The 71,085-nt window shown below is 50.2% G+C and overlaps 1 protein-coding gene, 1 long non-coding RNA gene and 1 other non-coding gene across 3 annotated transcripts; 1 reads left to right on the top strand and 2 right to left on the bottom strand.

Annotated features, from left to right (window-relative positions):
• Positions 1-19,021: 19,021 nt before the first annotated feature.
• On the bottom strand, positions 19,022-19,158 carry LOC114814056. Its single transcript, XR_003761798.1, has one exon. It is a non-coding gene; the product is annotated as a small nucleolar RNA SNORA7 (small nucleolar RNA).
• Positions 19,159-21,553: 2,395 nt separating this feature from the next.
• On the top strand, positions 21,554-44,327 carry CHRNA7 (cholinergic receptor nicotinic alpha 7 subunit). Its single transcript, XM_029071320.2, has 10 exons — positions 21,554-21,844; positions 22,582-22,721; positions 35,625-35,669; positions 36,159-36,268; positions 36,708-36,787; positions 37,283-37,450; positions 38,296-38,490; positions 38,716-38,802; positions 39,372-39,481; positions 40,833-44,327. The coding sequence occupies exons 1-10, from the start codon at positions 21,790-21,792 to the stop codon at positions 41,385-41,387; spliced, it is 1,545 nt and encodes a 514-aa protein (XP_028927153.1). The 5' UTR covers positions 21,554-21,789; the 3' UTR covers positions 41,388-44,327.
• Positions 44,328-45,922: 1,595 nt separating this feature from the next.
• LOC114813706 lies at positions 45,923-48,653 on the bottom strand. The gene is made up of 2 exons (XR_003761428.1): positions 47,726-48,653; positions 45,923-47,239 (listed from the first exon to the last, which is right to left on the bottom strand). It is a non-coding gene; the product is annotated as an uncharacterized LOC114813706 (long non-coding RNA).
• Positions 48,654-71,085: the final 22,432 nt, after the last annotated feature.

Below are 71,085 nucleotides of genomic sequence, written 5' to 3'. Positions count from 1 at the left end.
AAGCACATCGGCACCCGGGTGAGTCATTCGATCGTATTTATTGAGCGCTTATTACGTGCTCAGTATGTGTGCTGAGGGAGGACCCATCCCAGAATCTGCCCTTAAGGGACCGAGCCTAAAGCAACGAGAGGACCCACTTCCTCACGCACTCACACTCACACTCATACACACCCTCTGCCCCTTGGTTACCCACATCTCACCGCCCCGAACTAGCACTGACCCCCTTCTCCCCTGCAACTGAAGATTTTTTTTTTCTTATAGCATTTGTTAAGCATTCTCTATGTGTCAAACACTGTTCTGAACACTGGGATAGATACAAGTCAATTAGGTTGGACACTGTCCCTGCCCTGCACAGGGCTCATAGTCTAAATAGGAGGCACAGAGAAGTAAGAGATTTGCTCAAGGGCACACAGCAAGTAATTGGCAGAGCCAGGATTAGAACCCAGGTTGTCTGACTCCCAGGGCTGGGCTCTTTCCACTAGGCCATGATGCTTCTCATGGGTTCAGTCATTCAGTTGTATTTATCGAGCGCTTACTGTATGCAAAGCACTGTACTAAGCACTTGGGAAAGTACCACACAGCAACAAACAATGACATTCCTTCCCCACGAGGAGCGTACAGTCTCGAGGATGAGCTTCGTATGAAGGTTTTCATTTTGGTTTCTTTGATTTTTCATTTTTCTCATTGATTAAACTGGCCCTGGGCATCCTTGGGGGGAAAATGGGCGGAATTACAAACCTGAGGCAAGGGAGAATTTTTTGTTTTGTTGTGGCATTTGTGTTTATGTACTTTCCAAGCGCTTAGTACAGTGCTCTGCACACAGCAAGTGCTCAGAAAACTTCTCTGTGCCTCAGTTACCTCATCTGTAAAATGGGGATAAAACTGTGAACCCCACGAGGGGCAACCTGATCACCTTGTATCCCCCCAGCACTTAGAACAGTGCTTTGCACATAGTAAGCGCTCAACAAATACCAACATTATTATTAGAAAATACGATTGAATGAATGAATTTGTTGAGCGCTTATTGGGTGCCAAGCATTGTACTTAAGGCAATAAGGTCGAACACAGTCCCTCTTCCACGTGGGGCTCACAGTCTAAGTAGGAGGGAGTAGGGTCTAAAACCCATTTTACAGATGAGGAAACTGAGGCACAGAGAAGCTAAGCGATCTGTCCAAAGTCACACAGCACACAAGTACTGATTTCCAGGGCTCGGCCCCTCAACACCATGGGGCTGCAGATTTCCAGTCGCTAATCCAAGGGGGCCTTCTTTCGGAAACGCACGGAGCACTCCGAACAGCGGAGTAGCATGTTTCCCCGCTTGCCAAAAACCAGCTAGACGTTTTAATTAACTTTATATACTCTGGGTATTTCAATCAGGGTGTAAAAGAATTCACCGCTCTTAGTTTAATGGGATTTGGGGATCGTTAATGATGTTATAAAAACTATTAATTCACTTCCGTGCCAATCAACCGGACCTCGGCTCCCTCCAACGGTCCTCGTTCATTTTCAAAACCTAAATCATCTGTGACAGTTTCGTGCGTGATTCAGAAAGCCGCGTAGATGTCAGAAAACCAGAACGGTCTCCAATAACTAGAAACGCCCAGCGACGAAGCATCTGAACCCAGACCGGTCACTCAGGACCCAGTCGGAGAAATCTCGGGGAACGAGGTTAGAATATTTGATAACCAGAAGAGCCGAGCGACTTTAATACTGTGGGGTGTTTTCTGAGATCTTGGGTCCGGCTCTGTCCATCTCCAGCGTGACCGGGCGGGACCGTGCCCGGAGGTGTCCGGGGCCCTTAGGATGTGGACGGAAATAGCATAGATGGGTTGATCCTGGGGGGGAGCCTCCAGGTTGGGGTGGGGAGGAGAGCAAGGACAGGCTAAGGAGAGGTCCTCGGGGGAAATAATAATGATAACTGCGGTGTCTGTTAAGTGTCTACTATGTGTCGAGCACTGTACTAAGCTCTGAGGTAGATACAAGATAATCAGGTTGGACACAGTCCATGTTCCACACGGGGCTCACAGTCTGAGTAGGAGGGAGAGTGAGTATTGAACCCCTCACTTGCTAGATGAGGGAAATGAGACACAGAGAATAATAATAATAATGTTGGTATTTGTTAAGCGCTTACTACGTGCCAAGCACTGTTCTAAGAGAAGGGAAGAGACGTGCCCAGGGTTATGCAGAGGCAAGTGGAGGAACCGGGAATCAGGAATCCCACGTTCCAGTCCCGGCTCTGCCACCAAACCGCTGCATGACCTCGGGCGTGCCATTTCCCTATCCGTAAAAGGCGAATAAAATAGGTATCCTCCCTCCCTTTTAGACTGCGTCCCTGCATGGAGCAGGGACCGTGTCTGAGCTGGGTCTACCTCAGTGCTTAGCACATCGCAAGAGTTTGCTTTAAAACCAGGAGGGCCAGAATCCCGAGGACATCCAAGCTCTGGCTAGTGCTCCAGCGGAGGGGACCAGGGGGCCGGCTAGGGTCGCCACCCTTGCTGGGGACTCTGAGTCAGAGCCCTGACCGATGCTTCCCGGGGGAGATGGAGAATCAGTCCTTGGCCTCTTCTCTTCCGCTGCCCCCCTTAGAGAGACCCTCAGCGACCGAGCGGACGCCGGGCTCTTCAGAGCCCTCCCCCCAGCACACTGCAGCTCAGACTACCCATTCTGAAATGAGAGATAGTGAGGGGCTGTGCTTAGTACACTGCTCTGCACACAGAAAGTGCTCGGTAAATATTTGTTTTGCTGTCTGTCTCCCCTCTTCCAGACCGTGAGCCCATTGTGGGCAGGGATGGTCTCCATTTGTTGCTGAGTTGTCGTTCCCAAGAGCCTAGTACAGTGCTCTGCCCACAGTAAGTGCTCGATAAATATGACTGAATGAATAATTGACTGACTGACATCCCTGAGAAAGTCACATGATCCTTTGGCTTTTGAGCCTGTGTGGCCTAGTGGATAGAGCTAGGTGAAGTCAGAAGGACCTGAGCTCTAATCCAGCTCCACCACAAGCCTGCAGTGTGACCCTGGGCAAGTCACTCACTTCTCTACCTCGTCTGTAAAATGGGGATTAAACCCTACTCCTTCCTTACATAGGCTGTGAGCCCCAAGTGGGACAGGGATTGCGTCTAACCGGATAATCTCGTATGCATCCCAGCGTTTAGAACAGCACTTGGCACATAGTAAGTGTTTAACAAGTATTTTTATTGTCATTATAATTATTATTCAAACAGGCCCAGGCCTTCTCTGAACTCCAAGTACAGGTGCCTCCAGGCCAGGCTTCTCCGGTCCGAGGGACGGATCCAAAATCCCGGTCGGTCGGTCGCTCCCTCACGCCGCTCCTCCCGTCACCCTCGGGCCTGGGTTCTTTTTTTTAATGGTACTTGTTAAGCGCTTACTCTGCTCCAGACACTGTACTAAGCACTGGGATAGATACAAGCTAATTAAGTTGAAGACAGTCCATGCCCCATATGGGGCTCACAATCAATCCCCATTTTACAGATGAGGTAACTGAGGCACCGAATATAAGTGATTCTCCCAAGGTCATGCTGTAGGCGAGTGGGGGAGCCGGAACTGGAACCCAGGTCCTTCTGCCTCCCAAGCCCGTGCTCTATCCACTAGGCCACGCTGCCTTGTCTTTTGGGAAACGAACCCCCTACGTGGCTTGAGCAGAGCAGAGGGGGGTCGGGCGTGTGTGCCGAGGGACGGGATTTCTGACAGCGGACAGGTCGACCAGGCTGGACCCTTTCCCGGCATCCCTCTGGACTGTGAACTCGTTGTGGCCGGGAATGTATCTGTCTGTTTCTATACTGTGCTCTCCCGAGCGCTTAATACAGTGCTTTGCACACAGTAAGCGCTTAATACAGTGCTTTGCACACACATAAATAGGAGTGAATGAATGATTCCTGGTCAGGGCTTTGGCAGTAATCAATTCTCTGGGCCTCAGTGACCTCGCCTGTAAACTGGGGATTAAGACTGTGAGCCCCACGTGGGACAACCTGATTACCTTGTACCTCCCCCAGTGCTTAGGACAGTGCATGGCACATAGTAAGCGCTTAACAAATACCCTCTTTATTATTATGTGGCTCGGTGGAAAGAGCCCGGGCTTGGGAGTCAGAGGTCATGGGTTCGAATGCCGACTCTGCCACTTGGCGGCTCGGTGACTGTGGGCAAGTCACTTCACTTCTGTGGGCCTCAGTTCCCTCATCTGGAAAATGGGGATGGAGACTGTGAGCCTCACGTGGGACAACCCGATGACCCTGTATCTACCCCAGCGCTTAGAACAGTGCTCTGCACATAGTAAGCGCTTAACAAATACCAACATTATTATTATTATTATCGTTATTAGAGAGGAGTGGGAAGAGTGGGAGCGTCGCTATCGCTGATGTGGCCACCAGGTGGCAGAGTTGCCCCACCCAACTCCATCCTCGGCCGGGCCCGTCTTGCCCCAACGCTCATCAGGGACTCTTGAATCGGTGACCTCTGGGCCTTTGATATTCACCCACCTCCCTTCCGTACATATCTCTAAATTATAAATTAGATTGATGTCTGCCTCCCCTTCCAGACTGTCATCTTGCCGTGGGCGGGAAACGCGACTACCCACTCTGTGTTATTACCCTCTCCCGAGCGCTTAGCTCAGTCCTCTGCACACAGTAAGTGCTCGGTAAATGCCAATGATTGTTGATTGATTGATCGATTCCCTCTGGTGCCGGATCGTTTTTCTGAACGAGCACTCAATCTTCCTTTCCCTTCCTTATGGCTGCCCATCCATCTCCACCTCCGACAGAAACCCCTCACCTTCGGCTTTCGAGCATTGGATCAGCTCTACCCTTACCGATCTCCTACTACGACCCAACACAAAAACACACACAAACACACAGGCACACACACAAACACTTAGCTCCTCTAACTCCAACCTGCTCACGGTAAGTGGATCTCGTCTTTCTTCCCACTAACTCCTTGCCCACGTCCGCCCTCCGGCCTGGAATTCCCTTCCCCTTCATATCTGACACACTACCTCTTCACAGCCCTCCTAAAATCCCATCTCCTCCTAGAGGTCTTCTCTGATTAAGCCCCCACTTCCCCTATTATAATTTTTTAAATAGTATTCGTTAAGGGCTTACTATGGGTCAAACACTGTTCTAAGTGCTGGGGTAGGGTACGGGTTAATTAAGTTGGACACAGTCCCCGTATCACATGGGGCGCACAGTCTAAGTGTTCATTCATTCATTCGATCGTATTTATTGAGCGCTCACTGTGTGCAGAGCACTGTACTAAGCGCTTGGAAGGTACAGTTTGGCAAAGGAGAGAGGCAGTCCTTATCCAACGACGGGATCACGGTCCAGGAGGGGGAGACGGACGATAAAACAAAACAAGTACACAGGCAGGAGTAGGAGGGAGAACAGGAGAACCGAGGCACCGGGAGATTAAATGATTGCCCAAGGTCACATGGAAAGCAATTGGCAGAGCTGGATTAGAACCCAGGTCCTCTGACTCCCAGGCCCATGTTCTTTCCACTTGGGCATCCTGTTCACTTCTGCATCACCTATGCAGTTTGGTCTGTAACTATTTTGATATTCCCCCCTCCCTCACCTCCACAGCACTTATGTCCATACTCATCTGTAATTTAATGTCTTTCCCCCCATCTAGCCTATGAAGTCCTTGAAGGTAGGGATTAATGATAATGTTGGTATTTGTTAAGCGCTTACTATGTGCAGAGCACTGTTCTAAGTGCTGGGGGAGATACAGGGTCATCAGGTTGTCCCACGTGAGGCTCCCAGTCTTAATCCCCATTTTACAGATGAGGTAACTGGGTCACAGAGAAGTGAAGTGACTTGCCCACAGTCACCCAGCTGCCAAGGGGCAGAGCTGGGATTCAAACCCATGACCTCTGACTCCCAAGCCCGGGCTCTTTCCACTGAGCCACGCTGCTTCCCTGTAGGATTAGGCCTACCTACTCTATTATATTGTACTTTCTCAAGTGCTGAGTACAGTGCTCTGTAGACAGTAAGCGCTCAGTAAATACTATTGATCGACTGACTGAGGAGAGGGAGAGAGAGAGGAAACGAGCAGAGGGCTTAATCAGGGAAGGCATCTTGGAGGTGGTGTGGGGTGGTGTGACCTTAATATTGCTTCGAAGTGTGGGAAAGTGGTGGTCTGGCATATATGGAGGGGGTTCCAGGATGGGGGGAAGACGTGGGATAGGGGTCGGCGGCAAGATAGATGAGAACGGGGCACAGCGAGTAAGCTGGCACTCGAGGAGCAAAGTGTGCAGGCTGGGTTGTGGGAGATGAGTGAGGTAAGGTAGGAGGAGGAGCTGAAAGAGTGCTTTAGAGCCAAAGGTAATAATAATAATAATTTTGATATTTGTTAAGCGCTTACTATGTGCAGAGCACTGTTCTAAGCGCTGGGGTAGATACAGGGTAATCGGGTTGTCCCCCGTGAGGCTCACTGTTAATCCCTATTTTACAGATGAGGTAACTGAGGCACAGAGAAGATAAGTGACTTGCCCACAGTCACACAGCTGACAAGTGGCAGAGCTGGAATTCAAACCCATGACCTCTGACTCCGAAGCCCAGGCTCTTTCCACCGAGATGTGGAGGTGGACGGGCAACCCTGAAGGTTCTTGAGAAGTGGGGAGACGAGGACCGGACATTTTTTTAGAAAAATGATCCGGGCAGCGGCGTGAGGAGTGAAGTATGGATTGGAGTGAGGAGAGACGGGAGGCGAGGGGGGTCAGCGAGGGGGGGGTCAGCGAGGAGGCAGCGGCAGTTGTCAATCACCTTCCCGCCCACTGGCCAGCCCAACCCAGGTCATTCTGGCCAAAATCCGCCCGTCCACACGTGCAGGTGAGGTCGGCCAGCCCCCAGGCAGAGCACGAGCCCCCGGCGGTCAGACCGCGGCCGGTGGTCAGGGTGCTAAGCGGCTCCCGGCCGGCGAGTGGGCCCCCTCCGGGCTCTTCCCGAATCACTGTTTTCACGCCCGGTGATGACCATTTCTGATGAAACAAGCGGGCGCTTTTCATCAGGCCGATCACCCGGAAAGGTCATCACTGACCCGTTTTCCCCCGATCGATTTCCTGTCGTGCTCCAGCGGAATGTTCAGAATGAGGGATGGGAGGGCCGCCCCGTGGACCTCGGTGGCCGTCCCGGCAGCGGGAAACACTGCGGCTGGCCGGGGCTGACCGAGCCCTCGTTCCCTCTTCTCCCACTCCCTTCAGGGTCGTCCTTGAACTTGGATTTGCACCCTTTATTCACCCCCCGCCTTCGGTCTCACGGCACTTATGTCCATATCGGTACTTTATTTATCTAATGCCTGTCTTCCACTCTAGACTGTAATTTCGTTGTGGGCAGGGACTATGTCAACCAATTCCGTTATATTGTAATAATAATAATTATGGTATTTGTTAAGCATTTACTATGTGCTAGGCACTGTTCTATGCACTCGTACTGTCCCAAGCACTTAGTACAGAGATCTGCAAGCAGGAAACGCTCAATAAATACCATTAATTGACTGATTGATTCATTGGGAACCAAGGAGAATTAGGGAAACCCACCTATTCCTGTCTCCCACTACCCTTTCCCAAAAGAGATTGAAGGGATCCAGAGGCCTAGCTTAGTTGGCAGCTTGAAAATAGACGTGAGAATCGTAAGACCTTTATGTTAGGAATCTCATACTCTTCTTTGGATTTGCTGGCAATACCCTTTGTATTATTAATGATAATAATAATAATAATGATAATAATGAGCGTGGGCTTGGGAGTCAGAAGTTCATGGGTTCTAATCCTGACTCCAACACTTGCCTGCTGTGTGACCTTAGGCAAATCACTTTACTTCTCTGTGACTCAATTACCTCGTCTTAAAATAATAATAACAACTCTGATATTTGTTAAGTGCTTACTACGTGTCAGTCACCATACTAAGCGCTGGGGTGGATACAAGCAAATCAGGTTGGACACAGACTGTGCGCCCTGCAGGGGACAGGGACTGTGTCCAACCTGATTTGCTTGTACCCACCCCAGCGCTCAATACAGTACCTGGCACATAGTAAGCACTTAACAAATACCACAAGTAATTATTTATTTAATTTTTTAAGCCATCAATGGTATTTTTTAAGCCATCAATTCAGGGCATTTCTTGAGTGCTTACTGTGTGCAGAACATTGTACTATGCACTTGAGAGAGGACAATACATTAGAGTTGGTAGATGTGATTCCTTGCCTTCAAGGAACGTAGAAGCTAGTGGGAGAGAGACAGGTAGGGGAGGCATCAGTCTATAAGGAAATGCATATCAGTGCTGGGGGTCTAGGGTGAGCATCCAAAGTGCTTGCGGGTAATAATAATGTTGGTATTTGTTAAGGGCTTACTAGGTGCAGAGCACTGTTCTAAGCACTGGGGGAGATACAGGGTCATCAGGCTGTCCCACGTGAGGCTCACAGGCTTCCCCCCCATTTTACAGATGAGGTCACTGAGGCCCAGAGAAGTGAAGTGACTCGCCCACAGTCACACAGCTGACAAGTGGCAGATCCGGGTTTCGAACCCATGACCTCTGACTCCCAAGCCCGGGCTCTTTCCACTGAGCCACGCTGCTTCCCCTGGGTACAGCTCCAGGGCGTAGGTGACACAGAAAGGTTCTTACTAGGTGCCCAAGCGCTGGGATAGTCGCGGTGTAATCTGAGCATGCCCGTGGGGTTCACATCCAAACCCCATTTTAGGGTTGAGGTAATTGAAACACAGAGAAGTTAAGTGACTTGCCCAAGGTCATACAGCAAGTAAGTGGTGGAGCTGAAAGTAGAAGGCAGGTCTTCTGACTCTGTCATATGCTCCTTCCACTAAGCCACATTCCTTTTTTTTCCCCAAGTTAGCATAGAGAGTTGAAAGTATTAAGTCGAGGCCTCTGATGTGGCTCTTGGTTAGACTGTAAGCCCGTCAAAGGGCAGGGACTGTCTCTATCTGTTACCGATTTGTACATTCCAAGTGCTTAGTACGGTGCTCTGCACAGAGTAAGCGCTCAATAAATACTATTGAACGAATGAATGAATGAATGGTCCATCGTCTGCCTGATTGACAGGTGCTGCCCGGGCTGCCGACGCTTTCTTTTTACCTCCTATGAGCTGGAGGGACTTTCGGTTTGCATCTGGCCTTCTCAGCAGGAGACCAGGTAGGAACAGGGAGTCGGAGGGGAGGGGGGGGACCCCGTACTTGAAGAATCTAGGTAGCTAATCGGCGGGAATAGAACTGTATTTGTCTGGCAGCCCGACACCGTGTAGACGGTCTATTGGTTCTTATCCTGCGCACAACAACCCTCCGGTGAGCGCGTCGCACCCCCGAGAGGACACCGGATGCCAAAATAGGCAATCGTTTCTCAGAGGCTCGCTCGACGACAGGATTGCCAAGAGGTTGATTTCATCAGTTTACGTCTCCCGGCCCCACCGAGCCTCAGCCCCAACGTACAAATTGCCTGTCACATTTCATCTTCATCACAGGCTCCGGGATTGCCTTCCGCCACCAAGCAGGAGCCGGGGAGATTTGCGGCCAAGGGGGCGGAGGGACTGGGCACGTTTGACCGTGGCGGCCGTGTCCGCGACTCCACCGCGGACATGTCCCAAGTGGACCGACTGACCCTGGTAAAAGCAAGACGCGGCAGAAGCTACGGGGACAGAATAGCCGAGCCCGGAGGGACCGGAGTCTTAAGGGCAGGGAACGTGGCCGCTAATTCCGCCGTATTATATTCGCCCAAAAGCTTAGTACGGAGAAGCAGCGTGGCCTAGTGGATAAAGCCCGGGCCTGGGAGTCAGAAGGAGCTGGGTTCTAATCCCGCCTCTGCCACTTGCTTGCCGTGTCGGCCTTGGGCGGGTCATTTTACTTCTCTGCGTGTTCCCTCATCTGTAAAATGGGGATTGACACCGTGAGTCCTTCTTGGGACAGGGACTGCATCCAACCTGATAGCCTCATATCTACACCAGTGTTTAGGACAGGGCTCGACACATAGTAAGCACCTAACAAATAATATCTGTTATAATAATATAATAGTATATGAGTTATTATATTATACATCACATTATGTTATACATATATTATGTACTATAGCATATAATAACATATACCACAATAATCATATTATGATATAATACTATATTATTATAATATTTGTTATAATAATAAGATATTATTATTATAGCAAGCACTCAATAAATGCCACTGACTGATTGACTGATTGCAGCTGGGGCTCTGGCTGGCTCTAAAGGCTCGGGGACCCCAATCCAAGCTGTCCGGTATGGGGAAATCCCGGAAGGCAAAGATGGAGAACTGAAGTGGTGGTGGTCAGGGTCATTCATTCCCCAAATAATCCACTTGCATCGGAAAATCTGGGTGGTTGAATTATCTGGGTGATTGTAAGATCAGTGTGGGCAGGGAATGAGTCTGTTATACTGTTATATCGTACTCTCCCAAGTTCTTAGTACAGTACTCTGCACGCAGGAAGTGCTTGATAAATACAGTTGACTGGCAATGGATTGATTTCCCTTTCTTCTGCATTTGTAAACTAGCCCCAAGGGAGCACCATCTCCCTGAAGGCCTCTTCTTGGGCCCGTCCCTCCCCTTCCACGAGGGTGGTGGGTTGGGGTCTGGAGAATCCATTAAAAAAGAGGCTGACGGGCTTGAAGGATGACCAGGAGCCGCCAGATCAGCACAGTAAACCCCCCTGAGATCATCACACCACACCCAGGCAGTCGAGACAGGACAGAAAGTCAATCAGTCGATCCATCAATCGATGGTATTTATTGAGTGCTTACCGTGTGCAGGGCACTGGACTAAGTAATTGGGAGAGTACAAATCAACCGAGTTGGCAGAAACGTTCCCTGCCCACAACGAGCTCGCAGTCTAGAGCTTACAGAAATCATCATCATCAATAGTATTTCTAATGATAATAATAGTTATTGCAATATTTGTTTCACACTTACTGTGTGCCAAGCACTGTACTAAGCGCTAAGGTAGATACAAGATAATCAGGTCCCACATGGGGCTCACAGTCTGAGTAGGAGGGAGTACAGATATTTGAATACCCATTTTGCGGATGTGGGAACTGAGGCACAGACAAGTGAAGTGACTTGTCCAAGCTCACACATTGGACAAGTGGCAGAGCTGGGATTAAAATTTAGGCCCTCTGCCTTCCAAGCCTGTGCTTTTTCTCTTAGGCTACGTTGAGGGCCTAATAAGTGCAGAGCACTGTACTAAGCGCTTGGAAGAGTATACTACAACACAATTAGGAGACATGTTCCCTGCCCACAATGAGCTTACTTTTTAGAGGAGAAGACAAACATAAATATAAATGAAAGATCCTGAGGGAATTGTCAACTCTGACCTTCCCACTCTCCAACCTCCATTCCCTCTTCAACACTCCGGCACCACCTAAACCTGCTGAATGAGGTCACTCAACTGCTCTGTGCCTCAGTTTCCCCATATGTAAAAGGGTACCTGTTGTCCCTCCCCTTTAGACAGTGAGTCCAGGGGACTATGTGCTAGCTGACTTATCTTCTAGCCCACCCCAATGCTTAGCACAGTGCTTGGCATGGAGTAGCTGCTTAATCAATCCCATATTTTTGATAATAGTAAGCACTTAAGTACTCACAACCCCCCAGTAGCACTTACATGCAAAACTTTAATTTTCCGCTACTTCCTTCTCTCTGTCATTTGGTTTAGTGTCATTTAGACTGTAAATTCCTTGAGTGCAGAGTTTACATCTGCTAGTTCTTTTGAACTCTCCTAAACTCTTTTTTTTATGGTATTTATTAAGCACTTATCGTGTGCCAGACACTGTACCCGAGCGCTCGGTAGCTACAAGCTGATCGGGTTGGACGTAGTCCCTGTTATTAATCTCCATTTTATAGATGAAGTAACTGAGGCATAGAGAAGTAAAGTTTCTTGCCCAAGGACACACAGCAGACAAGTGGCAGAGCTGGGATTAGAACCCAGGTCCTTCTGATTCCCAGGCCCGGGCTCAATCCACCGGGCCACACTGCTCGTTCACACTGCTCGTTCTCTGGGGATGAGCGCAGAGGCTGGAGATCCTCATCTTTGAGTTAAGCTGAAATCTGCTGTGGGACTATATGGGTTCAGAGAAGGTTGACTTCATTCATTCATTCATTCAATCGTATTTATTGAGCACTTATTGAGTCCATTTGGGTGAAAGACTGATTAGCTCCTCGGCCACCTTGGGAGGGGTCCATCGCTCAAATCTAGACTAACGGTCCCCTGAAAATTGCCCTTTCATAACTGAACCAGGCGGGATGGATAGGCTCTGTCTTTACAACCCATTGTGAGAAACCGTTTGCTTTTTATCGATGCCCTCTGATTCTGGTTTTTACTTCATTTGGCGGCAACAATAGATTTCCTCCATTTCTCAACCGGACTTCCCGTATGTACTCTAATAGAATAAACCCAATAACGGCAGGAAGATGTAGTCGCGTTTCTCCAGATTTAAAACTCACCACCACGGAAGGCCCGTTTCCTGGTCAGCCAATCAGGCAATGGCATTTAATGAGAGCTTACTGTGTTCAGAGCACCGTACTAAACACTCGGAAGAGTACAATATATCAATAAACAAGCTTACAGGCTAGAGTCCTGGCCATCAGAGGCCACCGGTGGTTCCCCGGGAAACCCGCCGCGGGGAGGTGTTGCGATGGATTTTTGGTACCAGAGGAGAGACTGATTCCAGGGCTCCTCTGGCCTTCCTGCCCCACAAATGCGAGAGAAGCGGGGTGAGGATTCCCTCAACCCCAATCCGTGAGATGTCCACTTAAAAGCGAGCAGCAATGTGCTCCCCCAGTGTCCGCTGACTCACGGTGCTTTTACACGGCCGAAGATTACGGCTTGGAAAATTGTCAGTATCTCAGCCAAAGAGATGGATGGAGCGGCCTTGGACAGAACAGGGAGGGGGAAACTTGTTTATATCTGACTTGTGTCCCCCAGCAGATGGTCCCCCAGACCCATGGTGATGCCTCCCGTGAGACCTGGATCAGTCAATTAATTAATCAATGATTAATAATTAATATATCAGTGGTATTTATTGAGTGCTTACTGTGTTCAGAGCACTGTACTAACTTCTTGGGAGAGTACAATATAACAGAGGAGCTTACAGTCTAGAGGGGGACTAGCGACAGACACAAAGTATTTATAGCTACAGCTAGAGGGTTTATATAATAATGATAATAATGTTGGTATTTGTTAAATGCTACTATGTGCCAAGCACTGTTCTAAGCGCTGGGGTAGATACAAGGTAGTCAGGTCGTCGCACGTGGGGCTCACAGACTTAATCCCCATTTTCCAGATGAGGGAATTGAGGCACAGAGAAGTTAAGTGACTTGCCCGAGGTCACACAGCAGACAAATGGCGGAGCCGGGACTAGAACCCTCGAACTCTGACTCCCAAGTCCGGGCTCTTACCACTCAGCCACGCTGCTTCTCTGGAGTGAGTTGAGGGGAGTCAGGGGTCTCCCTGGGGAAACACTCTAGAATCTGCCAATTCAGGCCCATTCCAGCAAAATGGGCCTGGTGATGTCAGTGAACACCGTAGGTTGATTTTTTTTTTTTAATGTTATTTGCAGAATGACCTAGTGGATAGAGCCCAGACTAGGGAGTTAGAAGGATCTGGATTCTAATTGTGGCTCTGCCAACTTGTCCGCTGTGTGATCTTGGGCAAATCACTTCTCTATGTCTCGGTCACCTCATCTGTAAAATGGGGATTAAGACCGTGAGCACCATGTGAGGCAGGGACTCTATCCAAACTGGTTAATTTGTATTTCTCCCAGCACTTAGAATAGTGTCTGGCATGGAGAAAGTGCTCAACGAAGACTATTAAAAGAAAGTGTTACTGTATGTCAAACACTGTTCTAAGCACTGGGGTAAGTGCAAGTTAATCAGCTCAGACCCGGTCCCTGGCCCACATGGGGCTCACAGTCAGAGTAGCAGGAGAAAAGGTTTTAAATCCCCATTTTACAGTTGAGAAAACTGAGGCACAGAGAAGTGCATTCATTTCATTCATTCAGTAGTATTTATTGAGCACTTACTATGTGCAGAGCACAAGTGACATGCCCATGGTCACACAGCACATAAATGGCGGAACTGCGATTAGAACTCAGGTCCTCTGATTCGCAGGCCCGTGCTCTTTCCACTAGGCCTTGCTGTTTCAGCACGTTCTGCTGCGTGTCCAGGGTGACAAAAGTGGTGTCCAGTGTGTCTCCATGTCCAGAGGCCCAGAGGCCCACCCGTTGGCCCCACCTGGATTTGCACGTGCCTCCGAGAACACACCTGATCTTGATTGACAGTCTCTGGGCTAAACTCCCCTTTCGACTGTAAGCTCTTGGAGGGCAGAGACTCTCTCCGTAAGTGCCCACACCGCAGGGATGAGGGTGCGACTGACCACTCCAGCAGGTGTGAGAGCCGGCCTCCCGGCCTCGTTCATCCATGGCTTAGTGGATAGAGCCCGGTCCTGGGAGGCAGAAGGACCTGGGTTCAGATACCGGCTCTGCCACTTGTCTGCTGTGTAAGTCAGTTAACTTCTCTATGCCTCAATTACCTCACCTGTAAAATGGGGATAAAGACTGTGAACCCCTTTGGGGATATGGACTGTGTCCAACCTTAGTCCAACCTTCACTTCTCGGGACACTGGCTTCCTTATCTGTCAAATGGGGTTTAAGACTGTGAGTCCCATGTGAGACAAGGACTGTGTCCAACCTGATTAATGCTGATATTGCTGTATTGTACTTTCCAAGCGCTTAGTACAGTGCTCTGCACACAGTAAGCGCTCAATAAATACGATCGAATGAATGAAAGCATGTGTATCTCCCACAGCATGGCACATAGTAAGCACTTCACAAATACCACAACGAATTAGGACAAGACCTGAGATTTTGCCATCGGAGCTGAAAGGAATAATAATAATAACAATAATTAGCATATTTATTAAGCACTTACTAGGTGCCAGGCACTGTACTAAGTGCTGGGATAGATAGAAGTTAATCAGGTTGGACACAGTCCATATCCCAAAAGGGGTTCATGGTCTTTATCCTCAGGTGAGGTAACTGAGGCACAGAGAAGTTAACTAACGTCCAAGGTCAAAGAGCAGGGAAATTGTAGAGGTGGGATTAGAACCCAGGTCCTCTGACGCCCAGGCCCTTGTTCTTTCCACTAGGCCATGCTGCTCCCAAGCGCTTGGTAATGTTCTAGGCACACAATAAGCTCTCAAATACTATTGAATGACTGATGGATTGATAGCCAGCTTGGGTGGGCGCTGACTGTGGAGCTCGAGGATTCACCAAGGTGGTGATCTCCGGGAGAAAACGAACAGAACGGGGCAAGCCCTGGCTCCGAGACCCAGCCCGTCCACCCCGTTGGCCTCGGCATCCGGATCACATCCTGAAGTTCAGAGTCCCGGCCCCCTTTCCAAGCAGCCGGACCAGAGAGAGCAGGAAGAAACCCATTTCGTACACGGAAAATTGCTCTTGGATACTTTCAAGTCGATTTCGGCCGAGCTAAGCGAAGCGTCGGTGAATTTACATTTTTCTCAGTCTGAACACTAATTGCTTTTGATTTACGATTTTAAAACCGCAGCCTAAACGCTCGCTTGTCTGGAAATGGGTTTTTGCTCTTCAGGGCGGTTTCCTGAATTGGAAAACCTTTCACGGCACTGCTCTCGCTAAACCCTTGGGCCTAAGATCTCTCCTCACTGGTCTAGGACTTTTCTTTTTTTTTCTTAACGGTATTTGTTAAGCACTTACTATGTACGGGGCACTGGAGTATTCATCGGGATAGATACAAGCTAATCAGTCCCTGTCCCACATGGGTTCACGGTCTTAATCCTCATTTAACTGAGGAGGTAACCGAGGCACAGAGAAGTGAAGTGACTTCCCTGGGGTCACACAGCAGATAAGTGTTGGAGTGGGGATTAGAACCCAGGTTTTCTGATTCCCAGGCCTGTGTTCTTTCCACTAGGCCTCGCTGTTTTCCAAGGCACTTGCCCAGGACAGACCAGAGGAGGGGATGTGACGTCCTCGTGGGGAAAGAGTTCTGTTCATTCATTCATTCATTCATATATATTGAGCGCTTACTGTGTGCGAAGCACTGTACTGAACGCTTGGGACAGTACAAGATAACAAAAGATGCACTCCTGCCCACTACGAGCTCACAGTCTAGAAGGGGAGACAGACATTAATATAAATAAGTAGATAGATAAAGTTGAAACCTTAAAGATTAACCAAGGTGGGGGAGAGTGCAAGGTGGGAGAGGGAGAACCCTGCAAATGTTCCCTTCCTGCCCCTCACGCTGCCACAGCAGAGGGAAAATAACAATAATGATAGTGCTTTTTTTTAAGCCCTTAGTATGTGCCAAGCACTGGACTAAGCACTGGCGTAGGTACAAGGTAATTAGGTCCCACGTGGGCCTCGCGATCTAAGTAGGAGGGAGAGCAGGTATTGAATCCCCATATTGCAGATGAGGGAACTGAGGCATAGAGAAGTGAAGTGACTTGTTCAAGGTCAGACAGCAGGCATGGAGTGGAGCCGGAATTAGAACCCAGGTCCTCTGACTACCAGGCCCGAGCTTTCTCCACTAGGGTCCACTGGAAACGAGCCAGGCTCCACTTGACCGGGTGGAGTCTTCAGCAAAAAGCTAAATCTTACTCTTCTTCTCCAGCCCAGCCATAGTCTGGTTCTCATCTCCAACGTGGCCTAGTGGCAAGAACACAGGCTTGAAAGTCAGAGGACGTGGGTTCTAATCCTGGCTCTACCCTTCGCCTGCTGGGTGACCTGGAGCAAGTCACTTAACTTCTCTGTGACTCAGTTACCCCATCTGCAAAATGGGAATGAAGACTCTGAGCCCCATGTGGGACAGGGACTGAGTCCAACCTGATTATCTTGTATCTACCTACCTAGGCAGAGCTTTGAACAGTGCTTGGCCTATAGCAAGCGCTTAGCAAATACTATAATGACTGTTATTATTATTATTGACCTATCTCCTGACATCCGCTAAGACCCTGTGCTTCGATAGTATTAACAAGCTCTGACTATGTGCCAAGCACTGTGCTAAACGCTGAGGGACATCCGAGGTGATTCCCATTTTATAAATGGGTTTCATTAAGCACTCGCTATGGGCCAAACACTGTACTAAGTGCTGTGGTAGACACAAGATAATCAGGTTGGACACAGTCCCTGTCCCATGTGAGGCTCGCGTTCTAAGTAGAAATGAGGAAATGGAGGATCAGAGAGTTTAAATGACTTTGACTTGCCCAAGGCCACAGGGTGGGCCAGGGTGGGGGCAAGTCAAAGTCATTTAAACTCTCTGATCCTGAGAGGGCAGCGTGGGGGGCCAGGGGTTAAAATGGGATTAGGGGATCTTGGGGCCCACCAATCCATCCAGACCCAGAACTGGGCCTCGAGGTTCTGAACGCATCAGATCGCATGCGTTATACATTGTGAACTCGCTGTGGGCAGGGAGTGTGTTTGATGTTATATTGTACTCTTCCAAGTGCTTAGTACAGTGCTTTGCACACAGTAAGCGCTCAATAAATGCAATAAATAATAATAATAATGATCGGGGAGAAGGTGAGCCATAGCCCAAGGGCGTGCTCTTGGCCTCACCTGCCTCTCTTAAGGACTTTTAAATGATTTAAACTCAGATTGTTGTTTGTTTTTTATGGAATTTGTTAAGCACTTATTATGTGCCAGCCACTGCGCTGGGCTAGACACAAGCCAATCAGGTTGGCTACAGTACCCGTCCAGTCTTAATCCCCATTTTACAAATGAGATAACTGAGGCACAGTGAAGTGACTTTCTCCAGGATTTACAGCAATCAATCAGTCATATTTATGGAGTGCATACTGTGTGCAGAGCACTGTACTAAGTGCTTGGGAGAGTACAATATAACAGAGTTGATAATTATGTTTCCCGACCGTGATGAGCTGACAATCTGGATGGAGAGACAGACAGTACTTATTATGAATAAATGAATTACAGATATGTACATAAGTGCTATCAGGCTGAAGAATGGGTGAATAGGGTGCAAGTGCAAGGTGACACAGAAAGGAGTGAGAAAAGAGGAAATGAGTCGGGGAAGGCCTCTCGGGAGGAGATGTGATTTTAATAAGGTTTTGAAGATGGGGAGAGTGATAGTCTGTAGGTTATGAAGAGGAAGGGGGTTCCAGGCCAGAGGCGGGACACGGGTGAGAGGTCAAATGGTGGAACTGGGATTAGAACCCAGGACCTCAGACTCCCTGGCCCGTGCTTTAACCATTTAGCCACGGTGAGAGGTAACGCCTGTTCACCTAAGGACTTGGGGCGAGGGCTCAGGGCTGTACTGCAAGGCGGGTGGAAGTCAGCGGGGCTGCAGCAGTCACTTAGTCTGTCGATTGTATTTATTGAGCGTTTACTGTGGCGGAGCACTGTACTAAGCGCTTGGGAGAGTACAGGATAACAATATAATGGACACATTCCCTGCCCACAGTCTAGAGGGGGAGACCAACATTAATATAAAAAAGTAAATGACAGATATGGACACAAGTGCTGTGGGGCTGGGAGGGCGGGATGAATAAAGGGAGCGAGTCAGGGCTGCAGTAGCGGACTGAGCCTGGGTCTGGCTTTGAATGAGGAGGGTCCTTCCTTAACCATTAACGCTGGGGCCAGGGGAGAAGAGATAGAAATAGAGATGTAGAGATGGGCAGGCAGGTGGGGTGGAAAGATGGACGATAGGGAGATAGGTAGGTAAGTAGGTAGCTGGCTTGATAGATACACTGGCAAGGGAGATTTAGATGGCTGGTCTTGTCTTACGCCGTTGAGTCGTTTCCCACCCACAGCGACACCAAGGCCACATCTTTCCCAGAATGTCCCGTTCTCTACTTGCAATCATTCTGGTAGTGGATCCATAGAGTTTTCTTGGTAAAAATCCAGAAGTGGTTTACCATCGCCGCCCTCCGCACAGTAAACCCGAGTCTCTGCCCTCGACTCTCTCCCGTGCCGCTGCTGCCCAGCACGGGTGAGTTTTGACTTGTAGCGGATGATTTCCACTGGCTAGCCACTGCCCAAGCTAGGAATGGAATGGGTAGGCCTCTGCTTGACTCTCCCTCCCGCAGCCGAGACTGGTAGAGTCCTGGAAACTGTCCAGGCACGACCCTGAGAGGGGAGATGGCTGGTTAAGATGGCAGATATAGATGTAGTTGACAGGAAGGTAAATTGATATTTTCGGCAGGCATGGAGGTAGGCAGAAGTAGATGAGGAGTACATAGGGAAATTGGTCGATGGTAGGTAGGTAGATTGATAGATACAATAGGAAGGCAGATATAGATGGCTGGTAGGGTGGCTGGTATGTATATATAGATGATAGGAAGGTAAATTGATATATATGGCAGGTATGTAGGTGTTCAAGAACAGACGAAGGGGAGATAGGGAAATAAGTGGATGGTAGGTGGGAGCTGGCTTGATCGATATGGTAGGAAAAGAGATATAGATGGTTGGTAGGATGGCAGGTATAGAGATATAATATTGAGATATAGATACTAGGAAGGTAAATTGATATATATGGCAGGTATATAAATAGTCGGGAGTAGACGATGGGTAGCTAGGGAAACAGGTGGATGGTAGGTAGATTGACAGACAATAGGAAGGGAGATACAGCTAGCTGGAAGGATGGCAGGTATGTAGATATAGATGATAGGAAGGTAAATTAATATATTTGGCAGGTATGCAGGTGGTCAGGAGTAGGTGATGGGGAGATAGGAAAATAGGTCGGTGGTAGGTAGGTAGATTAATAGAAATAATAGGAAGGGAGATGTTGATGGCTGGTAGGATGGCAGGTATATAGATACAGATGATAGGAAAGTATGCTGATATACATGGCAGGTACGTAGGTAGTCAGGAGTAGACGATGGGTAGCTAGGGAAACAGGTGGATGGTAGGTAGGTAGATTGATAGAGACAATAGGAAGGGAGATATAGCTAGCTGGTAAGGGTGGCAGGTATGTAGATACAGATGACAGGAAGGTAAATTGATATATTTGGCAGGTATGTAGGTGGTCAGGAGTAGATGATGGGGAGCTAGGAAAATAGTTTGTTGGGAGGTAGGTAGATTAATAGATATAATAGGAAGGGAGATGTAGATGGCTGGTAGGATGGCAGGTATATAGATATAGATGATAGGAAAGTATGCTGATATATATGGCAGGTAAGTAGGTAGTCAGGAGTAGACGATGGGTAGCTAGGGAAACAGGGGGATGGTAGGTAGGTAGGTAGGTAGGTGGTTGAAACAGTTTGCCCGTTTTCCAAGGTGCAGGGTGGCAGCCAGTCATCAGGCTTCAGACTTGGTCTCCAGGAGGCTGGACTCGGGCTCCGGGTGGAGAAGGGGGGCTGGGGTGACCAGGTGGGAGTCAGGTGGAAGGGGGGCGGGGGTGGGAATGGGTGGGGGGCCAGGCAGAGGGAGGGGAAGCAGCGGGAAGGGCCCCGGGGGCAAGGCCCAACGGGCTCCAGCCTGGCTTCAGGGTCCAGCGACCTGGGGGGGGGGGGGGATCGGGGGAGGGCAGGAGGCTGGGGAGGGGGTGGCAATTGCCCGGGATGATTCTTCCCCATTGCCCCTCCCTCCTCTCCCAGAGGAGAGAGGGGGAGGCGGGGGACCCCGACACATGGAGGGAGGGGAGGGGGTCGAGGGCCGGGGAGGGGGTCGGGGCTGGAGATGGAGGAAGAGGGGGGAGGGGGAGGGGAAAGGGGAAGCTGAGGAGGGGAACTGAGGAGGAGGCGGAGCGGGGCTGGGGGTGGGGGGATGGGGACGGGATGGGGCCGGGACATGGAGGGGCAGCGGGGGGATGGAGATGGGCTGGGCTGGGGGCGGGGGTGGGGATGGGGGAGAGGAGGAGGAGGAGCGGGGGATGGGATGGGGAATGGGGAGGGAAATGGAGGGGGAGGGGGAGAGGAGGAGAAGGAGGAGGAGGAGATGGGATGGGGCGGGGGCTGGGGATGGGGATGAGGATGGAGGGGGATGGGGATGAGGATGGGGGAGGAAGAGGAGGAGATGGGATGGGGCGAGGGCTGGGCCTGGGGATGGGGATGAGGATGGAGGGGGATGGGGAGGAGGAGGAGATGGGATGGGGCGGGGGCTGGGGATGGAGGCGGAGGGGGCTGGGGTTGAGGAGGAGGGGGAGATGGGATGGGACTGGGGCTGGGGATGAGGATGGGGCGGGAGATGGAGGGGGAGGGGGATGGGGGCTGGAGGCCGGAGGAGGAGGCGGAGCCGGGGATGAGATGGGGCGGGGGCTGGAGGACGGAGGCGGGGGATGAAGATGGGGAGGGGGCCGGGGGCCGGAGGAGGCGGCGGAGGCGGGGTCTGGGGGCTGGAGGAGGGGGATGAGGTTGGGGAGGGGCCCGGGGGCCGGAGGAGGAGGGGGAGGCGGGGTCTGGGGGCCGGGGCGGGAGCTGTGTGGGGAGGCGGGCTGTGGGAGGGGGCGGCCTCGTCCCCGCCGGGCTGTGGCGGGGCTGCGGCCGCTTAAAGGAGGGATCCGGAGGGCCGGGAGGGAGGGAGGGAGGCTGGACAGGGGTCCGGGCAGGGGGCCGTGGCCAAGGGAGCCTCGGGGTCCAGCCCAGTCCAGCCCGGAGACGGCCACAGCAGAGAGACAGACAGCAGAGACGGCAGAGAGACAGCAGAGAGGGGAGACGGCCGGGCCCCCCGGGGGGCGTCCCTTGGGCCCAAGTTTTCCCCTGGGCCGGGGGTCACCCGAGGGGTCACCCCAGGGGGGACCCCCTGCCCTCCCCGACACCCGCCCCCCGACATGCGCCCCCCGGAGCGAGCTGTCTGGATGCTGGTGGCCGCCTCCCTCCTGCACGGTAATCATTCGATTCATTCAATCCTATTTATGGAACGCTTACTCTGGGCAGAGCGCTGTACTAAGCGCTTGCCTCCAGCCCCCTCCACCCCAGCTGGACCAGGTCCCTCCCGGCCCCGAGGACCCCTCCCCTGACACCCTCATCCAGCATAGCTGGAATTTTAAGGATGTATATCGACGCCTCTTTACTTGTATTGATGTCTTGATGCCTATTTACTTGTACTGATGTCTGTCTCCCCCCCCCCATAATAATAATAATGGTGGTATTTGTTAAACGTTTACTTTGCACCAGGCACTGTACTAAGCGCCGGGCTGGATACAAGCAAACGGGGTTAGGCACAGTCCCTGTCCCAGTCTCCAGTCTCAATCCCCGTTTTACAGATGAGGAAACCGAGGCTCAGAGAAGGGAACTGACTTGCCCAAGGTCACACGAGTGGCAGAGGCCGGGAGTAGAACTCACAACCTTCTGACCCCCCGGCCCGGGCTCTAACCACTGCACCAGGCTGCTCGTTGTGGGCAGGGATCGGCCGTCTTCACTGCTGTCTCGTACTTTCCCAAGCGCTTAGCACACAGTAAGCGCTCAATAAATAGGATCGAATGAGTGAATCCAGCGCCCCCCACCTTCAAATGGGTTCCTCCCCTCCTCCTCCCCGCCACGGTCTCCCCCGGGCCCGGGATGGGGGTCTCTGAGCAGAGCGGGTTTCCCTTCCCTCCTTTTCTCCTCCCCATGGGCTGAAGCATCTCTGCAGGGCGAGTTCCAGAGGAAGCTCTACCGGCAGTTGCTGAAAAACTACAACCCCCTGGAGAGGCCAGTGGCCAACGACTCCCAGCCTCTCACCGTCTACTTCACCCTCAGCCTCATGCAGATCATGGATGTGGTGAGTCTCCCCCGCCACAGGCCGCCCCCCGACCCAGAAGGGGGTCCCACCCTTCTCCATCCCTGACACGGTGGCTCCCACTCAGCCCGGATGCCCTCTGGGACTCGGGGTGCCCAGGTGCCCACGCCGGGCCTGGGGTTTGCAGGCTGGGCCCTTGGAAAACCCCTACATCGGAAGCTCCCCCGGGTCAGGGAGGTATCTGCTAACTCTATTGGCCTCCCCCGAGCATGCAGCACAGCGTTCTGCGCCCATGAGGAGCTCAGTTGGTACCGTCGATGGGTGAAATCTGGGTAGCGTTGTCTGGGGCCCCCCCGGTGTTTAATAATAATAATAATAATAATAATAGTAACGGTATTTGTTAAATGCTACTATGTGCCAAGCACTGTTCTAAGCGCTGGGGTAGATACAAGGTAATCAGGTTGTCCCACATGGGGCTCGCAGTTGTAATCCCCGTTTTATAGATGAGATAACTGAGGCTCAGAGAAATTAAGTGACTTGCCCAAGTGACATAGCTGACAAGTGAGGTAGCGGGATTAGAACCCACGACCTCTGACTCCTAAACCCGTGCTCTTTCCACTAAGCCGCTTTGCTTCTCTGTCTAAGGGGGTGTGAGATCATCAACCTTGCTTTGAAAGAGGGGACAAAGTTTACTGCATATCTGTAGCAGTGCCTGCCCTCACTCTAGGATGAGAAGAAATTCATTCATTCATTCATTCATTCAATCTTATTTATTAAGGGGTTACTGTGTGCAGAGCACTGTACTAAGCGCTTGGGAAAGTTACAACAATAAACAGTGACATTCCCTGCCCATAATGAGCTGGAAAGCGGGCACCTGCTCAAGGTCTCCCAACTACGGGTGGGAAGAAAGCTGCACCCTGAAAAGGAACTAAACACAGTCCTCTCTTGTCATAATTACTGCCTGTGAGGAACTTTTCATTTTTAAAAACACTTTTCAAAGCTGTTTTTTAAACGGAAACTTTGCTCTATTAAAATGGGATTGGCTTAATTGGGGAAACCGCGTAGTCAAGCTCAATGTAGGTTCCCCTGAAGTTGGTTTAAAGCTGAGCGTTTCCTGTAATTACTAGGTTATTTTTTTTGTTTTCATGGTACCTGTTAAGTATGCTCACTGTGGACAGGAAATGTGTCTGTTTATTGTTGTACTGTACTCTCCCAAGTGCTTAAATACAGTGCTGTGCACTCAGGAAACGCTCAATAAATGTGATTGAATGAATGAATGAATGCTTACTATGTTCTATGCACTTTACTAAGTGCTGATAGGTATAAGACAGCCAAGTTGGACGCAGTCCTTGTCCTACATAGGGCTCACAGCTTTAACCCCCATTTTACAGATGAGGTAACTGGGGCACAGAGAAGTGAAGTGATTTGCCCAAGTTTGCACAGCAGACAAGTGGCAGGGGCGGAATTGGAACCCAGGCCTTCTGACTCCCAGGCCTGGGCTCTTTCCACTAGGCCACGATGCTTCTCAATTTTGCCTGCCCCCCACAATCCTTCCCTCAGGCCCATCCTGTTTGCCCTCCTGAAGTTGGGTCAGGTGGTTCCCCCCTTTCCCCGTCCCCACCCCCAACACACACACTCCCACACCCACAACCCGCCTCTGGCATCTCAGGGGTCTGGGGTGAGGCTCCCAGGAGAGTCACGTGGGCTGGAAGCTGTCTGGGCCCAGACCTCTTTGCCACCATTAGCATATGAAGAGCCCATCACTTTGGCATCAGTCCAGGGCTCTTGGCTAATCTGGAAACCAAGAACCATAATAATAATTATAGCATTTGTTAAGTGCTTACTATGCACTGAGCACTGCGCTCAGAATGGAAAAACTGCAGGATAATCGGCCGGAAACAGCCCCGGTCTCACAGGGGGCTCATAGTCTCAGGGGGGAAGGAGAACAGGCATTGAATCCCCATTTTGCAGATGAGGAAACTGAGGCACCGAGAGGTTAAGTGACTTGGCCAAGGTCTCCTAGTATTCTCTTCACACCCCCCCCAATTCTGGGTGGTGTTCAGAAGGGGGTGTCCCGATCGTTACCGGCTCCTCCCCGCATCCAGAGGACCCTGGGCGTGAGATGAATCGCCCCCCTGGGGGTCCGATATCCGGGCAACCCACTTGTAAGGGGTGGCAGTTGAAGGTGTCAAGCGAAGATTTTGTGCGTTTATCTGGCTCTGTCCATGGAGGAACAGAGTATATCATATCTGTCATGTTGTTATCTGTTATAGATAACAGATTGTTATATAAAACAGTCTATCAAATTTTTCTAGTGTACTCTCTCGAGCGCTTGGTACAGTACTCTGCACACGGTAAGAGCTCAGTAAATACAGTTGATTGCCTGACTGACCGACGGTCATCCACCCACTGGAATCTTCCGGGATTTTCCCACCCCCCCGGCCCCTTCAGGTGAATGGGCAGGGAACGTGTCTATTATTGCTGTTGTATTGGACTCTCCCAAGAGCTTAGTACAGTGCTCAGAACACAGTAAGCACTCAACAAACACCATTGATTTATTGATAGGAGAGAGATTCAGAAAACAGTCTCTCCCGGTTTTCCAATCTCCTCCCCTTCCCAGAGCAGCTGCTATGAAACCATTTAGTGGCTGCCTCTTTTCTTTCCTTTCTTTCATTCATTCATTCATTCAATCGTATTTATTGAGTGCTTACTTTGTGCAGAGCACTGTCTTCAGCGCTTGGGAGAATACAATGCAATGATAGACACCTTCACTGCCCACAAGGAGCTTACAGTCTGGCGGGAAGGGGCAAGGCGACAGACAGTACTATAAATAAATAAATTATAGTGACCAGAAATGCTTATTTATGGAGAAGATCTGTATCCCGGAATGATCCAGAAGACTTGCTAGAGAGAGAGGGTGGGAATAATCTCAAATGCCAAATGATGGGAAAGAGGGGCAGGGGAAACTTAATAAAAATAATATAGTGTGCCACTCCGGGTCTCCACTAACGACTCGGGGGATGGGATCGCTGCTTGCAGAATCCGCTCCCTTATTTATGGCTCCTAAAAGAACTCTCCCTCTTGGACGGTATTTAACTGCATTTTATGGGGCTGTCGCTTGCTAACGAACTTCAGAGCCCAGGTTCCTAGTGGCAGTAATTCTTCTGGTATTTCTTCTGTCTCTCCTTTTTTCCTCCTTCTTAATTTGGTAGTAGTAGTGGAAACGGTAAAGATGACGCGCTTACTCCGGGCTGAGGTGGATGCAGGATAATCAGGTCGGACACAGTCGTTGCCCCACCTGAGACTCACGTCTTAAAAGGGAGGGCGAGCAGATGGCGGGTGTCTGTTCTCCAGGGATGGTTTGGTCTCGTTGTTCATCGCAACCCAGGAGAGGGAGAGGGTTGGGCTGAATTAAAGCTGTAAGGGTTTGTCAGCCTGCCAAAGGGGCATCCTGCTTGATCAGAAACTCCATCCCCTGTTGGCACATGCCCACCTTCCAGCGTGGCCGGCCGGAGTGGATGCTGCCACGGAAACCCTGACGTTCAGTCAATCAATCGTACTTATTGAGCACTTACTGTGTGCGAAGCTCCGTACTAAGCGTTTGGGAGAGTACGATATAACAGCGTTGGTAATAATATTAATCATGGTGTTTGTTAAGCACTTACTATATTCTAAGCGTTGGGTAGATACAAGGCGATCAGGTTGGACACAGTTCCTGTCCCACGTGGGACTCACAGTCTTAATCGCCATTTTACAGATGAGGTAACCGAGGCACAGACGAGTTAAGTGATTTGCCCAAGGTCACACAGCATAGGTGTGGTAGAGTCGAGATTAGAATCCACATCCTCTGACTCCCAGGCCCGTGTTCTTTCCTCTAAATCACACTGCTCCTCAGGTATAATAATAATAATGTTGGTATTTGTTAAGCGCTTACTATGTGCCAGACACTGTTCTAAGCACTGGGGGAGATACAAGGTAATCAGGTTGTCCCACGTGGAGCTCACAGTCTCAATCCCCATTTTGCAGATGAGCTATCTGAGGCACCGAGAAGTGAAGTGACTTGCCCAAAATCACACAGCTGACAAGTGGCGGAGTCAGGATTAGAACCCACGACCTCTGACTCCCAAGCCCGCGCTCTTTCCACTAAGCCACGCTGCTTGTCCGTAGTGGTAGACACACACCCCGCCCACAGTGAGCTTACAGTCTAGAGTTAACGGTGGCTGTCCTCCATGGTCTTCCTTTACAGGGGAAGCTCCTTGGGGGCACAGGTCCTGTCACTTTTTCATTTTGTACCTCCCAAGCGCTTAGCACAGTGCACCGCACCCCATGGATGCTCAATAAATATCACCCCTCCATTGTCCTGTACAGCAAGGATGGCTGAAGTCAGCTTGCCAACACAACCGACATTATTAATGGTATCTATCTTTTGAAAGCATTGTGTGCAGTGCCCTGTACAAGGCACTTGAGGAATAATAATAAAAATAATAATAATAATGGATTCTCATTAAGCACTTACTATTTGCCAAGAAGAGTACTAAGTGTTGGCATAGATACAATCAAGCAATCAAACAATTCAATCAATCAGTCCATGGTACTTATTGAGCACTTACTGAGGGCAAAGTACTATACTACAAGATAATCATGCCAGACACTATAACTCTTCCACGATCTAAGAGGGAGGGAGAAAATATATTTTACGCCCAAATTTGTTGACAAAACTGAGGCCCAGAGATGCAAAGGGACTTTTCCAAGGTCCCACGGTGGCAAGTGGGAGAGCTGGGTCTAAATCCCAAGCCCCCTGACTACCGTCCTGTGCCCTTTCCGCCAACCTGTCCTCGAGGAGTTTGCACTCTGAATCGGGGAGACGGCAGGCCCGGAGCAAAGAAGGACTTGGGGTTCAGAGTGAGTGGTTACCACCATCAGCTCCGGTGGTCAGTATAGCCAGTGGTGCCAGGAGTCGGCCCATTTCAAAAGTGGGAAACCGAGGCGGGATGGCTCACCACGGACCCTTCGTTGAGGCAGTGGCAGATCTGGGATAGGGCCCCCGGACCCCATGGTGGATTTATGGTCTTGGCGTGGGCAGTGAGTGAGACCGTCCTTCCTCTCGGACCCAAGGGCTGATGCCTTCCGCCTGGAATTCGACGCATCTGTTTCATCCTAAGGCCGGAAGGGTTGGATTTCTCCTGTCTAGAGCAGGCTCCTCACCGCACACTGTCTGTCTGGGCAATGGAACTGCTGACTATTAAACCTCAAATTGACTTAGCACTTTGGAAAAATAAACAGTGTGGCCTAGTGGAAAGAACATGGACCGGGGAGTCAGAGGACTTGGGTTCTGATCCATCTCTACCAACTGCCTGGTATGTGACATCTGGGCAAGTTAATTAAGTTCTCTGGGCCTCAGTTTCCTCATCACTAAAGTGGAGATTAAATACCTGTACTCCTGCTTACTTAGCCTGGAAGTCCCATGTGGGACAGGGACTGTGTCCTAGGACTTAGTACGGTGCTCAACACATAGGAAGTGCTAAACAAATACCACAATTATCATTATTATTATTAAAAGTGGGTTCGTATCTGTTCTCACCCTTCGTTTCTCTTCCCCAGCCCCGCAGCAAACACTCCTGAGTGCCAGGGAGAGGGGCGTGCCCCTAACCCCATTTTGCAGGTATCAAATTCATCTACTAAGGCTGAGCAATGTCCCCGGAGCTTGAGGAGCACACAGGAGGATGAGCAGAATAGGCAGAAGTAAATCAATAACAGATTAACAGATCTTTCCAAGAGTGCTGCGCTTGCTGGAAATCGGAGGGACCGATGAAAGAAGGAAGGCCTCCTGGAGGAGGTGGCTTTTTTGGAGGCTCTAGAGGGGAGGAAGGAGGTTTGAGCCGGTGGGGGGCAAGTGTCAGCAGTGGGTTGGAGATGAGAGTTGAGAATGAAAGACAGTGAAGAGTTTTGAATGGGAGGAGTCCAGTGGGGAAGGGGAGGAAAGAACACATGGATAAAGGCGGAGCCACTGACGGACAGGTGGGAAGCCCACTGCCAGGACATTTTTAAATGAGAAGAAGGAAACTGAGGCCCAAGTTCCCCCAGCAGGTCTGGGCAGAGCTGGAACTACTAGATTCTGGGTCTTCCCACTCCCAGCCCCCTGCTCTTTGCATGAGACCGTAGCGTCTCCCGCTCAGGTTTGTAAAATCCACAATGGCTAGGATTTTTCAGAGAAATGGGGGCATTCAGCTAGAGAGAATTTTCCTTGGTTCCTGGGCTCCCTGGGTGTCTGGCTCATCATCTCCAGGGCTGCCAGCACAACCGCCTTGTCCAGATCAGGTTAGGCCCATGGCGGTCGCTCAAGAGTGGAGATGCTGCTACCAGCAAGTCCGGGAGTTGAAAGAGCCCTGGTTGGGTTGGGCTGGGTGCTCCCGGAGCACAGAGATCAGTCGTTCTCACTCTATCGGACTGTCCAATAATAATAATGCTTGGCCCATAGTAAGTGCTTAACAAATATCATAAGTATTATTCATTGTTATTGTTATTATTAATAATATTGGTGGTATTTGTTCAGCGCTTACTATGTGCCAGGCACTGTCCTAAGCACTGATGAGCAAATCAGGTTGGAACCAGTCCCTGTCCCACATGGGGCTCACAATCTAAACCCCTGTTTTACAGATGAGGGAACTGAGGCCCAGAGAAGTTAAGTGACTTGCCCCGGGTCACACAGCAGACACGTGGTGGATTCTGACTCCCAGGCCCGTGCTCTATCCTCTAGGCCAAGCTGCTTCTCCAAGCACTCAGCACAGGGCTCTGCACATGGTGGGCGCTTAGGCAGGGCCGTTGATTGATTGGCATTGGCTCCATCCCTGATTGATGGATCTGCGCTGGGGCAGACCCCTCTCTGGTGTCCGGCTCCAGGCAGGGGAGTCGCTATGACTCCAGGCAGGGGAGTCCCTGCTCCCAGCAGGGATCGTGTGCTTGGTAGTAGAATTATGGGGTTCTCCCCCTCTGCCTCCCTAGGGTAGGGTACATACTGGCTCCCCTTGGCCTGGCCTGTGACCGTAATTGCCCGGCAACACGAGGGAACACAGCCTCGATGGCAATGTACCATTTCTAGAAGAGGAGTGAAGTCGGGGGAAGAGGGACAGGGGCGTCCGTGGAAGGAAACGGGTTCCTCGGTTGGGCCGTGATGCCGTGGCCCTCCAGATCTGAGCCTGGGGTGATGCAGCCGGGTCTGTGGGGAGGTTATTTATTCATTTATAATAAAGTCTGTCTCCCCCTCTCGATTGTAAACTCGTTGTGGGTAGGGAATGCATCTGTTGTGTTGTTGTGTTATACTCTCCCAAGCGCTTAGTATAATGCCCTGCGCACAGTAAGTGCTTAATAAATACCACTGATTGGGAAGAGGTAGCTGACACTGACATCTCCCGCTGTCTCCTCTTTCCTGTGGTGGTGGAGTGGGGGCAGGCGGGGAGGGGGTGGCCTTGAAAACACCCCTGTCTCCCCTCTGGAGGCTGGAGGGGTAAGGAGGGGCGAGCCAGGAGGGGCAGGCAGAGGATCGGCTTTCCCGTCGGTGGAGTCAGAGGCGGGTCGGCCAGGCTCGCTAATGCTATCACTTTTTATGAAGGGAAATGAATAAAATGTGACAAGTCTTACATTTTCCTCAGTTCATCATGCATCTAGACATCTTCATTACACCCGTGGAAACTTTCCGTTTCCTCTCCACCACTTCTGTCTTGTTCTGAGTCCTCCCGAACCCGCACCCCGCCGCGTCCTGAGAGACCCCCCTGACCCCAATAACACAAACACCCAGGTCCTCAGATAGTTGCACACACCCACACACAAACCCCCCCCCCAAACCCCCAAAAACACATTTTCAAACCCTCATGCTAACTGCCATGAAACTAATCCCTACTCTTCCCCAGATCAGAATTCTTACCTCTTAGACATTGTCTCTGTCTTCCTGTCTCTCCTTCTCTGTCTCTCAGTCTCCCTGTCTCTCTGTCTGCCTTTCTTTCCCCTTGGCTCCCTCTGTCCCACCTCCCATCCCCTCTCTCTGGCCTCAATCAGTCAATGAGTCATATTTATTAAGCACTTACTGTGTGCAGAGCACTGTACTAAGTGCTTGGGAGCGTACAATATAAAAGAGGTGGTGGACCCATCCCTTGCCCAGTCCTAAGGAGGAGCTTCCATCTGGAGTTTATCTCATTCAGCGCCGATAACCTGATCCATTTTCCCTCTTCCTCTGCGCTTAATACAGTGTACAGTCAACACTTAGTACAGTGCCCGGCACATCGTACATGCTTAACAGATACTATCATTATTATTCTGCACACAGTAAGAGCTTAATACTGCCGCTGGTCAACTGATTAATTGGATGGTGGGAATGTCAGGAGGCAGGCAGGAGTTGGAGAAAGGCCACCGTGGTCAGCGGAAGGAAGTTTGCTGGCTGGGCCAGACGATAAGGCTGTCGTACCTTTTTAAGCGCTCAGCACAGTACCCGGGAAGTGCATACTACGCTGTTCGATCTGTCGGTTCTGATCGCTCCCGCCCAACGGGGGCCGATGGCTTGGGTGCCTGAGGTGCACCTCTATTGGTGAGGATCCTCCCCCCGATTGTTCTGACCGGCCGTTAGGAGAGGAAACCTTGCGCTCCATAAATAGAGCGAGACCCTAATTAGATAAGCAGCCTCCCCTCCCCCTCTCCCTTGTCCAATCCAATCACATCGTTTCTGCCCCGGCGCTTAACACATTGCTTGTCACATAGTAAGGGCTTAATAAATACCAGCAGCATTACTAGATTTCAAGCATCTGCTCTTGGGGAGCGGAAAGGTTGATGGGGCCGAGGAGGCTTGTGCTGGGTTGGGGCCTGACTTGTCCGAGTTCCGGATGTCGGGGTTTGATGAGCGGAGACGGCTGCCGGTGACCGAACGTCACTCTGTCATCGGCCAATCATCCAGGTGGTGCCCAGCTGAGCCACTCGTGCGTCCCCCGGCCTGGAGAGAATCAGTAAACTTCTCCCATGTGTAAAATGTGGATGATAATATTTGCTAACCCGGCAAGGATGGTTTGTGTGTTCATTAGTTAGGGTCTCTAAAGCCGCTGGAGGAAGCAGGGTTCCGAAAATGTGCTAGGTGTCATTAGGTTTGAAATAAAAAAAAAAAAAGGGAGAATGTCGGTCGTTAACAGCTTAAGGGAAGAAGACCAGCCGTTAACTGGAAATCTGGGTGAAAAGCAGCGGGACCTAGTGGAAAGAACAAGGGTTTGGGAGTCAGAGGACCTGGATTCTAATTCCGGCTCTGCCAATTGCTCGGTGGGTGACCTCGGGCCCATCCTCAGCCTGTTTGGAGTCTGGAGTCCCAGTACGTTTGATTGACCGAGCGTGATGCTCGCCAGCCGGATCTGTAAGGTGCTGGGTCTCCATCGGTGTCCAGGGTCTGATGGACAGCACTGAGGACAGCACTGACCAGATGGAAGCTGGCTCATGCTGGGAGGGTAGCCCGGTTGAATTTCATTAGAAAAGAAGCGTGGGCTAGAGCAGAGAACACAGATCTGGGAGTCAGAAGGCCTGAGTTCTAATTCCGGCTCTGTCCTTTGCCTGCTGGGTGACCTTCCCCCACTTCTCCCCGCCACCCGGCTATCCGTATCGGGGCCGGGGTGAGTTTGGGAATGAGCCAGCTGGGTTCGGAATCTTTTGGAAATTCGAGAGAGCGGAAGACGGGGAGGGGGAAGAGGGATGAGGGAATCCGAGGATGAAGCAGACAAATTACCAACAGACAATAGGCTATTCAGGATGCCGCGGACACAAAGCACACGAGTTCCTTAGGAAGCATCCGTGGCCTCTCTGACAAGGAACAGGCGCGAGAGAAATCTGTGAGCTATTTTTGGTTCTCGTTAGAATCCTTTCTTTCTTCCTTCCCGGCCTCCCTTCCCGCAACCTGGCGTTCAGAGGAAGAAGCAGAGAAGCAAAGTGGCCCAGTGGAAAGACCACGGGCCTGGGAGTCAGAGAACCCGAGTTTTAATCCCAGCTCCACTAGTTATCTGCCATGTGACCTTGGGCAAGTCACTTCACATCTCTGTTTTCTCATCTGAAAAATGGAGAGTTAGTCAATCGGTGGTATTTATTGAGTGCTTACTGTGTGCAGAGCACTGTACTAAGTGCTTGGGAGAGTATGGTATGACAGAGAGCAGTGGGTTCTGCTGCCCTTTCACTATTTTGGCGTCCACCCCTGTTCTGGAGGGGTGGGCCAGGCTCTGTGTGTGTGTCTGTGCACGCGGGCCAGGGGAAGAGGGGAAGCGGAGAGGGACAGATGGGTGGACTTCCTGGGAGCGCTTGCAGAACAACCACGGTGTTCCAGGGGTGGGCTCGACCCCAGCGGGAGCAGTCACAGGTTCCAACGTGCGGCCAAGTACCTTGGCCTAATGAGAAGAGCATGGGTTTGGGAGTCCGAGGACCAGGGTTCTAATCCCAACTCCTCTACTTGTCTGCTGGGTGACCATGGGCAAGTCACTTCACTTCTCTGTGCCTCAGTTCCCTCGTCTGTAAAATGGGGATTAAAACTATGAGCCCTATGTGGGTCAGGGACTGCATGTGACCTGATTACCTTGTATCTATCCCAGCGCTTAGTACAGTGCCGGACACATAGTAAACACTTAAATACCTTATTATTATTATTATTACCTGCAGTCTGCAAGGTCAAAGAGAAGTGATTTACCCTCTCTCGTCCCTCAAGGCGTCCCGGTGAGACCCTGGCTAACCCCTGTCCAGCCTACTTCCAGCTAGATGCTTAATTAGTCATCGGGAATTTAACCTTGTACATCAAAAGGGGATTAGAATATTTAATTGGGCAAAGCTGAGACTTGACGATAAAGAAACGAACCGATTAACTTGGCAGTAAATAACTCCGTATGAGTGCGTGAGTGGGTGTGAGTGTGTGTGGAGTGTGTGGGTTTGTACATGTATATATTGGGTGGGGATTACATGTATTGTGTGTATGTGTCTATCTGGAGGGGTATCTGTGTGGGTGTGTGTTCATTTTATTCATTCAGTTGTAATTATTGAGCAGTTTGTGCAGAGTACTGTACTAAAGTGCTTGAGAGAATACAGTATAACAATAAACAGACACAAATCCCTGCCTACAAAGAGCTCACAATCTAGAGGGTGGGACAGACATTAATATAAATAAATTACAGATATACAATGCTGTAGGGCTGGGAGGGGGATGAATAAAGGGAGCAAGTCAGGGCAGTGTGTGTGTGTGTGTGTGTGTGTGTGTGTGTGTGTGTAACTGGGTGGGAGGTATATTTGGAGTGTATATCTCAGGAAGTACTGGGGGCAAATGTGTATCTGAGGAATATTTCAGCATGTGTACTGTGGTGGAATCTGGGGGCTGTGTGTGTATCTTGGGGAGAGTATTTGGGGTGGGGGTGTTTGTGTGTCTGTCTCTGGGTGTCTGTCTCTGGGTGTCTGGCTATCTGTGTGTCCAGAGTCGGAGCAGGAATCGGTGCCCTCAACCCACTGTTCTTGGTTAATCGTGGATTATAACAGCCTAGATCCTGGCACCCGGCATTTCCCCGGAGTGAGACTTTTGGTAAAACGGTGAAAAGGAAGGAAGCATTTGATCAGTGTGTTGGTAAATGTTTGTTTTAGAGAAGCAGTGTGGCCTAGCGGAGAGAGCCCGGGCCTGGGAGTCAGAAGGACCTGGGTTCTAATCCCCGCTCTGCCACTTGCCCGTCGTGGGACCTCAGGCCAGTCACTTCACTTCTCTGGGCCTCAGTTACCTCATCTGTAAAATGGGGATTCAACCTGTGAGCCCCATGTGGACGTGGACTGTGTTCATTCTGTTAGTTTGTAGCTACCCCAGCGCTTAGTGCAGTTCCGATACGTAGTAAGCACTATAATAAGCAGAGTAACCAAAAAAACCCAAGATGCTCAGGTACCACAAAAGTGCTGAATCAAAACCTGGGGAGAATAGATAATAATAATTATGGCCTTTGTAAAGTGCCCGGAAAATGGGTTGAGCACAGTCCCTGTCCCACGTGGGGCTCACAGTCTCATTTTACAGATCCCCATTTTACAGATGAGGTAACTGAGGCCCAGAGAAGTGAAGTGACTTGCCTGAGGTCACATAGCAGACGTGGCAGAGCTGGGACTAGAACCCATGACCTCCTGACTCCCAGGCCCATGCTCTAACCCCTGTGCCATGCTGCTGTTCATCAGGGAAAGCCTCCTGGATTCATCTCCAATCTCTAGTCTATGTGATAGTTATTTACATACAGTTGAAGGAATTAGGATTGATTATGGTATTTGTTAAGCACTTATTATTTGTTTAGTCACTCTTCTAAGCGCTCAGGTAGGTACAAGTTAATCAGGCCTGATACAGTCCCTGTCCCACCTGGGCTCATAGTCAAATAGGAGGGAGAACAGGTTACTGAATCTCCATTTTGCAGTTGAGGAAACTGAGGTACAAAGAAGTGGTGATTCGCTCAAGGCAAGTGGCGGAGCCAGGATTAGAACATAAGTCCTCTGGCTTCCAGGCCTGTGCTCTTTCAATTAGGCCACATTCCTACACTATTTCACAGGAAGTTATGCAAATGTATCGGGATGAAGCAGCTGAACCAATTGTTGAATTGAATCCTTTGAACCAGGCAAATAGAACAGGAGGAATCTGCTTATTGTGGCTGGGACATTGCTGGGTAATTGGGGAAGGTTTCCTGGAGAGGGTGGGCTTATAGAAGAGATTTGAGGATGAGCGGAGAGAAGAGGAGTTCACAAAATGCAGCTGTTTGGGCTCACTGAAGAATTTATAGACTTGGAAAAAGCAATCTCATCCCCGAGTGCCAGGGTTGGGGCGGGCAGTGCCCGTCGTCCTGCCAGGCGGCAGCCGAGCCGGCGACACCGGTTGAGAAGCCGATGGCCACCTTGCCCGCCCTTGACTGGGATTTCTGTTGTCTCCTCTTCCAGGATGAGAAGAATCAAGTTTTAACCACCAATATTTGGCTGCAAATGGTAAGTGGAGACATTTTAGAGGATCCTTTCCCCACCGCCGGTCGCCCCTTGCCCATCTTGCTGGGTTGCTCAGTAGAGCTGATCTGGGAAAGGGTTAGGGGCTGGCATGCTTTCCCACAAGGGCCAGGGTACCCAAGCAGGAATTTCCCTGAGTCTAAAGGAATGGACCCACTACTCCTCCCTCCCTCCCTCCTTCTGCCTCGGTGCCCGGTCATCAGACCAACCTGTGATAGAACAGACCCCTATGAGGGTGGGGCTGGGCCTTGGGGGTGGGGCCGTGTCCTGGGGACAGAGATGGCCAAGCACCACATCTTGCTGAAGGGGCAAAGGTGGATCTGCTGGCATGGCTCCAGCTCCTGGCCTGCCAGAGAAGGAGGGGAAGGGGCAGGGATTAGGACAGGAGGTAGCTGGGGCTGGAGGAAATGGGGAAGAGGTGAGGGGAGCAGGGGCCCCCCGAGAGTTCCCAGCCCTATCTCCTGCACACTCCAGTCCTGGACAGATTACTATCTGCAGTGGAACGTGTCCGAATACCCCGGGGTCAGAAGTGTCCGCTTTCCTGATGGCCAGATCTGGAAGCCGGATATCCTGCTCTACAACAGGTCAGTGGGGTCTGGATGGACCAACGGAGAAGGGGGAGGAGAAACTGTCCACTCAAATGTCGGACTTGGAGACCACCCTGCAGGCCCTCGGGCCCGGTGTCCTGACGTGGCAGGAAACTGAGCCCAGAGGAGCAGGCGGTCCGGTGGGCTGGCTGAGAGAGATTGAAAACCGTTCTCGGCCGGCCATCCGGACAGGGGGACTCACCCTGAGTCGAAGGTGGAAGCTTTAGAGGGCTGCAACCCTGGGCTGGGCTTTAGGGGATTCCTGGCCTCTCAGCCAAGGAGCTGTACGGGGGTTTCAGCAAGCTCCCCCAGCAGCCAGGCCTGGCTCAGAACAGCCGCCTCGACCCTCCCCTCACCTCACCTCACCTCACCTCACCTCACCTCACCTCACCTCACCTCACCTCACCTCACCTACTGACGGTCCGTTCCTTCCCAGCGCCGACGAGAGATTCGATGCCACATTCCATACCAACGTCCTGGTGAATTCCTCGGGACACTGCCAGTACCTGCCCCCCGGTGAGTGGGCAGGTATTTCCTCGGGCCTTGGTGTCACCATCGCTCTACCCTTTGGCTCCGAGCCCTCCCACTTCATCCCATTCTTGGGAGGATTCTGGTGGGGGAGGGAGAGGGTGTTCAGGGGCTGGGAAATGGGGGGCAGGTAACCCCTTTGTCCCCGCAGCCCCCGTCCTGAGCCGTTTAGCAGGTCAGCTGGGGCCGAGATTTTGAAAGGTGTGGGGATGATGTGTGTAAGAGAGAGAGAGAGAGAGAGAGAATGAATGAATGAATGAGTGTGTGTGGGTGTGTGTGTGTGTTTGCTCCTCTAGGAGATTGCAGGGACACCAAGAGTTGTTTTCTGTATGCGTGTCTCCTCTAAGAGGTTGTGTTGTGGGGGTGCTGAGAGCCATTGTGTGTGGATGCGTGTCCCTCTGAGGTGCTGGGAGTGTGTGCTTATGTGTGTGTATGTGTGCAAACACCTGTATGCCTGTCCCCTGTGGGCCTGGGCCGCCCTAGGCATTTTCAAGAGCTCCTGCTACATCGACGTGCGCTGGTTCCCCTTTGACGTGCAGCAGTGCAAACTCAAGTTTGGCTCCTGGACGTACGGCGGCTGGTCGCTGGATCTGCAGATGCAGGAAGCGGACGTGTCCGGCTACATCTCCAACGGCGAGTGGGATCTCGTAGGTGAGCGGGTGTGGGGGAAGGCCGGTGGCTGGGCGGACGGCCCGTCCCTAAACATGCACCCGCTCCCCTGCTGGGGACCCACCCGCCCTACAGATTTAAAAAGATGATCAGGAAGGAGAGACTGTGCTCGGCACATTGTAAGTGCTTAACAAATACTATAATTATTATCATTATTATCATTAATCAGTCGAGCAAAGGTATTTATCGAGCGCTTACTGTGTGCGGAGCACTGTACTAAGTGCTTCAGAGAGTGCAGTATAACAGAGTTTCCAGGCACTGTCCTTGCTTACGATGAGCTTAAAGTCTAGCTGGGGAGGCAGACATTAATAAAAATAAATTACAGATACGTACGTAAGTGCAGTGGGGCTGAGGGAGGGGTGAATAAAGGGTACAAATCTAAGTGCAAGACCAAGTTCCTAATGATATAATAATTGTCACATTAATTAAGAGGAGCAGCATGGCATAGCAGATAGAGCACAGGCCTGGAAGTCAGAAGGTCGTGGGTTCCAATCCCAGCTCTACCACTTGACTGCTCTAAGACCTTGGGCAAATCACTTCACTTCTCGTTGCCTCAGTTACCTCTTCTGTAAAATGAGGCTTGAGACTGTAAGCCCCATGTGGGACAGGAACTGTGTCCAACCCGATTTGCTTGTATCCACCCAGCGCTTAGAACAGTGCCTGGCACATAGTAAGTGCTTAATGAATGCAATTATTATTATCAAGAGCTAGGCATTGTACTAAGCGCACCTCTGATCACAACTGGAGAGACACGAGGGGGGTGCCCACGTTTTCAGGGGTCCCCCTGGGCTGTGACTCTCCACTCTCCCTCCCTCCACATGGCCCAGGGGTTCCCGGCAAGAGAAACGAGAGGTTTTACGACTGCTGCAAGGAGCCGTACCCGGACGTGACCTTCACGGTGACGATGAGGCGCAGGACACTCTATTACGGCCTCAATCTCCTCATCCCCTGCGTGCTCATCTCCGCTCTGGCCCTGCTGGTCTTCCTGCTGCCGGCAGACTCCGGGGAGAAAATCTCACTGGGTGAGGGCTGGGATGGGGCCCTCGTGGGAGAATCTAAAGGGTTTGGACCTGAAATCCACGGGTTATCTCCTGCTCCCACCCCATCTGTCTCAGATCTCCAGAGGGGGCTGCTGTGGGGGCTGCTGGGCACGGGGGCATTGCTGGGGAGGGGTTTTTCAGACTCATGCCGAGTTGCCACTTTGAGGCGTTGAGGCGGCCCCCCCGGCTGCCGCTTCTGTGTTTCAGGGATCACCGTCCTGCTGTCTCTCACCGTCTTCATGCTCCTCGTGGCCGAGATCATGCCCGCGACATCCGACTCGGTGCCGCTGATCGGTGAGGGCCGTATTCGGATCACGGCGGTGCCCTCTGACCTCTGCGAGCGTGCGGCAGGAGTTGTGGGGCAAGGGGCCGGACGGTGTGGGGTTAGAGACCCCCCCGCCCTGATTTGCCCGTTCATACTGCAAATCCCAGAACGCGGTGGGGCTGAAACTAAGTCTGGAGTGAGCAGAGGATAGAGAGCAGTTTGAGGTTGGGGCTGGAAGTCAGGGCCAGGAGGGGAGGACTGGTTTAGCCTGTGCCGGAAAGTTAACACAGTTTCTTAAGATTAGCTGGCTTCCTGGCTCAACCTCCCCAGCTCAAGCGCGATGTTAGTGTCAGCAGATGCCTACACCCTTGTGGTGTCTTCCTGCTGCCCTCTCTTGCTGATGGTTCAAACTCACGTTCGGGCTCCCCACCCCGTTGGACGACGATCAGTCCACGGCCTGGGCCGAGGGCTCGCTCTCTGCCCTTCCCAATGAGTGAGCCCAGCTCTGTCCTCCGGCCCCCGTCCCGTCCACCGGTCCCCCAGCTCCCACCCACCGAGCCAGGCCGGCCCTGAGCCCCGGGATCCGCTTTTCCCGCAGCGCAGTACTTTGCCAGCACCATGATCATCGTCGGCCTGTCCGTGGTCGTGACGGTCATCGTCCTACAGTACCACCACCATGACCCCGACGGGGGCCGCATGCCCAAGTGGGTAAGCGCCCTTCCTCTGACGTGCTTCTGGGGCCGAGTCACGTTGAGGTTGAGGGTGGGGGAGGTGGGTCACGTAGGAGTCGGGTTTGTGCCTCGGTGTCAGGGTGAAGGGAGATCGTGGGGACAACTGGAGTGATTTTCTGTGTGGGTGGGTGTGTGCGTCTCCCTCTAGGAGGTTGTGGGAACACTGGGAGGAGTTGTGTGGGTGTGTGTCCCTGTAGTTGTGTGTGTCTCTAGGAAGCTGTGGGAGACTGATCTCTCCAGCGATGGGGGTGATGAGTTACTTGCTGAGTTATGGTTTCTCTTCTCCCCACATGGCCCTGCATGACTGATGGGAAGGACCATTTCTAGTTAACTTGCATTTAATCGAGTATTAAATGGAGAAGCAGCATGGCTCAGTGGAAAGAGCCCGGGCTTGGGAGTCGGAGGTCACGGGTTCGAATTCCGGCTCTGCCACTTGTCCGCTGTGTGACTGTGGGCAAGTCACTTAACTTCTCTGTGCCTCAGCTACCTCATCTGTAAAATGGGGATTAACTGTAAGCCTCACATGAGACAATGCTCCTTTTCCCCTGGGGTAGACACAGGGGAATCAGGTTGTCCCACGTGGGGCTCACAGTCTTAATTCCCATTTTACAGATGAGGTAACTGAGGCACAGAGAAGTTAAGTGACTTGCCCACAGTCACACAGCTGACAAGTGGCAGAGTCGGGATCTACTCCAGCGCTTAGAACAGTGCTCTGCACATAGTAAGCGCTTAACAAATACCAACATTATTATTAATCGCCTGCTACCTCAGCATCCCCAATCCTGTCACCCTCACCACCCTGAACCCCTTGGCATTCTCCCCCTCCCACCTCAGCACTGTCCTCCACCACTGCCCCTCTGTCATCCCTCTCCCCTGTCCCCTAGTCGGTGACAACGGGGCCAGGCCTCCCCTGGGGACTTGACATGCCAGTTTGGGACTGGGCTAGGAGCTATCCAAGCTGGGATTTTTCCAGTCTTTCAGTGATGGTGCCAACTGGAGAGTCTGTCTCTCCCCATCCCACTCGCCCGGCTCTATCATTGTAGGGCTTTGTGGAAGTAGAAGCACTTTTCAAGGGAGTAGAAGTGGATAGGATGGTGGGAAGTTCCGCTGAGTGGATTGAGCGGACCGGAGAGGAGGGAGGGAGGTGGTTGTTGGGTATGGGGAAGGGCCGAGCACCGGGTGGAAGCGGCTCCGGGGGAGGAGAAGGCCGTGCCCCGGGCGGGCGGGGAGGTGAGACTGTGTTGGCTTGCGATCTGAGGTCAGCGGGAGGGCAGGCTGCGGGGGTGCCGCCCGGGGCGATGGTGGCTAATGCTCCTTTTCTGCCCTAGACCAGAATCATCCTCCTGAACTGGTGTGCCTGGTTCCTGCGCATGAAGCGTCCGGGGGAGGAGAAGGTGCGGGGTCCGGCCTGCCAGCCCAAGGCTCGCCGCTGCAGCCTGAGCAGCGTGGAGATGACCGCCCTGGCCGGCCAGCCGTCCCTCGCTCCCACCGCCGCCCCCGCCGCCAACGGGAACATGCTCTACATCGGCTTCCGCGGGCTAGATGGGGTCCACTGCTCGCCCACGCCGGACTCGGGGGTCATCTGCGGCCGGCTGGCCTGCTCGCCGGCCGAGGAGGAGCGCCTGCTGGGTGGCGGCGGGGGCCGCCGCTCGCCCGACGGGGGCCCGGACTTGGCCAAGATCCTGGAGGAGGTGCGCTACTTGGCCAACCGCTTCCGGGAACAGGACGAGGAGGCGGCCGTCTGCAGCGAGTGGAAGTTCGCGGCCTCCGTGGTGGACCGCCTGTGCCTCATGGCCTTCTCCGTCTTCACCATCATCTGCACCATTGGCATCCTTATGTCGGCTCCCAACTTCGTGGAGGCCGTGTCCAAGGATTTTGCTTGATCCCCTGCGGCTCGGGGAGCTCAGGGGTGCGCTTCGGGATGTTCCCATGCCCTACCTCCACCTCACCCAAGGAGGATGGGTTTGGGCCCAGGGCCCTCTGGGTACATGGCAGAGGCGGGGACGGGGAATGGGAGACCCCCTTCTTCCTGCCAAGCGGCCCATCGTGGTGGTCTCCATCCCCTTTTCGCAGCACCTGGACACGGTCCGGACTTTCTGCACACCCTTCCTCATGCTGCAGCCCCTGTTGGGTAGAGAACCCGAGCTCCTCCAGTGCTGCCCAATGTCTGGGTACGATCAACCACACCGGCTCCTTCTCCCCAGGGGCCGGACGCCCTCCCCGCGCCCCTACTCACCCTGTAACATCAACCCTGCCGCGTCCGGTCCGGGCCGGTCACAGGGCAGAGCATGACGGGGCCTTCCGCCCGTGCCCAAGCTGCCACACGCATGGTGTTCCGCATCCCCTGGGCAAGGGGGAAGGACCGATCCCACTTCTCGCCCACTGCTGAAGTGCAGGATAGGGGGTGGTGATCAGAGAACTAAGGTCCAGCCCCCGGGCGCCCCTCACGCTTCCCACTCCCCGGGGCCACACTGGACACTGGGCCTGGCGTCACGACCGTCTCCCGGGCCGAAGCCACTGCCAGTCATAGTGACTTGGCCAACAGTCTGCCCCTAGCCCGCCCTGCCTTCATTTCCCAGTCAGAGGCAGGAGATGCTCCCGGTGGCAGTCCCTCTCTGTCTTTGGCGGGTCGTAGCTACAGCCAGGGTCTCCACCGTCACCGGGCTGGCTGGGACCATCTATTATTAGTCCTGGCTACCCCTACTGGCTTGGGTCCTGCCCCGGGAGCCACGGCTACTCACGGACACACCCCCACTGGCATTCTCTCCTCCAGCCCTCCAAGCTGCCCCCTTCCTCCAATTGTGGCCAATTGCCTTGTGGGCTGAAAAGACACCAGGTGAGGGTTAGTCAGTTAATCAGTTGTATTTATTGAGCACTTACTGTGTGCAGAGCACTGTACTAAGTGCTTGGGAGAGTACAATATAACAGTAAACAGACACATTCCCTGTAAACAATGAGTTTACAGTCTAGAGTCGATCAGCTGGCCAGCCATCGAGTTTCCCACAGCGGCCGGTCTGAGGAACTGTATCTGTGGCCTGTGCCACAAGGAGGACAGAGGCCGTGACTCGAGTCCCTCGGCCACAAGCGACTGCTCTTACGCCCCTTGGGCCCCAGGCATTGCCCAGGTGCCTACCCCAGGCGGTGTGTCCACAGGTGCAGAGAGGTGGGATGGTCACCGCCAGCTCTCCCTCTCCCACCAGGCTCAGGAGAGAGAACCCAGGGCTCTGACCACTGTCCAGGATATATATTGAGTGCTGAACTAAGCGTTTAGTAAAAAATAATGAGCAAGAGATCTGTTTCCTGCCCTCAAACAGCTTCCCCTCTACATTAAAGCCTGGGTCATTAAGAGGGCCTGGAGGTTGGCCACCAGAGCTAGACTCCCAATTACTTTTGGCCACATTAAGCACCCCGGGGCCTTCTAAGAGCTTTGCAGTGTCCCCTCCTCACTGATCTTGTGGCTGGCACCAGCTGCCCTGCATCAGCATCTGGTGACAGGGCTGTGCCAGAGCTGGGGGGCCACTGGATTGGCTCTTGGCACATCTGAGGGGCATCCCAGGGTCATTAGCAGATTCTACCCACAGCCTAGACAACTGACCATCCTGGCATTTCGCCCTAAATCCTTCTCGCCCGGGACCTGGAGACCCAACCTGAGGGTGTTGGGCCACCACAGGAAGGAGGGCTTATTGTGTCTGCTGGATCACAAGTAGGGCTAATTGTGTCTGCTGAGTCACCGGCCTCGCCCAGGGGGTGGTGGAGGCAGGGCAGTGGGTGGCAAGCAGGACCTAAGCAGACCAGTCCCGCCCCTGGTGCTTCCCAGCACCAAGTGTATGACAGGGCAGCAGTTCCCGTGCATCCCAGCTGGTCAGAGGAGAGTGGATGAGTCCCTCCTCGGTGGTGTGGTTTTGTCCACTTCCTGGGGTGCCCCTGAGACCCTTTCTCCTTAGCAGCAATAGGAAGAAAGACAACGGGTCCTCCTGTCCCCTCTGCATTTACCGCAGACTGGCCGGTCAACCTCGAGGGAGGGGAGCCTGGGTGCCGGCTGACCCGCCCCCACCACGTCTTTGCACTCACTCCTTCCCAGCAACGAGCGGGGGTGCCAAGCGGTCTCGCCTGGATTTTTCTGTGACTCGACTCAAAGGAAAAATCCCCTTTTTAATGTTTGTGAAAAATACTTCACCAAGTCGTAAAGCCCCCAGATGAGCCCTAACCGCATTTTTAAAAAGGGGAGGATGTGGCTCCTAAGAGCACTAAAGAAAATGGTAAATTATTTTGGGTGGGACCCCCCACCTTCACGGAAGGGTTTTTTGTTTTTTTTAATTTTTGAAACGTCCCACCTGTTGCTTTGGGGCCTGGCTCATCTCTCTCTCCACCCTCTGACTTTCCACTTTGTACTAACATGAGTCACCAAGTGTCTGAAGGCTTGTCTTTCTGGAGGCTGGCTTGTGTTTCTGCTCATTCGGATTGTGGTGGGGCTAGCGTAGACCTGCATCCATGGAACTGTTCTACACACGGGAGGTTGTGTATCACCAAAGGTTTTTATTGAGCACCTGCCAGTTGCAGAGCGTCGTACTGGATGCCTGCTGTGTACAGAGCCTGTACCGGATGCCTGCTGTGTTCAGAGCCTGTATAAGCACGTGGGAGAGTACACCAGATGCAAGACATGCTCTCTCCGTCTTTTGAGGCCTTTCAATTGAATGTGCAGAATTAAATATTTTAAATCAACGGTGCCTGGGCTGTGTGTCCCTAGGCATGGCATAGTGGATTGAGCACGGATCTGGGAGTCAGAAGGTCATGCGTTCTAATCTCGACTCCACCACTTCTCTGCTGTGTGACTTTGGGCAAATCACTTCACTTCTCTGCCTCAGTTTCCTCACCTCTAAAATGGGGATTAAGAGTGTGAGCCCTGTGTGGGACAGGGACTGTGTCCAACCTGATTAACTTGTATCTGCCCCAGAGCTTAGAAGGGTACTTGGCACATAATAAGCACTTAACAAGTACCATAATTATTATTTATTATCTACCCCAGTACTGAGTACAGTGTTTGGCACATAGTAAGCGATTTACAGAAACCAGAACCAGAAAACTGAGAGGAAGAGTGGCTGTGGGGGGGTCTAGGTCCAACTCACAAGCAGCAGTAGCCGTGCCGTATGGACTAACCAGCCCCAGCCCGGCGACGGAATCTGGGTTCCAAAGTAGTGGCCTCAACGCGGCCCAGCCAAAGCTCCTGTGGTTCCTTATCCATGAGTCGCCGCCTTGTTGCGCCTCTGGTCATCCAAGGGAAGAGATTCCCGAGTGATGAGGCTGGAAGTGCTGTGGCTGTGCAGAGGAGAGAAGGGGGGGATGCCAGAAAGGTCTGACAAAGTGTGGGAGCTGGAAGAGCAACAAGGATATGGAACACAGATGGGAGTATGGCTATCAGTGAAGGGCCCGAATAAAATCAATGTACAAATGAATCTATTTATGTACATAAGTGATGAGGATGGGAATAAAAACAAGTGCTAACTAAGGGTTGCTGTTGGGTGTGTGTGTGAATTGATCCAGGAAGACATTCTTGCAGGAAGAGGGACTTTAGGAAGGTAGCAGGAAGCAGCATGGCCTAGTGGAAAGAGCATGGGCTCTTTCTGGGAGTCAGAAGGGTCTGTGTTCTAATCCCGGCTTCCCCACTTGTCTGTTGTTCATTCAATCGTATTTATTGAATGTTTACTGTGTGCAGAGCGCTGTACTAAGTGCTTGGGAGAGTACATTGCAAAAACAGAGACATTCCCTGCCCACAACGAGCTTACAGTCTAGAAGGTGGGAGACAGACATCAAGACAAATTACAGCTATGTACATAGTGCTGTGGGGCAAGTCAGGGCAGCACAGAAGGGAGTTGGGGAAGAGGAGAGGGAGGGGGGTTTATTCTGGGAAGGCTTTTTGGAGGAGATGTGCCTTCAATCAGGTTTTAAGGGGGGGAATGTCATTGTCAGATTTGAGGAGAGAGGGCATTCCAGACCAGAGGCAGGGTGTGAGTGCCAGGGGTTGGAGGCGAGACAGGTGAGATTGAGGCACAGTGAGAAGGCTAGAACTAGAGGAGCAAAGCGTGCAGGCTTAGTGTAGGAGAGTAGCGAGGTGAGATAGGAGGGGGCAAGGTGGTGGAGTGTTTTAAAGCCAATGGTGAGTTTTTGTTTGATGCAGAGGTGGATGGGCCCTGGATTTTAAGGAGGGCCTGGTTTCTGTGGGCCTGTAGTGAGTTTTATAGACTCCTTCTTATCACCCTAGGTCCTGCCTCTACCACACCCCCATCACCCCTTTCACTCGTGGCCTTGGTGAAGTCCTGAAGAAGATGGCATTGGTTTCCCCCTCCTCGGTCCTGTTGAGAAGCCCATCATCCCACATCCCTCTCCTCTCCCTTCCCCATATAAGCACATGGTGACGGGCGACAGATCAAAGAATATTTTATTTAGTGTCAGGAACATTAAGCCCTCAGCACAATTTATTTACAGCATTTGCAGAACGGTTGTTTTTCTCTCCAATCCTAAGTAAACTTCATACCGGTCACTGTGGAGGCTGGGGTTAGTATGCGCAGGCTCTTTTTCTGACATGGTCCTCTGCCCACCCCTTTCTGGCTCAGTTTCTGGAGTGCCCCAGCTCAGGGAGAAGGTAAAGATGGGCAATCCACGAGTCGGAAAGGGGCGGGGGGCGGGAAACAGCTGGATTTGGCTCAGTCATCCTAGAAACTCGGCATTTCCAAAACTTGGAGACAAGTGGGCAAAACATCTCTTGGGTCCGAACTGCCTGGATAAGGGAAACTAGTGGGGGAAGAGAGGGTCCCTTTTATGGTCTCACATTGTCCTGCGAATGGGGGGTGACCCAGGCCACAGAAGGCTAGAGTCACTGGAGGAGAAGACACATAGGATGTGCAGGACCCCACCCCCTGCAGATACCTATTCCCTGCTCACCTCCCCTGCTCTTTTCCTCTCCTTTTTCCCAAAGCAAATAAAGGGAAAAAAAAAAGAATCTCATCACCCAAGGTGGTAGGTGGATTCTGACCTGGCAGAGGGAGTGAGCTGAAGGAGAGGCTGAGGACGGTGAGCAAGGAAGAGGTGGCTCCATCATGGCCAGATACATAGCCCAGGAGCTGGGATTCTCATCACAACCACCCGGTATTTTCAGTGGCCTGGAGAGGGGATAGTCACTGGTCACTTCTGACTCCCTCTGCCCCTCTACCTTCCTGCCCAGCCCAGCTCTGCGAAGTCATTTTGACTGAGAAGGGAATCCGCCTTAGAGAGGGTCCCTCCGCTCTAAAGGGAAGGGCCTGACCTGTCCCTCTCACCAACTCTGCCAATGACACCCCCTACGTCCCCCAGCCCGCTCCACTCCCTCTGGGCTGACCCCACCCCAAACTCCTCTGTAGCCCCCAAGGACCCTAACCCAGCTTTCCCTCCACTCCCTACCTCCCTCCACACTTCTCTCCATCATTTCTACAAACTCTAGAGAGACAGACCACCAGGGAGGGAGGCTCCCAAGGCCACCCCCATCCCTCCACCTGGCCCCCACCTCAGGCCTCTCCCTCAAGCTCCCCCCCAGTTATGCTACCATATCCTCATCCACCTCGAGCAGGTGGTGATGTCATTTACTTTTTCTCCATTTCACTCTTCTGACTCTGCGGCCCGTCTTCTCAGCCAGCTAGGCACCAAGCGCTTTAGGGCGCCTCCGCTTCCCAACTCCTTTCGGTCATTGGCTTTATCTCTTTATCTTCGGGGAAAGAAAGAAGATCAGTTTCAGGGTGAAGGCTTGGATGAGAGGGGCAGAACCGTGTACCTGGAAACCCTGGAAATGGACAGTTCCCCCCGACCCCCAAGTCCTCCCCTTGTAACTCCTTCCCTATCAATGGCTGGAGGAAGGAGGGCTCATCAAGGAGTTAGGATGCACCATGATATGTCAGTTCCCAGCAGAGCCAAACGAGTCTCTCTTAAGGGGCAGGTAAACTCCCCTCCAAGGACTCCTTCACGGTGATAGTGAGAGGGCCCAGCTCTGAGGCCCCATCAGTCATTCAATCAGTCATATTTAGGGAGAGCTTACAGTGTGCAGAGGACTGAACTAAGTGCTAGGGAGAGTAAAATATAACAATCAACAAACACATTTCCCGTCCAGGTCTCTTCGGCAGGCCCTTCCAGCTCCACAACCTCCGTCCTCACCCCCCAACCCCACAACCCTCAGAAGATCACCCCAACTCCTTACCTGGCGGCCGCACCATTGTCCACCCGCCGGCTGGGCCTCTTGGCAGCAGGGGCAGCTCTGGGGATGTTGGCCACTTCTCAGAGGCTTTCGCTTTACTCAGGACAGGCGAGGCAGGGGGAGGCCTTTGGGGGCTGCCATAACAGTGCTCAGGGTCCACTTGGAGGGGTTGGCTGGCTGCTCCCAACTTGGGAGCAGGAATGCACTTAGAGGGGCGAGGGTTCACAACCCCCAACAGAGTCCTGGGAAGGAAGGATCAGACCCTCCAAAATAACGAAGCTTAGAGAGGTTGGCGAGAAGCCTCCCCATTAGCCTGCAACTGGTCCCAAGGTCAGTGGTCAGAGGCCAGAAGGTAAATCCAAGGAATAGCAGCATCCTCTCTGGCTTCCGCCCATTTGACCCAGTCTGCTCCACCTTGGACGGGGAGGGGATATGGATAATTAGAAAGGGGGGGTGTCAATCCCTCCCTTTAGCCCATCTCCTACATTTCTGGTCCCAGTATCTGTCCCAGCATGGTGCCTGGCACATAGTAAGCGCTTAGTACCATTAAATTTTTTTTTAAATTTATCCTCTGATAGCTTTGGTCACATCAAAATTCCTAGACCCTCCCAGACAGAACGCTTAGCTCCCACACTGGGCCGCATCATCATATCGGCCCGACACCTCCCCCGCTTCCAGTCTCTCTCGACTCTAGTCCACATTGCACTCTGCAGCAGGGATTTTTTTTCCCCAGTGGTACTTATTAAGTGCTTACCATGTGCCAGACACTGTACTAAGCACTAGGGTGGGTACAAGATAATGAGGTTGGACATAGTCCCTGTCCTTCACAGTTACGTCGGAGGGAAGAAGGTTTCATCCCCAATATACAGATGAGGTGACTAGGCACAGAGAAGGGAAGTGACTTGCCCATGTTCACACAGCAGACAAGTGGCAGAGCTGGGATTAGAATCCAGGTCCTCTGACTCCCAGGCCCGTGCTCTCTGCACTAGATAATGTTGGTATTTGTTAAGCGCTTACTATGTGCTGAGCACTGTTCTAAGTGCTGGGGTAGATACAGGGTAATCAGGTTGTCCCACGTGAGGCTCACAGTTAATCCCCATTTTACAGATGAGGTAACTGAGGCACAGAGAAGTTAAGTGACTTGCCCACAGTCACACAGCCGACAAGTGGCAGAGCCGGCAGTCGAATCCATGACCTCTGACTCCGAAGCCCAGGCTCTTTCCACTGAGCCACGCTGCTTCTCCGCGCCCCTCTACCTGCTCAATCATTCTAATTTATTGAGTGCTTATTGTGTGGCGATTGCTGTATTAAGTGCTTGGGAGAGTACAGTATAACAATAGAGCAGAGTTGGTAGACACATCCCCTGCCCAAAATGAACTTACAGTCTAGAGGGGGAAGCAGACATTGATATAAATAAATAAATTATGGATCTGCACCAAAGTGCTGTGAGACTGAGATAGCAATGGATAAAGGGAGCAAATCCAAGTGTAAGGTGACGCAGAAGGGAATGGGAGAAGAAGAAATGCTCAAACTTAAACTGTTCCCCGTCCCCTAGCCCCCGGGAGGGTCTTTTCTGCTTCACAGAATGATCTCTTCCCTCAAGAAGCTTACAGCCTAACTGGGAAGACAGACACTGAAATAAATGATGGGTCGGAGGATGTAATCGGGTACAAAGATATGCAGACGTAAGTGCTTAGGGGAGCAGGAAGAAATCACGGAAGGATACTGAAAAACAAGGCCTCAGTCAGACATTCTTAGATCCCCCCTAGAAGCCGAGAGTCGGTGGTTGCAGGTAGAACTGCGTGGCGTACGACAATCAGGAAAGGAGCAGGTTCGTAAGAGCAGGAGCTCCTTAAGGACCATGAGACAAGGAGGCAAAAGTGAAAAGAGCACGAGGCCCTGCAAGCAACAAACATGACACCACCAGGCTGGGCCTGGGAAGCGGGTCCTGCCTCTGCCCGTTAGGTCACACGGGGACCCGTGGATGAATTCGAAGGCGGAGCTCACCTAGAGAATCAGAGATTGTCAAGATTTCTCTTGAGAACCAGGTTGATCTTGTAGTCGGTACAAGGAGATTTAATGAATTTCATTCATCCCCGTGCAACGACGTACTTCTTAAAGGAAAACCTTTCAACAGTGTCAGTTCCCCACCCAGAGAATCTCAGCACAAATGGAATTAATGGTCCCAAGTCCCAACTCAGTGTGCTGCGACTGTTTCCCATTTTTGGAATGACTGAGGTTGCATGGTTGGAAGCTTTTCCTTTGTCTTTGTGCAGAACCCACTCGCTGGGTTGACTTTTACAAACTGCCCTGCTGCCTACATTTACTGCATCAACCCAAACGGCAGAAATGAGCTGGAAAATGCTCACTGGTAGAGATGAGTGGAAGGTGCCGGAAATCTCTCCTCTTCCCCTAGAGATTGCGCTGCCCACTCCTCCCCACCCCCACCTACCCAACTCCCCGTAAGGCCTCATGGGCTTTTATTATGCAACGTTCAACGTTCTCCTTATTTGGAAGCCAAAATGCTGCTAGGAATCAGGAGGCCGTGGGGAATGCAATGGAATCGACTTCAGTCAATTGCCCCAAGAGGCAAGAATAATGCATTCCTTCGGGTTTCAGCTCAGGCTCTTCAAACGTGAGACCTTGAATCAATGCTTACGACACAGAGGAAAATGCAGGCCACACACGCTGCTGGTCCCCCGAAAGGATGTGCGGACTCCAGCTATAATGATCACTCCTAGGACAATTCAGGGGGAAACGGAGGCCCCGACAGAGTCTCAGTTACAGCGGGGCAGACTCTCCGGGCCCGATTTTCTCCCACGGAGCACAGATTGACTCCCGCTGAGTCAGTCCCTGCCAGAGCGGAGTGAGTTTGGAAGCACGGGCCGGTTGGCCTGCCAGGAAACATTGATTCACTATGTTCGAGGCTGCCAGCCTAAAAGGGTCTGCAGGGGAAGTCAGAAGGAAGGAGGACGTCTGGACCAGCTGGGTTTGAAAGCTAGAGTCGTTCGACCCCTTGGGTTCATTTTGGCATCGGACCCAACTCGGGGGGGGTGGCCCACAGTGAGACACGAGTACCCTCAGCGTCCTGCACAATAACACTAATGATCAATGTGGTGTTTGTTAAGCGCTTCCTAAAGTGTCTAGCACCGTACTAAGAACTGGGATAAATATGAGATAGTCGGGAAGGAGCCAGTCCCTGTCCCACATGGGGTTCACAGTCTAAGTCAGAAGGACAGTAGGGATCGAATCCCCATTTTACAGGTGAGGAAACTGTGGCACAGAGAAGTGAAGCGACTTGCCCAAGGTGATACAGCAGACACACGGCAGAGAGGGGAGAAGAACCCAGGTCTCCAGACTCCCAAGCCCAGGCTTTTTCCATTTGTACTCCAAAAGAAGAACCAGTTACCCAAGAGCCAGTTTAATGTGGGGCAGGGCCAGCTCAAAATGCACCCAAAACCCAGGTGGCCAAAGCATAGCATATTCAGAGGCATACAAACACCACGAGCACATGAACACATAACTTTCAGAGATCTGTGTAACAATGAGTTACTTTTTAAGGACTTTAAAAAAAATGGTATTTGTTAAGCACTTACTATGTACCAGGCTCTGTACTAAGTGCTGGGGTTAATAAGGCTAACCAGGTTGGCCATAGCCCATGTCCCACACAAGGCTCACAGTTAATCCCCATTTTACTGACAAGGGAACTGAGGTCCAGATAACTGAAGTGAAGGTCACAGCAGCGGGCGTGTGGCAGAGACAGAATTAGAACCCAGGTCCTCCGACTCCCAGGCCTGTGGTTATAATAGGATCACATTAAAAAGATGGGTACGTAAGTAGCACCCCCCAAGTCCACAATCTTAGCCAGAAAGAAAGCCGGAAAAATTAAAAGAATTCTACTGAGGAGTCGAGAGACCATTCAAAGAAATTCGAGGCTCGCATTTATTTTTTTTTTTTAATGGCACTCGTTAAAAGTTTACTATGTGCCAAACATTGTACTTAGTGCTGAGGTAGATACAAGCTAACTAGGTTGGACACAGTCCCTGTCTCCCGCACAGGACTCACAAGCCTTAATCCCCATTTTGCAGATGAGGTCACTGAGGCATAGAGAAGTTAAGGGACTGGCCCAAGGTCACACAGCAGACAGTGGCAGAGCTGGGATTTAGAACCCAGGTCTTTCTGACTTCCAGGCCCATGCTCCATCCCCTAGGCCATACTACTTCTCTAATTTAATGGGGAATATAAGCAAAATAGGGTCAACCACATACAATATTTAAGAACTTAGTTAAAAATGAGCAGAGGCAGAGAAACCAGTGAATAACAAGCATATCAGGGGGCCAGGTGACACAGGTGTGGGTGGAGGCGGCTGAAGTAATGGGGATGCAGAGGGGGGGATAGTAGTTGAGGCTACGAAGCCCGTTCCCAGCCAATTTCCCATACAAAGGAGGAGACTGGTAACTAGTCATATTTCTGGAATTAAACACGATGTGAAGGTTGAGTTTCTGGAGATGAGATTTGTGGCTGCATGCCTGTCTCTTCCACAGACTGGAGCTCCACAGATCAGCTACCCGATCCTGCAAAACCCAGAATTCTTCCCCTAACCCTCCCCCAGCCTGCCTGGACCCATGAGACTTTCTGCCCTCAGGAGGCCAGCAGGATGGAGGGCAAAGCGGTGGTGGAGGTCTGAGTTACTTGTACATCAGGACAAGTGGGTGTGAGACTGCTAACACCTACTACATCTTCACCACCCAGACACCGAGATTGTGAGCTGGGGGGTGGGCATCAGTTTTGCCACGGAAGTTGTGGGGATAGGTTGGATTTAAAATGGTTGAGAGTGGAGCCCTGAGTCCTTTGAGCTCTCAGGGCCGCCCTAGGTCAGAAAGACAGCAGCTGGTCCTAATGGGACTCCGAGCCTTAGATCAGAGCGGAGACCCACAGAGACTCCAGCGGGGAGGGGCTGCTTGGCAAGCAACCTCACTGAGCAAATGAAATACAGGATTGCCCTGATTCCAAGCCAATTATTGCATCCGGCCGTGTTCCTCTACGAGGGAGGCCACGATCCCCTGGGATATCCAAACTGGAGGAGAACATGGGTTTCTGTCTGAAGAAAGAGTTTCCAGTGATGGGAGTGGGCAGGGAAACCTCTTTTTTGTATTTGCGGTATTTGTTGAGTGCCGACTATTTTGTCAGACACTATACTGAGCACTGGGGTAGCTATGGGTTAATCAGGGCGGACAGTTCGTGTCCCACATAGGACTCGCAGTCTTACTCTCCGTTTTACAAATGAGGTCACTGAGGGACAGAGAAAGTGAAGCAACCTGCCCAAAATGCATACAGCAGAAAAGTGAAGAAGCCAGAATTAGAACCCAAGTCTTTTGACTTCCAGGTCTATGGTCTTTTCACGACGGTCTTTTCCACAGCCCACATTTGGGGGCTGGCAAGGGGGGAAGAGGAGGCGGATGGGAATAATTATATTTGTTAAGCACCTACTATATGCCAGGCTCCATTTTAAACAGGTGAGGTAACTGAGGCATAGAGAAGTAAAGTGACTTGACCAAGGTCACACAGCAGACAAATGGCAGAGCCAGGATTAGAATCCAGGTCCTTCTGACTCCCAGGCCTGTGCTCCATCCACTAGGCCAGGCTGCTTCTCTACAGAGAGATTCTGCCCCACAGAGAGGCTTGGCATGCCTTAACCATCCAGGATCCAATCTGAACTGAGAGGTCCCGGGGTGTTCCAGAGCCACCCCCAAAGTCACCTGGCCGCCTGATTTGATGCCTGGACATTTCTCTGGCCTCCAGCTTCTGGGAGCATGACACGGTTGCTATGCCAGCAGATGCTTTACCCCAAAGTGATGCCGCTGAACTTCCCCAGAGTCGGTTCCTGTGTCCGTAAAGCAGGTTAACTCCCTGTTCCATTTCCCACAAGACTAGGCTCTAGCCAAAGAGATAATATAGCTGTGGCATTTCCATAGTGCTTAATACGTGCCCAAACACTGTGCTTTATAGATTGGGTCAGATTAGACACAGACTCAGCCCCGTGGCGGGGGTTGGGGGGGGGTGGTTTCACCACCTGGGAGGAAAGGAGAACAAGTATCTTACCCCCATTTCACAGATAAGGATAGTGAGGCACAAAGAGGTTAAAAGCGAGTAGGTCAAGGGGATTTGAGGCTCAAACCTGGCGCCTCCCAGCTCTCCATCCCATTCTTTTTCTGCAAGGCCAAGGTATCTGCCTTTACCATGACAGTCACCAATAGAATTTACTGTATGTTTGCACTGTAAAGGGCGCTGAGCTTTTGTAATAAAGGCTCCAGGGTTCCAATTTATTCTGATTTCAGTAAGCTCCCTGCCATCCACACTTGTAGCCAAGCACTGATGTAGGGCCCTCCTTGTCAAAACTTTCTCACTTCCCCCTGCTCTGCAAACTGAGCACTGCTGTTGTGACATTCCGTCCATTTCCATAGCAGGTGTCGGCTTTGGGTGGGGGAAAGAGGAAACCAGGACTGTGACAGGAACAAATGGCTTTATCACGGGCAGCCCCCTCCCAGCCATCCTTGGGTTCTGCCTTCCTCCTATCTGCTGGAAACTCACAGATGCAAACCAGACTGTCTCCTGCTTCTTTTCCTTGCAGGATAAACATGGAAGCCCTCGCCGCTTTTGCGTACCCGTCACCCACTCCCTGGGCCATGCACCTCAGAGAGGGAGATCAATAGCAAGGACTAATTTCCTTTCAATTAATTAATCTGGGTCTCATGGAGATGCCCGGTGCCATCCTCTCCAGCTGTCTGATTTGCAGAGGGCAGAAATGGGCAAGATGAAGCTGGCCCAATTGTTAACCCTCCAGAACCTACTCAAATAAGGGAAGATGTGCGCTCGTGGATCCCAGCCTGCCTTGTGCCTCCTTAAGGGGAAGCCATTCAAGGACCTCATCTGCCTGCACTAATCAGCTAATAATAATAACAATAATAATAAGGATATTTACTAGACAGTTATTAGGTGCCAAGCTGCATGCTCAGCCCTGGGGTAGATACAATACAATCTAATCAGATACAGTCCTTTGATCCACATGGGGCTCATAGTTCAACAGGGAGGGATCACATGAATTGAACCCCATTTTACAGATGAGGCAACTGAGGCACAGAGAATAGTAGTTACAATAATAACTGGCATTTGTTAAGCGCTCACTGTGTGCCAGGCGCACAGGCACACAGTCCCTGTCCCAAGTGGGGTTCACAGTCTCAATTCCCATTTTACAGATGAGGTAACCGAGGCCCAGAGAAGTGATTTGCCCAAGGTCACCCAGCAGGTAAGTAGCGGTCTGAGTCCCAGCCCCGAGCTCTTTCCCTTCTGCAAGGCTGCTTTGTAGTTGTGCTTCCTCCTGGTACTCTGCCATGACAGAGAGGGACCAGGAGCCCAACCTCAGAAGTAGTCCATGTGCCTAGTATCCTGAGTCCCAATCTCCATGATATTTATTAAGACCTTACTCTGTACTAAGCACTGGGCTAAATAAATTCAAGGCAACCGGATCGAACCCAGTCCTCTTCCCACAAAGGGGCTCACAATCTATCAGAAGTCAAAGCCACAGCTGGTGTTCCTGCCTGGTGAGTCCCTTTGCCTTGACATTTGTCACAGGAAACAGACAACGCGGCCAAAAAGACAAGCTAAAGAGGCCTGGCCAAAAAGACAAGCTAAAGAGGCCTTAGGCCGCAGATTAGAGGAAAAAGCAAATCCTTTCGCTTTCCTTCGGGGGGGATTTTTTGAAGATGTTGGCTGCAGGGAGGTTTTCGTGTCTGAGCTGCAGGCAACAAGGGAGGGGAAGAGGGGGGAAGAGGGCTAAGCCCCAGGCAGATTGCGGACTGGCCACCACTTCCAAGTCAGACTCCAGCTGCTAGGCCTGTGTTACAGTGTGGCTTGGGCTCCAACCTGTCTAAAAACCCTTTTAGGAAAGGTCGGTCTACCTTGGGGTCCCACTCTCACCTAATCATCTTTCTAGGTGATTTCCTGGCTTCTTCCAGGAAATATCCCTGAAACTCCACACATCCTAAGAAAGAATCAGCCCTCCAAAGGTCCAACCCTGGATGGACTCTGGGGTCGGACGTGGTCTCTGGGGACCTGGGGGAGGGACCCCGGGTTGGGGCTCCCCGAAGTGTCACCGACTGGGTGATTCCCCTGAGTCCTCGCCCTAACTTGGGGCACGGCACAAGTGCACAACACCCTTGTTAATAAATGCTAAAATAACATTGCCTTAGGATTGTAAACTTGACATTACACCAGGCACAATCAGAATCTGGACACCTGTTTCTTACATAGAAAAGCAGACAATTTCCGTTTCACCTAGTACGAATGGCATTTCTGGGAGCTAGCCAAAAGCCAGTTGAAGACTTTGGGGACTTTAGGATGAATCTCCAAGAATTCCAAGAAATTGCCGACTGCTAACTGTAGTTCTCTCCCCATGAAACGTGGATTGGGATCTGCCCTGGGTTTTGCTCAAACCCTTTACCATTCTCCAGCACGCTAGAGCCCGTCGGCAGGTGTTATGTAAAAGAAGCTATTTCTTGCCAACTCACAAGTGAAGGAAATGAAACCTCTGGAGCCGTGACAGAGCCGGACAGGAATTTGTTTTTAAATTGAGATTACTAGCATCGTGGTCCTGGTAACGACGCAGGGGAAGAGAGCAAATGAGTGATGGAAGGAGAGTCGGCCGCAGACCACGGCGAGTGCCTAGTTAGCAGCAGAGAAAAGGAGGAAGGAAGAACAGATTCATTTCAGGCGAAATAGGTCTTGCGTCAGGGAAACCTCTGAGAGGCCGTTTCTTTTGCTCATAGGGAAATGTTGAAGACGTAGGCGCCGAGTGGATGTGGTTGGATGGGCGCTTTCAGCGTTAACTACAGTCGCAGCAGACCAAAGCAGTGAACCGATCGCCGAGGACCGTTACGTCAAGGGGAGTTGCGGGGTACATACGTCGGTCAAGTATCACTCACAAAAATGGATGCTAAGGAAAGGGGAGGCTGGTTTGAGTCAGTCCTTTGGGTGTCATTTACAACCCCAGAAGGACTTTCATTACTGGGCCCAAGGGGACCAAGTGGGTTTAACTGTTGTTTTACTGCTCTGTTTTAAAATTCTGCCTCCCAGGATGGCTGTTGTATTAGCTGTCTTTTTCGTGATTCAGAGGTCCACAGTCCTTAGCTCAAACAATACATCATTGCACAATACTTGGGAGGAAACAGCTAAAATGACCGATTCAGCCCTTCAACCCCACCACTCTGGTAGGTACATTTCGGTACCTGACCCACTCATTTCTGACATAACATATAATAATAATAATGACATTTATTAAGCACTTTCTACTGGCTAAATACTGTGCTAAGTGCTGGCTGAAGATGTGATTCGATCAGATCAGACAGTCCCTGGCCCAAATGGGGCTCACAGTCTAAGGGCGACGAAAAGCAGTTATCCAATTATCGACTCACTTCCCTCCTCCCATTCAGTCAATCAATGGCATTTATTGAGGACTTACTGTGTGCAGTACACTGCACTATGTACTTGGGAGAGTACAATAGAGTGTGTAGACATGTACCCTGACCAGGGAGCTGACAGTCTAGAGGAATCCCCATTCCTCTCCAAACTCCTCTTCCTCCCCCGACTCTGCTTCCTTTCCTCTAACTCGATACTCGACACCTTCCAATCTGGTTTCTGCCCCCTTCACTACATGTAAACTGTCCTTTCTAGAGTCACTAAGGACTTCCTTCCTGCCAAATCCGACAGCTTCTATTCCATTCGAATCCTCTGCAACCTCTCAGCTGCTTTCATCCCTGTGGACCACCGCCTTCTCTTTGAAACATTATTCAAGCCTGGCTTCACTAAAACTATCTGTACCTGGTTCTCCTCCTATCTCTTTGACCACCCTTTCTCAGTCTCTTTCAAAGGTTCTTCTTCTGCCTCCCACCTTCTTACTGTGGGGGTCCCTCAAGGCTCAGATCTGGTTCCCCTTCTGTTCTCCATTTAAACCCACTCCCTTGGAGAACTCACTGGTTCTCATGACATCAAGTACCATCTCTGATTCCCTCTCCAGCCCTAACTTCTCTCCTTCTCAGCAGTCTAGCATTTCTTCCTGCCTTCAGGACATCTGTACCTGGATGTCCCATTGACACCTCAAACTAAACATGTCCAAAACAGAACTCATCTTCCCACCCAATCCTTGTCCTTCCTCTGTCTTTCCCATCAATGTAGACAATGCCATTCATTATCCACCCTACCTCAGAAGCCTGTAACTTTGGCATTATCCTCAGCTCATCTCACTCATTCAACCCATATATTCCATCTGTCACCAAATCCTGTCAGCTCTACCTTCACACCACCAGTAAACTGCCCTTTCCTCTCCATCCAAGCGGCCACTAATCTGAACCAAGCTCTATCCTCTTCCGCCTCGACTACTGCATCAGCCTCCTCTCTGACCTCCCTGCCTCCTGCCTCTCCTCCCTCTATCCCATACTTCACTCTGCTGCCTGGATTTTACTTAGAAAAAGTAAGATTTGACTGCTTCTCTTAAAGTGTAATTTTCTACTTCCCTTTGGGATCCCTGCCTATCCAACTGTTACCCCAAGTACTCCCAAGACAAATTTCTAACTGCCCTCTGCCCTGACAATCATGCAAAAATGAGTACAGGAAGAAAGGGAAGTTGGCTGTCAATTAAAAGGGGGAAAAAAAAGGAAAGGACAAGAGTCAGATAAGACCCAGGATTGTGGGGAAAGGTGAATATAGTATTTTTGTAGCCCAAGTTATCAGATTGAGTGTAAGATGTGTTAAAATCCAAGGAGCATTCTGGTTATTTGGCAATTTGGTATAATAAAGTAGGATGTTTTCAGAAAACCGCTGAAGGCACCAAAAAAACCCATTCTGCATATTTCTTGTTTTACCCATCGAAGTCCTAGTCAAGGGCACCAAAGAAATACGTTTTTAATCTCATTTCTGGCTCAGAAAGCTCTAACAATTATTGATCATGCCTTTTTTGAAGAACTGTATATATATTTTTCAGTCTCAGGCTCTCGAAGACATCATCTCTCTAGCAGGGAAGACCTGTGAGTGAATCTATCCCAGGCCAGGGAGAAATGGGATCAGAGTGAAGGCTCGTTACCTAATAGCAACTAATTAATCACTTAGTTGTATTTACTGAGCATTTACTATGTGCAGAGCACTGTACTAAGCACTTGGGAGAGTACAATAGTTCAGTGCATTCCCTGCCCTCAGGGGGTTTAGAGACTAGAGGAGGAGACAGACACTAATGTAAATAAATAAATTACTGGTATGTACACAAGGGTTGTGGTGTTGGGAGCGGGGGATGAATAAAAGGAGCAAGTCAATGCGAAGCAGAAGAGAGTGGAAGAAAAGGAAAAGAGGGCTTAGGGAAGCAGGAATAGGAGTACTAGGAATGGCTGCCAGGTGAGAGGGATGAGGGCTGATGTCGCTCTGAGCAGACTACACAAGTCAGTCTTAGGCTGCCTCATCTTGACAAAGCCACTAGAATAAGCAGCAGAGAGAGGCTGACGAGTCCAGCTTGGAGGCAGCAGGGTATATTAACGGTGACTCATCGGGATGAGTGTGCGAATGGACTTTTGCTTTCCTTCCCCTTCTCAGAAAACTAGACTGTTTGGTGTTCCCAGTGGGGCTCAGTACCTACAAGGTCAATTCGTAGCGATTCCAAACCATGACTTCTTAGTACGTATCTTTAAAAACACAGCTTGGGCCCAGTGTCCTTGGCATACTAATTTTCCACTGCACAATATAGATAGCAGTTTGCTGACAGTCATCTGCTTGACTTAACCTTTCTCTCCAATTTATCCCAGTTGAAAGGAAAATAGAATGGGCAATGACAGTTTTGGCAAGTAGAATGAAGAACTAGGAGGGAGAAAAAAGGTTTGCAAATGATTCAGGCTTTTGAATTAAAGGCCCTGTTAGTGCCTACGATTTATTTTCCTATTTCAAATGAAATGAAATCTTGTTTGTATTTTTCTGACCCTGCAAGGGACAAACCATATGGAGACATAATATACATTTAATCCAACTGCACACTGTGGTTTATTATTGTTGTTGCTGTTATTATTATTATTATTATATTATTGTCGTTGTATTGGCTAAGCACTTACTATATGTCAAACAACCCCTGTTCTAAGTGCTGGGGTAGATAAAAGTTAATCAGATTGGGCATAGTCCTTGTTCCACATGGGGCTTACAGTCTAAGTAGGAGGGAGACCAGTTATTGAATCCCCATTTTCCAGTTGAGGAACCTGAGCCGCAGAGATGTTAAGTGACTTGCCCAAGATCACACAGCAAGAAGTTGACAGAGCTGCAGTTGGAACCCTGGTCCTCTGATTTCCAGGCCTGAGCTCTTTTTCTAGACTGATGTTCCTGTGTATCTGTGTAGGTTTTCAATACTGACAAAAGACAGATCTATATATTTAAGGAAATCAGTAACATGTATAGTAATTCAAAATATCTTGAGGACTTTATTATGCCTCTGTGTGTATGTGTACATAGGAAGGATCTTTATAGCATATTTCATTGCAATTAAAAGACAACTTTACTACTACTAGAGTTTAGCACAAGGATTTGTTCGCATGGGACAAGTGGGAAGGAAACTTAGTTCCTGCCCTGAATCTTCATAGGGCAAGCCTCAGTATTATTAATAATTGTGGCATTTTTTAAGTACTTGCAATGTAACAAGCACTTTACTAAACACTGGTGTAGATACAGTCTATGGAGAACAGACTCAGTCCCTGTCCCACATGGAGTTCACAGTTTAAATAGAAGGAACTATGTAAACGGATGTGTAAACTGAGACACAGAGAAGTCAAGTGATTTGTCCAAAATTACACAGCAGGGCTCCAGCTTCCTAACTCCCACGAAGCCCTGATGCCTCATTCTAGTATGAAGGGCATGGATGAACTTTCAGACAACAGCAGAATAAAAGCTGAGGCGGGAAGGGTAGGGGGATTAAGCAGGCATCTAGGATCACAATAACTCCTACCTAGACCTTCGAAATTCCTTTTGCTTCCTTTCTTGGTGACCCTGCCCACACCCACCCTCCCTCAGCCCCACACTCTTTGTCCTTTATTTTAATCCAGTGTGACCCCCCTGACTCCCCCTCCCGGCCCACAGTCACTAAATTTGGGGCCCCAGGGATGAGAGCATTTTTTAAAAATTTCATTCTAGGCCTTGGGGAGTTACAGTCGAATTAACTTGTTCAAAAAATTTTATGACTCAGCCCTCCGCAGTTGGTCTCCCGGAAGCCTGGGGACATGAGAGGTGGTAATGAATGGCAACTCATTCATTCATTGGAGACTATTTACTTCGGCTCCCACTGAGTGACACCTTTTTCTATCACTGAAATTTACTTACACAAACACAATGGGCCCTGCATACATATTGATGAAACCCTGAGAGCTCTGCTTCTGGCAATAGGAAATGGCGTGCCCGAGAGAAGCCTTTTGAGTAATAAAGAATCAGTTGTCATCTCCACTTTACAACCACTTTCCCTCAAATGCGACATTTTAAATTTGGGGTCCTCTCTGTGAGTATAGTTACGTCTTCAACTGAGAAAGCACCAGTACCAGCTGGGTTTTCACCTCTTGCTCTCAAAAGTTCTACACATTTCAAGGTAGATTCTCTCTGCCTTAACGTCTTCCACAGTTGTGGGCCCATGGCCACGTTGTTTCCTTTTGAATTCGTGGCTAAGTGTCTGATTTTATTTTCCTCCGGGGAAATGTATTTGAGTAAAATACTACATCGTGATGCGGATACAGTATTTGCATTCAGAATATGCGCTGAGGAGCACAACCCTTAACCACATTCTTAAATTGCAGTGGTAATGGAGACACCATAAATTGGGCTTAGAATTGGCAACGCAGAAACCTGATAAAAGTGGCTAGTGCAGTTGGAGACCACCAAATATACATTTCCCTATAACTCAGGTTTCAAAGGAATCCGAAACATGATCAATTGCAGATAGTAAACCAGAAGATGGGCGTAGACTGACCAGGTGAGCTATACTGGTGGAATGTCTCTGCAAAAACAGGACACAGTGCAATACTGTAGGTACAAATGCAAGACAACGAAGAGTAATAATTGCGATATTTAAGCATTTATGCTGGAAGGATTGAGGTAGATATAGGTTCATTCGGATCAGTTCCTGTCCCACCTGAGGCTCTCTGTCTAAGGGGCTTGTGCCAAGAGATAAAAAAAGGCAAATCTCTCTAAAACAGAATAAGCAGCCTGGCTAGGCATAGAGAAAGATTTGAAAGGAGGGTCCGGCTCTGAGTCAACAATTAATCTCTTAGAAAGCCTGCGTATTGTTGCTGGTTATCACTTGCTTGATGATCATCCTTTAACTCTATCACTTGAATCTGTACCCTTTGGGCAATTGGTATCCACCTACCCTCAGCCCCAGGACACTTAGGTACATATCTGTAATTTATTTAATGCCTGTCTCCCCATCTAGATTGTAAACTCTTTGTCGGGAGGGAACGTATCTACCTTCTCTGTTGCATTATAATCTCCCAAGTGTTTAGGATGGTACTCAGCCCGCAGTAGGTGCTCAGTAAATACCTCTGATTGATTATTTTTATAGCTTTTTAGATCGAATGGTCTCCAACTCTGAAATCTTTAAGAAACGGAGGGATTGACTGACTTGGAGAAGCAGCGCCAACAGAATCAAATTTGAGGCCCCTTCCAGCTTCATCAGTTTGGACTCCATAAATGGATAGGATGAAGACGTTTTAGGATTAGGGCTCTAGCTGTGTCGCTGTACTTCCAGACAGCTAGGAACTGATTTATTTCCCTGATTCACTTGGAGTAATGCCTGCTCTTCGATAAAATTAGATAAGCTGCCTTTTGCGAGGTGTCAGGCTATCAGTGAGTCCCTTGTGAAATGATCACAAAGCACACGGTAAAGGCAGGCCCCTGGCTTTATGGGGGGCCGTGAGGGTTGGATAGGGAGGAATATTTCACTAAACCTCAGCTGCTTGGCCTGAAGTGTTCGAGGCAGGATTACTTCCCCTCCTTAGAGACCCTCACGCCCGGAGGCTGCTTGCACCACCCTTCGCCCTCCTCGCGTGTTGTCTAAAACTGCCCACCGGCCCCTCGCCTCCTAATCTAGTTCTCCAGTTTAATTCTAACGGATTTAACGGCCCAGAATTTCCGTGGCGCGCTCTGATTGGCTGCTGGCTGAGCCCCCTAACGGTCGCCGTAGCCACTCAAATCCTTCCAACGGTCCAGCATCCCCAACGGAAGGTTCTGATTGGCTGTTGGCCGCACCCTTCCTCCTGTCTGCCCAGACTCAACTGCCTCCAGCCTTCGGATCAGTCCCTTGAAACACGAGCTCTTGGGGGGCTGCTACCTAAGTCTAACTTAAACCCTCCTTTCCCCTTCTCCCCCTCTCTTCTGCGTCCATCTGACTCGCTCCCTTTGCTCACCCCCACAGCACTGAAGTACTTATCTGTCATTTATCTATTTACATTAATGTCTGTCTCCCCCTCTGGACTGTGAACTCGTTGTGGGCAGGGAATGGTGTTTATTGTTGCAGCGTATTCTCCCAAGCGCTTAGTGTAGCGTAAGTGTTCAATAAATGCGATCGAATGAATGCGAACCAGCCATTGGGAAACACCACATCCCAGATAATATGCTCAGCACATAGTAAGTGTTTAAGAAATATCATTATTATTATTACTCTCCCAAGCGCTTAGTACAGTAAGCGTTCAATAAATGCGATCGAATGAATGAAAATCAGCCACTGGGAAGCAATCACCTCAATCCAGATAATATGCTCAGCACATAGTAAGTGCTTAAGAAATATCATTATTATTATTATTATAAGGGTGGTGAAGTGCCCACACGTAGTAGATCCCGGGAAAATATCCTGACAGCTTCTTCTAGACAAGTAACATTTCCCTGCAGTCCCCCAACATCTTGCCTCTGGTTTATATTTAAGCCCCCATTCTCATAAAACTTTATGCAACAATCTCCTAATCACTGTATCCTCACATGGCCTCACCCCCAGACTATAAATTTTCAGGGAGCATTTGAATCCTGATCAGCAAATGAACTATTTCTCAGAGGAGCCAAGGCAGTGAAAAGGGACGTTTACAGATCATTGCAGAAGAGAGTACAGCATTTTAGCTGTGTTACTGAGGGAAATTATACTGATTTTAGGTGTTGCCTAGAGCGACTGTGTAGACAACTCTGGGGAATATCAGTCTTTAATTTAGCAAACTTTTTTTCTTCATTTTTAAAAATTGCAAAGCAAATTGCTAAAATGTGTTTCATTTTATGATATGCAGCAGAGACAAGGATTCTTCCCAATTCCAACCCTCAAACATAATCATCAAGTAAAGGTATTTATTGAGTGTTTACTAATAGTAGCAGTGCTATTTATCAACTGCTCACTCTACTAAGTGCTTGGGAAAGTATAACGGAAACAAGATACACATGTCCTTCCCCCAGGAACTTACTTCTAACAGGGAAGACCAGCCTAAGAATATTTACAAATAATCAGAATAAATAAATAGAAAAACAGCGTGGCCTAGTGGAAAGAGCATGGGCTTGGGAGTCAGAGGACGTGGGTTCTAATCCTGGCTCCACCACTTGTCTGCTATGTGACCTTGGGCAAGCCACTTAACTTCTCTCTACCTCAGTTACCTCATCTGTAAAATGGGGATTAAGACTGTGAGCCCCACGTGAGACAGCCTGATTACCTTGTATTTACCCCAGTGCTTACAACAGTGCTTGGCACATAGTAAGAGCTTAACAAATACCATAATAATTATTATTAAATCACATATACAAGTATCAAGTGTGGGTATAAATACTTAAGGGACAAGAGATGGCTGTTGGGTTGGTATGATGAGGTAATGGGAATTAATTGGAGAAGGCTGGTTAGGGAAAGTGGGATTTTTAGAAGGGGTTTGAAGGTGGGGAGGGTTGTGGGCTCTAATTCCGACTCCGCTACTTGTCAGCTGTGTGACCTTGGGTATCAGAACTTCTCTGTGCCCCAGTTACTTCATCTGTAAAATTTGGATGAAGACTGTGAGTCCTACATGGGACAACCTGATTACCTTGTATCTACCCCAGTGCTTGGCACATAGTAAGCACTTTATAAATACCACCATTATTAACATTATTATTATTATTATCTCTAGGAATAAGGGATATTCGTGCCATAAGTATATGCGGACACTTTGCAAAATCTGTTTTGTTTCAATAACATGAGGCATCAGATTTTTCACACACACTCTTGTTCAATTGCACAATCTTAGTTCATCTCGGCTCCTTATAGGCATAATAACCAGTTATGTACTTAGCTTTGTACTCTATTGCTTCCCCTACTTGCAGTTTATTTTAGTGCCTGTTCCCTCACTAGACTGTACACTCCTAGAGGGCAGGGATCATACCTGCCTACTGTACTGTACCCTCCCAATGCTTAAGTACCATTCTCTGCACACAGTAAGTGCTCAATAAAAACTATTGATGGATCCAGAGAACAGTTTCAAGCGCCAAAATTGATTCTGTTCAACTGTGAAGACTATACCAGTCGTGATTTGTTTAGAAGAGGGGAGATTCTTCAGAAGGCCAAGTGTCCAGAACCCATTTCTGTGAGCGTGCTTCATCAAGATGTTTTGTTTCTCTCAGTGCTTTAATGGCAGCTCCCTCTCTGGCTAACTCATGGGCAATGAGGACCATTCTCCTTACTGGAAAAAAGCTGTTTCATCACTGCAGATGCAATACATTTGTGATGTCCTTTATGCTAGGCAGACTTCTGTTTGATTTTTGATTTTGTACTCCAGCCATGGTCTTGTTGAGATATTCAACTGGGTGGGGCAGGCAGATTTAAGTGAACCCCTTTCGGAGTCGCCTTCAGGGTACTACACTGCACTTGTTTATTTGTATCCATTCTCAGCTCTTGTGTATACATGAGTGATACAGATCAGTGAGGGGTTTTTTAATCTGAATCCACTGCTGGTGAATATTTCTATGTCTGTCTTCCCCATTAAAGTGTAAACTCCTTTTGGGCAGAGAATGTGTTTTGTGCTTCTGTTGTACTTCTCAAAGGCTTAGTACAGTGCCTTGTCTTCGGAAGACATTCAATAAATACTACCACTACCAAGTCAAACAGGAGGCACCCAGGAGGTTTAAGAAATTGAGAAACCCAGTGGGAGACTGCACTGCCAAGCAGCTGATAAGTAGGATTTAGCTTTTCCAGGCAGCTGAGGTTAAATCTGCAATTTGATGGCACTGGCACCTTCATTTTGGGGGACAAGAATGACCCGCTGGCAAAGCACGGTCCTGGGAGTCACAAGACCTGGCTTCTAATCCCGGCTCTGCCACACATCTGCTGTGTGACCTTGGGCAAGTCACATCACTTCTCTGTGCCTCAGTTAACCTCATCTGTAAAGCGGGGATTAAGAGTGTGAGGCCCATGTGGGACAAGCACTTGTCCAATCTGATTACCTTCTACCTACCTCACCACTTAGAGCAGTGCTTGGCACATAGTAAGTGCTTAGCAAATACCACACTTTCTATTAGGGAGCACACTGCTTTTCAGAACTGTGAGTAAATCCCACCCCCTGCCAAGATTGCACGGACATCCGATGAATCCATTGGCTGCCACTTTACCGTCACCAAAGTGAACAGTTATTGAGGCGCTCAATCACCGTGAAGTATTGTGACAGAAATTTCAGAAGAGGCTATTGATCAATCAGTCAATCAATCAATGGTATTCACTGAGGGCTTACTCTGGGCACAGTCCTGTACCAATTAGAAAAATCAGTTCAGGGTATGGGTCAATCAATCATTCCTAGCCCGAAGGTAGCCTCAAAACTTGCTCTTGAATGTAAGGGAAGCTGTTACAAAGTTGGTTACAAAGTTGTTTGATGTCTTACTTTGGGTACTACCACTCCAGGTTTTCCACAACAGCCCCCAGACCCTAGTGGAAAGCAGCTGTGGCCCAGTGGCAAGAACACAGGCCTGCCAGTCAAAGGACCGGGGTTCTAATCCTAGCTTCACCAATTGACTGCTGTGTGACCTTGGGGAAGTCACTTCTCTGTGCCTCAGTTACCTCATCTGTAAAATGGGGATTAAGACTGTGAGCCCTATGTGGGACAGGGACTGTGTCCAACCCAGTTATCTTGTTTCTACCCCAGCATGGCACGTAGTAAGTGCTTAACAAATACCATTTAAGAAAAGAAAGAACAACTGGTGCGGGAATTAGGAGATCTGGGTTTTAATCCCAGCTTTGTACTGACCTGCTGCATGATTTTGGGCAAGTCACTTACCCGCTTAGACATTCAGTTTGGGGGAACACGGACTGTGTAAGATATGATTATTTTGAATCTAGCACAATTCCAGGCACCTTGAAAGGTTTGATCCTTCCCCCCATTCAAATCAATCAATCAATTGCATTTACTGAGCATTTACTATAAGCAGAGAACTGTACTGAAGCTCTTGGGAGAGCTGGTGTAACAGAGTACAATCTAACCCAAATCTTTAAACAGGCCAGGTACTCTGACCTGGGTTTTTGCAGTAGGTGAATCCTCCCTGACCCAGGCTGAGATTAAACAAGCGACTGGATGTTGGAGGGAATTTTGCCCACAGCTTTGTCTCAGATTTTCAAGGGATTCCTGAGTAGATAAACCAAAGAAGTTGTTGAACTGGGGAAGTGGCTTGATTTACCCCCTGCGCCACCAATTCTGTTTCCCTTGGTCCGAGGAACCTCCTCCATTGTGGACAAACTCATCCCCATCCTTGGCCTCCTCCTCCTCCTGCTCATCTTTGGCCATAAACCGAGACTTCGGTGTCTCATCTAATGGCACTGTTTCCTGTGCTACTGTCTCTTGAAGGGGTCTCATCTTCTCCCACTCTCCCTGCCTCATAGAGAAAGGAGGCAGAGTTTAGTCCTCAATCCGCCTCCAAGACGATAAATTTCCTCTCACCCCTTCCTTTTTTCCCTGGGCTCCCACAACTTCCCTCCCTTCCACCCACTACGTGTACTTCACACCCTGTTATCTAACCACCCTGTCTGTTTTCTACTACCTGGGAGGCCTTACTTCTGCATTTCTTGATGATTTTGAGGATTTCTTGCCTCCCAACTGTCACTCCTTTGCCAACTCTAATTATCTTGGGGATTTTAACCTCACTAACCCTGACTTTCTGCTTTCTGACCACGGCCTTCTAATCCACCACCTCATCCACACCGCTGTGCTTTGAATTATGTCCTCAGCAACTACTGGGATCGCAGTTTCCCTATCACCAACTAAAAGGTTGAGATTAAAATAGTTTGCATCAGCATACAGGAAAGAGGGTGAATTTATACAGTAACTACGACCTCAATGGAAAGAGGAGTTCCAAGGTGTGCAGAGGTGATTGGAAGGAGTTCACCGCCTCAAGGGGCTTGAAGAAGAAGATGGCTAAGTCTGCCAACTTCTTCCATTAAATTCAAAAAACCACCACCATAGAAAGTAGAATAGCTTTTATTTCTGTGGTCTTTTGTAAAGACTAAAATTCATAGTACAAATCCTCATTTAATGTTGCGACGGTATGCTCGGAATACCTTTTAAAAAAGATTAAACAACAGTGCTATTTGTCATAGTAAAAAAGCACCTAAATGAATTTCATTCTTTCCCAGCAGGTCTGAAATGCATCCTAATTTATAATATGTAAGTCTTTGGGGAAATTTACCCCATAGTACAACCAGTCCCATTTACAAGCACATTTTCAAGGAATACCTCCCAGTTGTTTCGAGGGGTATGCCTGTGTGTGCCTGTGTGTAAAGTGCGAAAAACTGCAGGGCAGCAGTTGATATTTGAGTTTACAGATAGATGAACTGTTTTCATTACATTATGAGCCCGGCATAACACCCATAGGTGTCTAAGGTGTCTAAGTATCTGTACGGGCTATCAAGGGCCACCCTACCTGCCAACCTATCCCAGGCTCAAATCCATTCTCTGTTCACCGATGAGATGGACGTATGACTCTCATTTAGTGAACCATTTAGTAGCCAACATCCTTGGTCTGTTTTCCTCTCCCTCTGGTGACCTTCTCTCGTCCAATTACTTTCCAACTTCCTTTCTTTTGGGGTTGTTTGGGCGTTGGTTCCTTCCAACACTCATTCATTATGTTTGCTTAATTAGTTTTCCATCCATTGCTCTTCAAGGCAATCCTCCTTCCTACCCTGAAATCCAATTAAATATAAGATTTTTGTTCCATGGGATGAGTCTACCGAGACAAGAGTGTTGGAACAGATTTCCTGAGGATCCTAGGCAGAAGATTCCATTTTGGGATACCCTTTCCCCTTTTTTTCTCCCTGTCAAAGTAAGACAAAGGGAAAAGAATATTCTGTAAGGCCTAAGAGCAGTAGGGCTCATTCTCCAACTCAAATTTTTCAACCTTTTTTAGAAACTCTACGCCTGCAGCTTCAAGGTGTTGGCTGAAGGTACCTTTCCCCAGGCTAGCCTAAGAGTTACTCAACCACCTTCTCTCCTCACCTAATAGTAGTGTAGATGAAAATATTTACTGAATACTCCCTGCCCTGGGGGGGAGTAAAGTACCCACCTGTAAGCTTAGGGAAAGTATAACAGAAGCATGAGATGCATTTCCTGCTCACCGGTAGCTTGCACTCTAATGGGGGAAATGGACATGAAAGTATTTACGCCTAGGGTAGTCAAAGTAAGTACCAGGTACTCAATGCTTAGATCAGGCAGAAGTGCTCAAGTAGCAGATGGCCAGGAAAAAGCTCATCTGCTGGAGGACCTGTCACTTAGTTTTACCTTTGTGGTCAAGAGAAGAATACAGATGCACCCAGATCTCCTGTAGACAGAGGCTTGTGTTCTTGCAAAATCCTGAGTTCAGGAAAATTGCCCCCTTAGCACCCTCTTGTTCCGACTCTGGGTGCATACAAGCCAACTCTGAGAAGGGCAGCTGTCCCACCCCAGTCTTGGGGTTGGAAAAATATCCGCTGAATACCCTATCCAGAAACACACGTTGTGCCCCGAGTGTGGGTACTTCTAGCCCTCACGGGCATTCAGGTCAACACGGTTGAATTGCCGATCTTCCAGGTCTCCCGGTGACGTGTTGTAACCTTGCCAGCTGCAGCACCAGCCCCAGGATGTTGTGCCTTTGGGGTGTGGCTGGGGTTGTTTTTGGTGCATCGGTCCAGCCCAAGAACTTCCCTACCATATCCACCTCAGAGATCAGCCGGCATCTGAGTTTAGCTGTTTGTGGTCGGCTGTAATATCGGACAGTCCGGTTCTCAGCAGGCCTGTCCCCTGTCCAGTTCTGACACGTATGTGATGCTTTTATGTTGGATTTTGATTCTTGGCATTGAGCCTCCCTTCACGGCAGCTCCTGCCCCCAAATTCCACAGTGCAGATGCTGTGCCAAACTTCACACAGACTTGGGAGGAGAACCCAAGGGTGCTGAAGCAACCGGGAGAAATCCCAGTCAGGTTTGGGTCGGTTCAGACCTGGAAGAGTAGATTTCTGCAAAATGGCAGCTCTGTGACATTATCACATCAGAATGCAAGAAGGCATAATGTTTGCGATGTCATACGTGAGCTTTGGTGTGTGTGTGGGGGCTCTCTTTCAAAGAGTTGTCACTGGCCACTCCTAACAGATACCAGAGGGTTAGCGAAAGTAAGAGTCTTGAGAAACCCAGGAAAAACCATGAGCTTCATAATAATAACTGTGGTATTGTTAAGTGCTTACTAAGTGACAGGCATTGTACCAGGCACTGGGGTAAATATGACAAACAAATAGGATGGAACACAGACTCTGTCCCAGATGGGGCTCATAGTGTTAATCCCGATTTTACAGAGGAGGTTACTGAGGCCCAGAAAAGTTAAGTGACATGCCCAAGGCCACACAGATAAGTGGCAGAGACGGGGTTAGGACCCAGGTTCTTCTGACTCCTAGGCCCCTGCTCCTCCACTAGGCAATGCTGCTTCTACTAAATAAGGCGTTTTCCACCCACTGTCTCCACCTCAGCCAAACTTCCAATCTTCATTGGTGCATTAAATTGTTTGTTCAAAATAATCTAAAACTTGGACTGAATATGCATTTAATGTCATTTGGGGAGTGAGAATTAGATTTCTTAAACCTCATTTTGCTTCAAGTGATGTTTTTCGAGATCAGAGTTAAAGGGTTGAGGGAAGAGTAGGAGCATTCTTATTTTCTTCCAATTATGTGGCAAGTTTTAATTTGCAGCCATTGTGACGAGTTGGGAGTTTAACTCTTAGACTGGCATTTTCTCTGACTCTTGGGTGGCCCTGAGATCATCAGGATTGGGGCAGATCAGTGGTCTGTCCAACCCCATATTCTGTC

This window comes from Ornithorhynchus anatinus, chromosome 8, assembly GCF_004115215.2.
Source record: "Ornithorhynchus anatinus isolate Pmale09 chromosome 8, mOrnAna1.pri.v4, whole genome shotgun sequence".
In the NCBI taxonomy this organism is placed as follows: Eukaryota; Metazoa; Chordata; class Mammalia; order Monotremata; family Ornithorhynchidae; genus Ornithorhynchus; species Ornithorhynchus anatinus.
Note: the sequence above shows the minus strand (reverse complement) of the source record. Positions and strands in the feature narration are given on the sequence as shown.

Excerpts from the sequence above, each read along its gene's own strand:
- CHRNA7 (XM_029071320.2), top strand. The coding sequence starts at position 21,790 with ATGCGCCCCCCGGAGCGAGCTGTCTGGATGCTGGTGGCCGCCTCCCTC. Across the intron at positions 21,845-22,581 it reads GGCCGCCTCCCTCCTGCACG|CATCTCTGCAGGGCGAGTTC; the intron begins GTAATCATTCGA and ends CATGGGCTGAAG. Across the intron at positions 22,722-35,624 it reads TCATGCAGATCATGGATGTG|GATGAGAAGAATCAAGTTTT; the intron begins GTGAGTCTCCCC and ends CTCCTCTTCCAG.